Source organism: Anomaloglossus baeobatrachus, chromosome 4 (genome assembly GCF_048569485.1).
Source record: "Anomaloglossus baeobatrachus isolate aAnoBae1 chromosome 4, aAnoBae1.hap1, whole genome shotgun sequence".
NCBI classification, from domain to species: domain Eukaryota; kingdom Metazoa; phylum Chordata; class Amphibia; order Anura; family Aromobatidae; genus Anomaloglossus; species Anomaloglossus baeobatrachus.
This window is the reverse complement of record NC_134356.1, coordinates 639546046-639611505: the sequence shown is the minus strand read 5'-3', so window position 1 is coordinate 639611505 and position 65460 is coordinate 639546046. Positions and strand designations below refer to the sequence as shown.

General features: G+C 49.6%; 1 protein-coding gene across 3 annotated transcripts; it reads right to left on the bottom strand.

Annotated features, from left to right (window-relative positions):
* Positions 1-5403: 5403 nt before the first annotated feature.
* On the bottom strand, positions 5404-42479 carry LOC142301988 (leucine zipper putative tumor suppressor 1-like). Of its 3 annotated transcripts, none has more exons than XM_075343057.1 (4): positions 42395-42479; positions 8969-9444; positions 8163-8786; positions 5404-6998 (listed from the first exon to the last, which is right to left on the bottom strand). In XM_075343057.1, the coding sequence occupies exons 2-4, from the start codon at positions 9332-9334 to the stop codon at positions 6492-6494; spliced, it is 1497 nt and encodes a 498-aa protein (XP_075199172.1). In that variant the 5' UTR covers positions 9335-9444; positions 42395-42479; the 3' UTR covers positions 5404-6491. The 3 variants fall into 3 exon arrangements, with proteins under 3 accessions (XP_075199172.1, XP_075199174.1, XP_075199173.1); XM_075343059.1 differs by lacking the exon at positions 42395-42479 and adding an exon at positions 41718-41754; XM_075343058.1 differs by lacking the exon at positions 42395-42479 and adding an exon at positions 19957-20056.
* Between the last annotated feature and the right edge of the window lie 22981 nt (positions 42480-65460).

The window sequence follows — 65460 nt, the reverse complement described above, 5'->3', positions numbered from 1 at the left end:
AGCACTTCGGGATTCGTTACGAATAATCCGAACTCGAATAGTTACTATTCACCCATCACTAGTCATGAGGCCTAATGTAGATCCCTGCTGTTGCCATTTTGATACTCCTAATCGACATCAATGATGGGATAATACAATGCAATACAGAAGCATTGTAGAATATTGCATTGTATGGTTACCAGATATCTATGATCAGTGGAACTAAAAAAACTGAAAAAAAATATTCAAAAATTTTCAAAAAAATAATGTAGATTTAATTGTTGGAACGGTGTTGGTGCAGGAAGTGTATGTACAGTAGAGACCAAATGTTTGGACACACCTGCTCATCTCTAGAATAACTGTTAAGAGGAGACTTTGTGCAGCAGGCCTTCATGGTAAAATAGCTGCTAGGAAACCACTGCTAAGGACAGGCAACAAGCAGAAGAGACTTTTTTGGGCTAAAGAACACAAGGAATGGACATTAGACCAGTGGAAATCTGTGCTTTGGTCTGATGAGTCCAAATTTGAGATATTTGGATCTACAAAGACACACCGTGTCTTTGTAGAAAAGGTGAACGGATCTACTCTACATGGCTGGGTCCCACCGTGAAGCATGGAGGAGGAGGTGTGATGGTGTGGAGGTGCTTTGCTGTTGACACTGTTGGGGATTTATTCAAAATTGAAGGCATACAGAACCAACATGGCTACCACAGCATCTTGCAGCGGCGTGCTATTCCATCCGGTTTGCGTTTAGTTGGACCATCATTTATTTTTCAACAGGACAATGACCCCAAACACACCTCCAGGCTGTGTAAGGGCTATTTGACTAAGAAGGAAAGTGATGGGGTGCTACGCCAGATGACCTGACCTCCACAGTCACCAGACCTGAACCCAATCGATATAGTTTGGGGTGAGCTGGACCGCAGAGTGAAGGCAAAAGGGCCAACAAGTGCTAAGCATCTCTGGGAACTTCTTCAGGACTGTTGGAAGACCATTTCCGGTGACTACCTCTTGAAGCTCATCAAGAGAATGCCAAGAGTGTGCAAAGCAGTAATCAAAGCAAAAGGTGGCTACTTTGAAGAACCTAGAATATAAGACATATTTTCAGTTGTTTCACACTTTTTTATGTATTTCATTCCACATGTGTTAATTCATAGTTTTGATTGCCTTCAATGTGAATCTACAATTTTTAGAGTCATGAAAATTAAGAAAACTCTTTGAATTAGAAGGTGTGTCCAAACTTATGGTCTGTACTGTATATGTTATCTTTATTTCACAAGAGGGAGTACTTATTTTAAAAATACCTTGACAATCCCCTTAATTGTAATTACATTTCAAAGTGGCCCCAATGATGGTGGTTCCTCTTCACTTTTAGCACTCTATGGATGCGTGTCCATTAATATCTGGAGCCTGTTTAATGTCATCCATTAAGATATATTAATAATTAATGTAAATCCCTCTACCTACACAGACATTGTTATGCTACTTACATTTCTGTTGATCCCGATGCCCAGCATGGCAGCTCATAATTAGGTACGGCTTTGATAAGTCTTGTCTGACCTTCAAACTTCCTGACTCTAGTCTTGTGTTATTGGCCCAGACACCTATTCCTCTTCAGATTGAGTTCTCGAAAGCTATGTTCTTGATTAGTTCTGACTTATTCTTCTAGTATCTTTTTGGTTTAATCCAGGCACCTTGATTTCTTCTGCCATCTTGATTTCTTCTGGCACCTTGGTTTCTTCTGGCACCTTGGTTTCTTCTGGTACCTTGGTTTCTTCTGGCATCTTGGTTTCTTCTGGCACTTTGGTTTCTTCTGGCACCTTGGTTTCTTCTGGCACCTTGTTTTCTTCTGGTACCTTGGTTTCTTCTGGCACTTTGGTTTCTTCTGGCACCTTGATTTCTTCTGGCATCTTGATTTCTTCTGGCACCTTGGTTTCTTCTGGCACCTTGTTTTCTTCTGGTACCTTGGTTTCTTCTGGCACTTTGGTTTCTTCTGGCACCTTGATTTCTTCTGGCATCTTGATTTCTTCTGGCACCTTGGTTTCTTCTGGCACCTTGTTTTCTTCTGGTACCTTGGTTTCTTCTGGCACTTTGGTTTCTTCTGGCACCTTGATTTCTTCTGGCATCTTGATTTCTTCTGGCACCTTGGTTTCTTCTGGGACCTTGGTTTCTTCTGGCATCTTGGTTTCTTCTGGCACCTTGGTTACTTCTGGTACCTTGGTTACTTCTGGTACCTTGTTTTCTTCTGGTACCTTGGTTTCTTCTGGCACTTTGGTTTCTTCTGGCACCTTGATTTCTTCTGGCATCTTGATTTCTTCTGGCACCTTGGTTTCTTCTGGGACCTTGGTTTCTTCTGGCACCTTGGTTACTTCTGGCACCTTGGTTACTTCTGGCACCTTGGTTACTTCTGGTACCTTGGTTACTTCTGGTACCTTGGTTTCTTCTGGCATCTTGGTTTCTTCTGGCACCTTGGTTTCTACTGGCACCTTGGTTTCTTCTGGCACCTTGGTTTAATTATTTCCATTTTTCCAACCAGTTGCGAACCAGTTGCCTTCTTCTGTCTGCTATCTCACTTCCATCTTTTGTCCATACTAGTCTTGATATAGCATTTCAGTGTCCACTACTTCGAGATTACTTTGGAAACCACAATTTCAGGTCAACCTTAAGCAGTCTCATTCTCCTGACAAGGCCTAATGTAGAAATCTCAACAAGAATACCTGTTTTAAAGTTTTGACAGAAGACATGGTCTAATCCCTGACGATTAGTTGTTATCACTTTCTGCCTATATATTTCTACCACTAAAGGGTGAATATAGCAATTTGTGCCAAATTTTCAAATAAAGACCAACCATACAATGTACACTGATGAGCAAAAGGGTAACAATGGTTTGTACTTTTGACTTTCAGGCTCCATATCTCACCATCCACTACAGCTTTGAGCCTGAGATGACCATCATTTTATATACAAGAGACCTAGGTTCCCAGACAGGTGACTTTGGGCTTAGTTCCTACACAGGGGACTTTGGGCTGGCTAGGTTCACAGACAATGGACTTTGGGCTAGGTTCCCAAACAAGGGATTTTGTACTAGGTTTCCAGGCAGGGGACTTTGGGCTAGGTTCCCAGACAAGGGACTTTGAGCTAGGCTTCCAGACAAGATACTTTGGGATAGGTTCCCAGACAGGAGACTTTGGGCTTAGTTCCTAGACAGGGGACTTTAGGCTAGGTAACCAGACAAGGGACTTTGGGCTAGGTTCCCAGACAGGGGACTTTGGGCTAGGTTTCCAGTCAGGGGACATTGGACTACGTTTCCAGATAGGGGACTTTGGGATAACTTCCCAGACAGGAGATTTTGGGTTAGTTTCCCAGATAGGTGACTTTGGGCTTAGTTCCTACACAGGGGAATTTAGGCTAGGTTCCCATACAGGTTACTTTGGGCTACGTTTCCAGACAGGGAACTTTGGGCTAGGTTCCCAGACAGGAGACTTTGGGCTGGTTTCCCAGACAGTTGACTTTGGGCTTAGTTCCTAGACAGGGGACTTTGGACTAGGTTCCCAGACAAGGGACTTTGGGCTATGTTTCCAGTCAGGGGACTTTGGTCTACGTTTCCCAGACAGGTGACTTTGGGCTTAGTTCTTAGAAAGGTTACTTTGGACTAGGTTTACAGACAGGGGACTTTTGGCTAGGTTTCCAGAGAGGGGACTTTGGGCTAGGTTTCCAGAGAGGGGACTTTGGGCTAGGTTGCCAGACAAGATACTTTGGGGCTAGGTTCCCAGACAGGAGACTTTGGGTTAGTTTCCCAGACAGGTGACTTTAGGCTTAGTTCCTAGACAGGGGACTTTGGGCTAGGTTCCCAGACAAGGGACTTTGGGCTAGGTTTCCAGACAGGGAACTTTGGGCTAACTTCCCAGACAGGAGACTTTGGGCTAGTTTCCCAGACAGGTGACTTTGGGCTTAGTTCCTACACAGGGGACTTTAGGCTAGGTTCCCATACAGGTTACTTTGGACTAGGTTTCCAGACAGGGGACTTTGGGCTAGGTTTCCAGACAGGGAACTTTGGGCTAGGTTTCCAAACAGGGGACTTTGGACTAGGTTTCCAGACAGGGGACTTTGGGCTAGGTTCCCAGACAGGTGACTTTGGGCTTAGTTCCTACACAGGGGACTTTAGGCTAGGTTCCCATACAGGTTACTTTGGGCTAGGTTTCCAGACAGGGGACTTTAGACTAGGTTTCCAGACAGGGAACTTTGGGCTAGGTTCCCAGACAGGAGACTTTGGGCTTAGTTCCGAGACAGGGGACTTTGGGCTAGGTTCCAAGACAAGGGATTTTGGGCTATGTTTCCAGTCAGGGGACTTTGGGCTAGTTTCCCAGACAGGTGACTTTGGGCTTAGTTCTTAGACAGGTTACTTTGGACTAGGATTACAGACAGGGGACTGTGGGCTAGCTTTCCAGAGAGGAGACTTTGGGCTAGGTTTCCATACAGGGGACTTTTGGCTAGGTTGCCAGACAAGATACTTTGGGCTAGGTTACCAGACAGGAGACTTTGGGCTTAGTTCCTAGACAGGGGACATTAGGCTAGGTTCACAGACAGGTTACTCTGGACTAGGTTTCCAGACAGGGAACCTTGGGCTAGGTTCCCAGACAGGTAATTTTGGGCTTAGTTCATAGACAGGGGACTTTAGGCTAGGTTCCCAGACAGGTTACTTTGGACTAGTTTTATAGACAGGGGACTTTGGGCAAGGTTTCCAGACAGGGGTCTTTGGGCTAGGTTTCCGAGCAGGGGACTTTGGGCTAGGAATCCAGACAAGATACTTTGGGCTAGGTTCCCAGACAGGAGACTTTGGGCTAGTTTCCCAGAAAGGTGACTTTGGGCTAGTTTCCCAGACAGGTGACTTTGGACTTAGTTCCTAGACAGGGGACTTTGGGCTAGGTTCCCAGACAGGTTACTTTGGGCTAGGTTCCCAGACAGGAGACTTTGGGCTAGGTTCCCAGACAGGAGACTTTGGGCTAGTTTCCCAGACAGGTGACTTTGGACTTAGTTCCTAGACAGGGGACTTTAGGCTAGGTTCCCAGACAGGTTACTTTGGGCTAGGTTCCCAGAAAGGGGACTTAGGGCTAGGTTCCCAGCAATCACCTATCCTGTGAAACCTGCATCATCAGAACCTAGAAATTTGGGCTTCCTTTCATGGAATGCAAACTCAGGCAGAAAGTAACTACAAAATATGATAGGACATGCGATTTGTAAATAAAAAATAGAATATTTTAATAGTCACCCTGAGGCCCATCTCTACAAGAAATTGTGAAGGAATCGCTGGCAATACAATACTTAACAGAGAGAAAGAAACAAAAAAACCAAAAACAACCATCAATGGTGACCAATGAAAGGAGATACATAACACGTAGGTCGTCATAATACAGCAGCACATCATCTCGTAGAGTTCTTTATTTAAATCATGTAAACATCAAATGTGAGATTTTGTCACCAGTTAGCAGCTTCCAGGCTGCACTAGACACAAAGAAATATGGCTTCCCCAACCCACGTTTCCTGACCCCAATTATTAGCAAAAGGGGGTTGGTGTAAATCCCCACCACCCATACATTCACAAAGGCTTAGCATCACAATGGTCATTTAATTCCCTCAAAGTGCATTTCTCTATGGCATGTAGAAGTCAACTGATTGTCTGACTTGCGATTGACCAGCAGTGCATTGTTCGGCTTGACTGGCCCATGAAAGTTTTATATATTAATTCTATTTTTTGTGTCTTATGTTGGAGCAGCAATGTTCCACTAGTCCTGCCTTTAGTTCTGCATTTCTTAGTGCCAACCTATACCATAGGTTTCTTTAACCTTCTTCCAGAAAGTTGTTCGGAACGTCAACCATCCGGCACAGTGTTTTTCCATTAGCACCACTTTCCGTCAGAGGTCAATGGTCAATAACGTGTTCTTCTTCAAGCAGAGGACTAGTCTAGTGGTTGTCCCATTGCTGGTGGCCTCTTTAGGTTTATGGCGTTTCAACACCTTCTTCAGTTCTCATAGTGTCTGTTCAGTTTTTATATCACCAGTGCACAGAACACAAATAGATTTGCGTGCGGCACAAATTCCACAACACATGGACCATCTGTGTTATTCTGGTTATTTGCACAAAATGATCAAGGTACAGAGAGAACCAGTAGGGTGTTTAGAAGAAGGGCTCTTTATACACATAAAATATACTGTGCGAGCGCACACTGCAACATACAACCACTTTATGCACAATGCATTCATCCTCTTATATTCATGTCCTTCATGGCTTCCCCCCCTCTTAGGCAAAAGCTCCTATCCTTGTATACCCAGGCCCATGGAGTGGCAATCATTTACAACACATGCTATGCCAGTCCTCCTGTAGCTGCGCCCCAGCGTACTCTACAGTATGTGTTTTGACATAAGCTTCTCTATAACCCCAATTTCATTCAGCTAGACATAAAGCATTCAACCATTCTCTCAATGACTCACATCTGATCTCTCACACTACTCCAATCATATCTCTGTGGCTAATATGTCCTGGAAGGAGAGCTCCATATCGGGAAGGGTCATGATGGGCCCATCATCCAGGTCCTCTCCACTTAGAGCCCGCAGCCTCTGCTCTAGGGCTTGACATCGTTGGCACATATGAAGGTAGTTTTGCTGCAGCTGGCGCTGATAACGGATGACCTTCTCCTTCTCATCTCGCCATGTCTTCCTCTCCCTCTGGAAAACATCCGTCATCTGCTCATTGTTCTGTCGTTCTGCCTCGAGCTCCGTGCGAAGTGTCTCCATCTCGGCCTCTGATAATACCGTATCTTCTCTATCTTCTCTTTCTACTTCTGTGACACGTAGTCTTTCCTCAGCTTCCCTTGCCCGCTGCTCCTGAGCCTCTGCTCGGCCTTTAGTCTCCCGCAGTTGGGCTTTCAAACTAAGAATTTCACTGGCTCGAAGGGAAGACTCGTCTTGAGTTTCCCGTAGCTGTTGACGGAGAGATGCAATTTCTGATGATTTCTGGCATACCTGCAGGAAATAGTAGAATTTTAGATAAAAGAAACACTTTCCTCTACTCTTCATTCCCATGTTTATAGGGCAATTTTTTAGGCATCTGTGGTGCTTATTTTCAGCTCTAGAGATCGTAGGGATGTATATAGTGAGTTTATGCCAATGTGACCATTGACTCAACTGAAAACTGCTTCCTCTGGAAAACAGCAGAATATAGAAAACATTACATAAATTCACTTTATTTTATATATTTTCTATGCTTCTACTACTCATGGCTCGTCTTTAGGGTGAGCAAAAATAGCAGTAGCACAAGGTGCATCATCTGTCCCTATTGAAGAAGTACCAATGGCCGCAGTGGCCTCCGATCCCATACTTGGTGCCTAACCTTATGGAAAGCATACAGCTATATGTAACGCTGCGTTCCTGCCTCTCCCCTCCTGCAGGGACGTGCTCTAACTCACCGATGTGGCTGGCTCCCTCGCTGCCCGGCGTCCCTGTTCACTCCTCCACGTGGGTTCCTCCTCCACCCACCTCCCGTAATCTATGCGTGCGTTACAGGACCTCCTGGCTACCAGCCCGCCCGTCCTGCTTGTTGACACCTGGGTCCAGCCTGTCCTCCCTGTTGGTACTAGAGACTCTGCCTGCCTGTCCTGCCTGGGCAGTACCATCTGCCTTGCTGGTAACTTCGCTTGTCCGGCATGCTCTGTTGGTGCTAGAGACTCTGCCTGTCCATCCTGTTTGGGTTAGCTGCCCTGAGCCACCCTCGTGGTCCCTGTCTGCACTTGAACCTCAGTCCTGTCTGCTCCTGTATCCATCTCTGTCCTCAGGGTCAGCTGCCACAGTCCCGGTCCTCTACCCCACATTAGGGTAGACCCAGGGTCTCCCTGTGGTCCAGTGGGTCCACTACAGCTTGCCACAGTACCATCACCCGGCGGCGAGTGTTATTTCCTAACTTATTATTTAGGTAGTGTATTTGGGCACTATATGGTACATCATAATGCCTAAGGCACCACCCAACATAAATCTGGACATACTTATAGGTTTGCTTTTAAATGCTTAGCAACCGTTGGATATTTCTACAGTTTAGATGTGCATCATGAGAAAAATAATCCACACTCTTAATTTTTTCTTTCCAAACATTTTTTGTTTTCCGCATCATACATTTTTTTTTTATATTCTCACCTCCCACTGTGTTTCATCCATTGATGGACTAATGGACATCTTCCTTTCTTTTTCATATGCTCGGACCTTGCTTTCCTTAGACTCTCGCTCTTGCGCCAATTGAATCTGTAACATGTGTTGGCCTCTCTGGCCCCGTTGTGAACTTTGCCTGGACCTGGTAGGACCTCTGTGACCTTCATCTGATTTGTCACCAGGTTCTGATCTTATCAAGTCATCACAAGATGGTGGAGACCTTAAACCTGACTTGGGTGGTACGCTGAGAATTTTATTAGCGTTCCCACCATCTGACAAAGACATTGCTCTAAGGCTCAACATGTTGCTTCTGGAACTCTGGGTGATATTGTGGGCACTGCCTCCAAAACGACCTGTTGGCATTAGTAATGCATCCAGTTGGCATGCTGTTCCAAGCTTGCTGGGATGTGTTGGAAGGCTAGACATGGAGTTTCTACCGGATTCTGACATGCCACGTATGCAGTGCCCTGCCTGGCTTTCTGCTTCCCGCAGACGATCTGGTCGGTAGTACAGAGAGAGTTGAGGCCCACTCTCTGCAGCTGGGTAACATGTGACCGCTGAGTTTCTTCGCATTCCAGGCTTAAGAGGTGTTGGGCGCAGAGCATTCATTTCCTGGAAAAATTGGCAAGCATTAGTTGACTTTTACAGTCATATCCAAATGATTTACATTTATGATATTCCATGAATTTCATTTACAAACACTAACTTAGAAATGCATGCAAATCTCATAGCAAATGAGCGGAAATAAATTCTAAAAGCTATAAAATTATATTGGTCTATAAAGATCTTCTCACCAATTCTAGCCGATTAGGAAAGTGGATCAAGCTGGGCGGGTTACAGGGTTTGCTTGTTGGAACCGGATACTCCTGAACAGGTTGACTTTCTGGCTCAGTGTTGGTCACTCTTTCATGATAATCCTGCCTTGGACCCACATGGGATTTCTGGCTTACTTTAATATAGAAGAAATCTTCACTCCGACCCATCTTAGATCCTCCTCCCTTGGCATGTCCTGATTCCTGGGAAAAACCAAATCGTAGGATCCCATCTGAACAACGACTCAGTTTCTTGAGGTGGGGGGGTTTTCGCCCACGATGCTGAGAACCTCTTCCGTGCTTGCTGTTGAAGCCATGCCCAGAGAGGAGGCTACCCACACTGCCCATTGTGCCTCCAGTATGGACAGCTAAGGGGGCAAATTAGGCAAAGAGCTGAAAGGAAAATTGAGGAGCCAAAGGTCATATCCCAGGGTCACCCATCTTTTGATTTAAAGAACCTACAAAACAAAAAGAAAAGTGGTTAAATATAGCATTATACAGTGACTGAGTTTTACGTGCGATGTCTTCCATTACTTGTTTGTCTACAGCAGTGTTTCTCAACTCCAGTCCTCAAGACCCACCAACATCATGTTTCAGGATTTTCACAGTATTGCACAGGTGATGGGTTTTCAGGATTTTCTCTATCTTGCACAGGGAATAAGTCCATCATCTGTGCAATACTAAGGAAAGCTAGGAAACCTGATCTGGTGGTGGGTCCTTAGGACTGGAGTTGAGAAACACTAGTCTACAGGCAGGTTCAAAATGATCCAACAGAGAATTAGAAGACCAGCCGGTGGGCCCAAGATCCTACATAATGGATCCCAGAATATAACACCATTTGGCGACAACTAAAGCTGTTGACTTGCAACTATGAGGGTCACACATGAGTTTTATGCATTAGTGGAAGTGTGCATGGAGAGTGAAGGTCAGAATAATATCCTCTAATGGGCACAGGCAAGTACAGGCCAAAGCTTTTCAAATATATCTTTCTTTTGGCTTCAAACAGTCTTTTTGATATTACCCTAATCGGGTAAGTAGCTTTACAGGATGCAAAAATTGCAGTTGGACCCGGGGCCAGATGTTAGGCCCTCTGCCACATCAGTATTATAAATGACAAATAGGTGGGCAGGTCCGTTAACAAATTTTGCATTGGGACCTAAAAGTTTCAAGTTATACCTGCATTTTCTACTATAAATTGGATAACCCGTAAACAATTAGAATAATATACATACAGCTAATCTTCTAAATAAGAGCAATAGTATACTTTTTCTTTTAACTACTTGTTGAGGATCTAACCTTGTTTTGGAGGGGAAAATAGAGATACAAATTTTCTTCCTGCTAATAATGTAGGCAGCCCATAATTTAATCTTGCATGGTTGAAATGAGCGTTGAGAAATGAAGGAGGGGGTGGTTTCCTCTATTTCTCCTTAAAGAGAATCTGTCACTCTTTTGAGTTTTTTTTAGTTATTAATATAAAGGTGGCATAGAGGTGAAATTAGCCATACATGGGTCGATTTGCAAAAAATATTTTTTCTATCTTCCAGGCTATGGGGTGTGCGCTGTCGAGAAGATAAGCCTGCCTCGCTTCTTCATTTTATCTGATTCTTCCTCTCCTTCTCTTTAGAGTCCTTGTGAAGTCAGGTGCGTGGCTGTAAATCTTGTGCCTGCGCATATGTTGCGGGCGGAGGAGGGGACGCCGCGCTCTCCCACTGCTGCTCGGGTCCGGCTGCCGCGGCTGCTGCGGCCTGCTGCTGCTCGGTGGCTCGAGCGGTGGGCCGGATCCCGGGGACTCTAGCGGCGCTCCTCGCCCGTGAGTGAAAGGGGGTTGTTGGGTGTGGGGATGGTTTATTGTCCGTGACGCCACCCACGGTTGTGGTGATTTGTAGCACCACCGCTGCTCAATATGGGGATCCCGGGAGTGGTGATGCGGAGCAGCCCGGTGTTGTGTTGCCCCTCCGTGGGTAGGGGTTGGTGATCCCGGGGCCCAGTGATGGAGTGGAAGGCGCAGGGCCTGGTGGGCGCAGGGACGCGGGGGCAGCGCTGTGCCTTGTGGCACTGTGGTACTCACTCAGCCTGAGACGTTGACACAGTTTTACGGTAAACCACACGGCTGGAAAGACGGTTCCCACGGACGGCTGCACTTGCTCTCCCAGTAGGTAAAGGTGATGTCCCTTTGACCTGCACCTAGTGTTTCTGTGTTGGTAGCGATGGGTTCCCACCGGTAACCCGCTCCCCGGCTTGGATATGGGCCGGAGGAGCCCTACTTTGCCCGCAGACGCTGGCCCTGAGGAACTGGTGCCCTGGCGGTGGCGGTGTTCCTCCTTAATGGTTGGACTTTTGCCTTCAGTCGGGACTTGGTTGTTGGGGGATCGACGTCCCCTTCACTGACGGATTCGGCAAATTATGGCGACTCCTAGCCTTGCCGGGGTCCGAGAGGCCCCTGCCCTGGTGCTGACTGTCCTTCGTATACTGCTCCAGACCGCCGGGCCACTACCCGTCCGCGGTCCTTCCAGCAACCTCCGAGCAGTCCCCCTCCAGACTATCACCGCTGTTGCTGACCTTGCTGACACTGTCCTGTACTTAGCTGGACTAACTTCAGGTCTTTCTACGCTCACTTTTGCTCCTTTTCTTCTTTGCTCCACTACCACTTCACTTTCACTTAGCTGTTTACTCAAGCTCTTCCCTGAGCTGACTCTCACTCTGTTCACTGAGCTCCTCACTCAAGCTCCCCCTGAGCTAGTCTGCCTGGTTCTTCCTGCCTCCAGGGCTGTGTACTCCTCGGTGGGCGGAGCCAACCGCCTGGCCCACCCCCTGGTGTGAAAATCAGCCCCTGGAGGAAGGCAACAAGGATTTTGGTAGCCTTGGTGTTCCTAACTGGGATGTAGGGTGTGGTGGTGTGATGACTTGTGACCCCTGGCTTGCCTGGGGCGTCACACATACTGCCTGCCATCTCTACTCTGCACTGTGAAGCAACAGTGACTCCCCGCGTCTGCACACCCCAAAATTAAAGCCTGTGCCCACTGAAGGGTGAAACACTGCAGCTAGGGTCGGTAGGCATAATGTGCAGGAGCAAGAAATCCAGCTGCGCAGCAAACATCACAGGGATACCAGGGAAGAAAAGAAGAGGAGGAATCCTGTATAATGAAGACAGGAGGCAGGCTTATCTTGTGGGCAGCACACACCCCATAGTCTGGAAGACAGACAATATAAAAAATGATTTTTGCTAATGACCCTTCATCCAGGAGGTATACAGGTATAGCTAATTTCACCTCTATGCTACCTGTATGCCCATAATAATAATAATAATAAGATAATGTGGCGCCCCTGAGGCTTCCGTCGCCACAGAGGTACTGCACCTCAGCCAGAGGTGTGGTATCCCATCCCGGGTAAGAATGGGGTCATCTACCGGTTCACAGACAAAACCTGCATACACTCATTGGTAGGTCACACACCGGGTCAGGGTTTAATGCATGCACTCCATTAATACTGAGAGTAGCGACCAGTATGCCTAGTTATGGGTCCTTAAGACGCATTCACTGGCCATGAGAGGGTGGAGTCTACCAGGGGAGGGTGTGGGAGGAGTTAGGGAGTAGAAAGGGGAACCAGTAAGTTCAAGTACAGGCAGTCAGAGAGAAGGAGTAGAGGAGTGAGGAGGTGGGCTGTCAGGAGAGGGACAGCGGAAAGGAAGGACCGAGACAGAAGGAGGTTCCTGGTAGAGATCCTGGGGTCTTGCTAGGCCCAGCTGACACCGATAGAGGAGATTCCAGGGTGCCACGGAAGTACGAACGTCCCGTGGTCCTGTTCCACTAGAATACCGGGTGGAGGGATGCGGCTGCAATACAGGGATGGTCCCTAGACTGAAAGAAGAAAGACATTACTTGTAGTGAAACCGAGGGCCTGGGAGATCGTTGCAGGCGCCCAAGGCCACAACCTGCCACAGATCACCGGCAAAGGGGAGCAAGATACAACTTAGGTCAGCCACCTTCGGACAGATCCTGTGGTAGAGGCGCCAGACAGCCTAGTACAGTTTGGCGCTAAAGAGTCAGCCAGCAAGGACACAGAGGGGTGCACTGGTACTGACCCTTGAACTATCCGGGATCGGCGGATGTCGCTGACAGCGGATCCTGGCATTCCATGGGTAACCGGTCAGCTGCAGCACTGAAACTGAACAGTGAGTAAACATCTTGACTGCAAGCCCTGTGTCGTCTGCTTTATCCTGCACCACATCATCAAAAACCATAGACTTTACCAAGCACCAAAGGTTGCCCCAGGGTACCTGCTCCACCTGTGGGGAGCAAGAAACACCTCAGCTGCCATAACATCAGCCCCGCAGGTCCCTTCCAGCAGCTGCGGCTCCATACTGCAAATTACCACAGGTGGCGTGACGAATCTTAAGATTATAATCTTATATATACTTTAGTACCATCTCCCCCATACCGCCATTTTAATTGACTCCGCCAGGGTCACGGAGTCGGGCCCCGCCACCGCTTACTACCCCGGACTAGTGCGGCCCGACACCGAGTCACCTAAGACCCTGGGGCGGGCGAGTCAATAAAAACTGAAAAGGGTAACAGATTCCCTTTAAGAAAAAAGTAAAAATATACCTAGATATAGATAATACAGTTTACCAAAGCTATTGCAAAATGTGGGATTGATAAAGAATGTGTACACAGAGATAATTGAAGCAGAATTAGAGTGGAATCGCTCCAGATCCTCTCCAAAAATCCTCAAAAACTTGGGGTTTTTGCTCTGCTTCAGCTCCAAAAACTGAGCAATAAAGACTCTATGCGAGCACACCATTCGGGTACATGAACACACATCTTTTTCAGGCAGATTTGGCCTGGAACCTGCTTGAAAAAAAGAGCCAAAAAAAACCTTTAAAAATAAACATATGCACTTGATATCGGGCTTTGAAAGCCATGTTTGGGAGGTGCTAAAAGAAGTGACCTGACGATCCTTCATGAGGCTTGTGCTTTGAAGCTGCCACTATTTTATATATAGAATTTAACAAAAGAAAAACCTACTACAGAACAACAAAAAAACAACAAAAACGCTTCAAGGTAAACTCTGCCAACTTTTTCATGAAGTACCTTCTGATTCAAAAACTAAGCAGATACACCGGCTCCTATCAGATGCCAAGTGCACATACAGTACCTTTAGGTTACGTGGACATGGAGGGCTTTTCAGGAGGCCTTTGAAGTAGATCCTGATGAAATCTGCTCCAATCTGGGCATTATTCTATCAAAGTCTTTAAGGAACACTTCAGGAAAAAATACTCTTCGGCCTCTTTCATACATCAGTATTTCCGGTACATATGTCGCCTGTTTTATATGTACCGGAATAACAGACATATGTAGATGACTCACCCACCCCAGGGCTATGGGACACCCGGTGCCGGGCCGGACTAGTCCGGTGGTAGTCAGTGGTGGCTGGGCCCGGCTCCGTGGCCCTGGTGGGTGTCAGTATAATATGTGGCTTGCTTGTTAATGGTTGTGTTCGTGACGCCACCTGTGGTATGCGGCTAATAAGCCGCCGCTGCTGTGTGAGGCCTCCGGGATGATGTTACTGCAGCAATGGTGGTACTGCTCCCCACAGGTGGAGCAATGCCCGGGGCACAGTTGGTGCTTGTGAATGTCTATGCAGCTGAAATAACAGAGACCACTTCAAGGGTGCAGTTCAAGTTCTTTACTCACACTTCTTGTCACAGCTGTAGGGGCCCTTGGACTGCTGGGACCACTGTTAGGGACCTCCGCCGGTTCTGGGTGATTCTGAGAGTGAAAGCCGGTGCCCTTCTCTTAGTGTCTCTTTCTTCCGCTGTCTTCCTTAGCCTTGCCTTTGTTAGGATGGACCTGGCTTGGCCTCCACTACAGCCTCCAGGCTGGGTGGTCACCTGTCGGCTGATTACCCCTTTTCTGGAAGTCTGCTATGGGCTCTGGCCCTGGGAGCTTACAACGTCCCTGGGCCTCGGTTTTTACTGTTTGGAGATGATCTTTGCACTCCTCCAGTCTCTAGGGACCGTCCCCTGTCGCAGCTTAGTCCCTTCACCGATGTTACCGTGGAACAGGCCACCGCAGCCTACAACTACCCGTGGCACTTCTAGGGCCCTCTCTCCTTGGTACCTCTAGGCCTGCTCGTGATACTTCCAGGACTACCCGCGGCCCTGCGACTCCTTCTGTCTCCTACGTGGTGTCACCTGGACCTCTGGGTCCCAGGATCTTCACCAGGAAGCGTCTCCTTCAGCTTCTCTGCTCCTGTCTGACTTGGAGCTTTCTTTCCTTCTTTCTTTCTTTCTTTCTTTCTTTCTTTCTTTTCTTTCTCCTCCTTGCCTGCCTCCAGCAGGCCTCCTCCTCCTTCCTTTCTCTCGTTCTTGTTCTCCAACTACATGCTGGCTCTATACCCTTGCTCTCCCTGAGGTAGACTGACTTCACTAGACCTTCCTATCTGTATCTGCACTCTTGTGGCTCCTCCCACCCCCCAGTTGCTAAGCTGTAACCTATAGGAGCAGGGATGGGTCTTACGGCCCCTCCCAGCATGCAGCATGGAAGGGTTGCCTGCCACTTTCCCTGGTCCTAGTATGTACCTAACAATGGGTATAGTGTGGATTTACCAGGGGACCGGAGTTCACTCTCTTCCTCTCCCAGAATGGGGCATCACACCGCTGATGGGGTGCAATGACCTGTGGCGACGGAAGCCTCAGGGGCGCCACACTCCTCCACAGCAAATCCCAGCACGTCCTCGGGCTGAAAAACAACAAAAACATGTGGAGAAACTGCAAAACATTTTTGTATGCAAAGTAATAAAACAATAAAACATTTCTTCCCTTTATGGGAGGCACATATCAGTAAACGTTGCGAACTTCTTATAAAGAAACTATGTGTGCACTTTCAGTTCATTGCACAGTTTGGGCACTTCCCCCATAATTCTGGTAGGGGGCACAACGGGTGCAACTAATTACATTTTTGGCTACAACAAGCCAAGTAGCCCGACAGTTCGTTTCTTTCAATCGACAAAACGACACAATCAACCAGCCATTAAGTCCAATGGCCTGTTTACATAGGACACATAAACAACATACCAGCCACTAAGTCCAGTAGCCTGGTATGACATGACACATACACTTCCACCGGGGCCCACATTCCAGTTCAGTGGCCCGGGAACACATACACATGGGGGGTGACGTCTTCAAAAAGCATTAGGGGCAGTACAACAGGAAGGGTGTCATCTTCGAAAAGAATAAGGGGCAAAACACAAGGGACTTCTTCAAAAAGAATGAGGGGCTATGTACAGTTCAGCATCTCTTCATCTTCTTTACTCTCGAGGGTAGATATCAGGGTCCCACTCCGGCATGGCTCCTGGCAGCAGGTATGCCGACAATATCATCGTCTGGGTCCCCTGGGCGCTGGTCCCTGACCTTCTGCGCTGTGCTGCAGCCTGGATTGGAGTGGGGCTACTTGCGGGTGTCGCACGGCGCTGCTGCAGAGGGCTGCTTGTCTGCAGGGGGCTGTTGCTGTGGTCTCTGGGGCCCTGCTTTGGCCGGGCTCCCTGCATCACACACGCCATGGAGATCCTGGTCTGCGTCTCCTGAGTGACTGTCGCAGGATCTCTGCTCAGTTCGGTGGCCCGGGTCGGCCTCAAGGTGGTGCTGCTGCTAGGGGAGATGCTGCGCTCTTGCACTGTGCGGCGCCACTCTGGCTCTTCTGGGGCCGCTTCTCCCTGCAGGATATGTACATGCAGCGCGTACCATCCGCGGTCCCCCATCAGCCGGGTATACTCCACCACATCACCCGGCTTGGCATCGCGCCCTGGGTGGCCTCTGGGCAGGTGCTCCTCGATGTCCCTCCGGGCCACAAACACGTCCTTGCCCAGACCGGGCTCCCGGATGAAGCCCCAGCCGCCTTTCTGCCGGAAATCAACCACGGTGCCCCGTCTTACTGGGCACTCGGTTCCCTTCAGGGCCTTCCTGACCTCTTCTTTGGAGGCCAGATTGGCGACTTCTCGGGCCCTCCGTTTCTCCTCCCGGAGTTCCGGCTCCCTCTGGTACTCGACCACCAGCCTCCGGCACGTCATCTCGTTGGCCAGGGGAGTTTCCTTGGGGAGCAGCGGCCGCTGCAGTCCCCTGGTTTCTATGGGCGCTGCGTCCCAATTCACTCCCGGGGATGCCATTCCCAGGAGGCTCACAAGGGGGCTCGGCAGGGGGCCCACTAGTTGTTCCGGGTCCACCCCTCCCCAGGCTCCGTCTGCGGGGGTCTCAGGCAGGCCTCCGGTGCCCCACCGGGCGTCAGCGGGGCTGGCGGGGAAGGCCAGGGGGTCGGTGAAGAGGCTGGTCGGGGGCGCGTGGCGGGGCTATGGGTCCGGACGGATCGGGGGTTCATTTAGCTCACCCGGTTGCTGCTCCGCGGCATCCATCCACTGGCCCAGGCCTTCCGGTATCCGCGGTGTTTCTCTCTGCCGGTCCGCTTCCACCTCCACGCTGCTCAGCCTCCGGGCCAGGACTCGCATTTCCTCTCTCAGCAGGTCCAGCTCGGGATCCACTCTTCCGGTCCCTGGTGCACCTTGCTGCAGCTCCTCCGCCATGCTTCCGACCTGGGGAATGCTGCCTGGAACACTGCTCGAGTGCTCGACCACGCCACTCGGCTGCTCCCTTTTCCTTCTCGGAGGCGGGGCCGGAGGCTGCACTAGCAACTGGCGCCAGGCTGGCGCCCAGCCCATCACGGCCGGCACCGCTCCGCTTAGTATCAGGTACATTTTCTTTATCTGCTGGTCGGGCGTTTAGGGTCTCTCTGCCAGCCAGCTTATCTAGTCGCCACTTCTTCTTCTTTCGTTTTCTATGGCGGGCACCGCTTCGCGCGCTTTTCTTGTACAAGGGGGCGGGGCTTCTCTTCGCGCCCTTTCTTCTTACACGCCCCCCTTCTTCCCGCTCTCAGCAGCGCTAATGGCGGCGGTTTCTCAGTAAAGTACACAGTCTGTCACACGGTTCTTCAGGCGCACAGTACCCGGTTAGACCGGGCACGAAATCCTGTTCGTGACGCCAAAAGTTGACTCGCCCACCCCAGGGCTATGGGACACCCGGTGCCGGGCCGGACTAGTCCGGTGGTAGTCAGTGGTGGCTGGGCCCGGCTCCGTGGCCCTGGTGGGTGTCAGTAGACTATGTGGCTTGCTTGTTAATGGTTGTGTTCGTGACGCCACCTGTGGTATGCGGCTAATAAGCCGCCGCTGCTGTGTGAGGCCTCCGGGATGATGTTACTGCAGCAATGGTGGTACTGCTCCCCACTGGTGGAGCAATGCCCGGGGCACAGTTGGTGCTTGTGAATGTCTATGCAGCTGAAATAACAGAGACCACTTCAAGGGTGCAGTTCAAGTTCTTTACTCACACTTCTTGTCACAGCTGTAGGGGCCCTTGGACTGCTGGGACCACTGTTAGGGACCTCCGCCGGTTCTGGGTGATTCTGAGAGTGAAAGCCGGTGCCCTTCTCTTAGTGTCTCTTTCTTCCGCTGTCTTCCTTAGCCTTGCCTTTGTTAGGATGGACCTGGCTTGGCCTCCACTACAGCCTCCAGGCTGGGTGGTCACCTGTCGGCTGATTACCCCTTTTCTGGAAGTCTGCTATGGGCTCTGGCCCTGGGAGCTTACAACGTCCCTGGGCCTCGGTTTTTACTGTTTGGAGATGATCTTTGCACTCCTCCAGTCTCTAGGGACCGTCCCCTGTCGCAGCTTAGTCCCTCCACCGATGTTACCGTGGAACAGACCACCGCAGCCTACAACTACCCGTGGCACTTCTAGGGCCCTCTCTCCTTGGTACCTCTAGGCCTGCTCGTGATACTTCCAGGACTACCCGCGGCCCTGCGACTCCTTCTGTCTCCTACGTGGTGTCACCTAGACCTCTGGGTCCCAGGATCTTCACCAGGAAGCGTCTCCTTCAGCTTCTCTGCTCCTGTCTGACTTGGAGCTTTCTTTCCTTCTTTCTTTCTTTTCTTTCTCCTCCTTGCCTGCCTCCAGCAGGCCTCCTCCTCCCTCCTTTCTCTCGTTCTTGTTCTCCAACTACATGCTGGCTCTTTACCCTTGCTCTCCCTGAGGTAGACTGACTTCACTAGACCTTCCTATCTGTGTCTGCACTCTTGTGGCTCCTCCCACCCCCCAGTTGCTAAGCTGTAACCTATAGGAGCAGGGATGGGTCTTACGGCCCCTCCCAGCATGCAGCATGGAAGGGTTGCCTGCCACTTTCCCTGGTCCTAGTATGTACCTAACAATGGGTGTAGTGTGGATTTACCAGGGGACCGGAGTTCACTCTCTTCCTCTCCCAGAATGGGGCATCACACCGCTGATGGGGTGCAATGACCTGTGGCGACGGAAGCCTCAGGGGCGCCACATAGACCCATTGAAACCAATCGGTCTGCGCATATATCAGTGTTTTCCCAAGGACTGTGTGCCCGTGCTGCACACATGCGTGTCCATGTATTCCGCGCGGAGACAAGTCCGCTTTTGTCCACCACCACTGATGTCACACAGACCACACAGTGGTGTGATCCGTGTGACACCTACTGGAGAAAACATGTGACTGTGAAATAAAATGATCTTTTATACTCACCTGTCTCCGGCGCTGCTGTCTCCTGCTTCCAGGCCGGCTAATTATGCTCATGAATATTCACTGCACCATGACCCGGAAGTAAAAGCCGCGGGGAGACAGCAGCACCAGATATATCACGGACTGCAGCGCCGGGGACAGGTGAATATAAAGTTCCTAATCTCCGTGTGCTATCTTGGATAGCACACGGTGAACACACGTGTGCCAAAATCACGGCACATGGAGGGACATACACACCTTTAACATGTCAGTAAAAAATGTGTGCATTTTTCACTGACGTGTGAAAGAGGCTTTCCAAAAACATTTCAAGAAACAAAAACTGTTCCAAAACTCTTCAAAGAAGCTGCATTTGACGCGTTTTGAACTAAAAAACGTTTAATTTTTGACTACCTCAAAAATATTCCGTGTGCCCATAATCTTAGCCCTTAGGGCCAGATTCTTATGATCTTATGGTCCATCCTATGATCTTGGCCCAATCAGGGGTCTCCTGACCTGAAATGACAGACATACAGTATATGATGTTATTAGTTAAGGAGTCAGGAGAGAATTGTGTCAGTAACACAAGCTGTAAAATATGGCCGCTATATGGTCTTATGATTCTAGCCTAAGACTCCTCTCACACTTGAGGCGGTGCCATATACCAATGTGGTGTAGAAACGTCAAAAGTCATCATTTTTTTGCGCAACTTTGTCTTGTGCTCAAATTTGCGACATTTCATGGCATTTGGCACCAGAATTTAGCATAAACACTTAACTGAACGGGGGTTTATGTTTTAATTTTATTTTGTACATTATTATGTTTTATTCCATTCTCAGCCATGTCAGCACGTTATGATGTCCAAGCGCAGCTCTATCACACACTTTAGACCATTACTGGCAGACACACACTATATTGGGGGCATCAGTGACTGATATCAGGGCCTCAATAGCAGACACATAATGGGAAAGATTAATGAAAACAGAAAAGCAGCCTTTGTTGCCCATGACGACCAATCACAGCACAGCTTTCATTTCTATCTATGCTCTTGAAAGATGACAGCTGCTCTGTGATTGGCTGCTATGGGCAACACAGACCGTTTCATGTACTCGCTCCTGTGATATAGTAGACTGATATAGTCTACTACGTCTGGGTGTCTGGGCCTCTGTGACGCCCTGGACTAGTCAGGTCGTCCCAGGTAGTCCCATGCACACACACCCCCCCTCCCTAAAAAGGTGACAGCAGCCAAACTTAAACAACCTTGTCACCACCCTCCAGGTTTGATGTCCACACCAGGGGGGTGGAGCCAGGCAGTTGGCTCTGCCCACCGAGGAATTCACAGGCCTGGAGGCGGGAAAAAGACATAAGTTCAGAGTGTAGTAGTCTAGTCTTGACAGTGAAGGAGAGAGGTCGAGTTCAAGGGCGGACTGTTGACCAGGCCTGCCAATAGTCTACTTAGGTGGCTGGGTTTGAGCCCAGTCACCTCTGGCAAGGAGGCAGACGGTGATGGACGCCTGCAGGAGCTGGGATTACAGCCGGTGGAACCGTAGGGACTGGGGTCGGGCGGTGGCCCGCCAATACCAAACCGGGGAACTGATTGGAAACCGGAGCACCAGGAGGGGTACTCAGACCCAGTACGAAGCCCCGAACTGACAGGGCAGAGTCAAATCAACTGATTGACAACTGGACTTAAGGACCTTTCCCACACAAGACCCGTTAGAAGACAACTGTGACGCCCTGGGCAAGCCAGGGGTCACAGGTCACAACACCACACGCACCCCACATTCCCTGCAGGAACACCCAAGCTAACCCGAAATCCTTGTTGCCTTCCTACAGGGGCTGATGTCCACACCAGGGGGTGGGCCAGGCGGTTGGCTCCGCCCACCGAGGAGTTCACAGCACTGGAGGCGGGAAGAACAAGGCAGTTGAGTTGAGTGAGGGAAGTGAAAGTAGAAAGAAGTGAAGTAGTAGTGGAGCTAAAGAGAAAAGCTGAAGTGACAGAAAAGAGAGTAGTAAAGCCTGAAGTTGGTCCGGGTGTGTGCCCCGGACTGTGACAGCAAAGTCAGCAGACGGCGGTGATAGTCTGCAGTGGGACTGTCTGGAGGTTGCTGGAAGGACCGCGGACGGTTGGTGACCCGGCGGTACTGGAGCAGTATACGAAGGACAGTCAGCACCAGGGCAGGGGCCTTTCAGATCCCGGCAAGGCTAGGAGTCGCCATAATTTGCCAAATCCGTCAGTGAAGGGGACGTCTGTCTCCTAACAACCAAGTCCCGATTGAAGGCAACAGCCCGACCGTGAAGGGGAGACACCGCCACCGCCAGGGCACCAGTTTCCCAGGGCCAGCGCCTGCGGGCAAGAGTAGAGCTCCTTCGGCCCAGCTTGAAGCCGAGGAGTGGGTAACCGGTGGGGATCCATCGCTACCAAAGAGACTTTCATAGGTGCAGGGAAGAGACCATCACCGCTAACTGCAGGGAACCGCAGCACCGTGAACCGTCCTAGGGACCCGTCCAACCAGCCGTTTGTTTACCGAGAACTGTGTCGTGGTTACTGGCTGAGTGAGTACCTCCGTGCCGTGCGGCACAGCGCTGCCCCTGCGCCCCTGCACCTACACAGGCCCCATACCCGCCTGTCCACCATTCCAACCCCATCACTGGGCCCCGGGAGCACCAACCCCTACCCACGGAGGGGCACATCAACAACTAGCTGCTCCGTACCATCACTCCCGGGCTCCCCATAAAGAGCAGCGGTGGTGTTAACAAATCACCACAACCGTGGGTGGCGTCACGGACAATAAACTATCCCAAAACACCAATCCCCTTTTCACTCACGGGCGAGGAGCGCCGCTCGAGTCCCCGGGATCCGGCCCGTCGCTCGAGCCACCGAGCAGCGGCAGCAGGCCACAGTGCCAGCCGGACCCGAGCAGTAGGGAGAGCGCGGCGTCCCCTCCTCCGCCCGCGACAACTTGGCGTCACGAACAGGATCTTACCGCTCTGCCGTTGGGTAGAGGTGCGCCTTGTGACCGCCGGAGGTATCCGGCTGAAAAATTTCAGAAGTCGCCATCTTTGGCGCGAAAAGTTCCCGCTCGAGCGTCTTCTCGAGTAGCAGAGCCGCGAAGGCCAAAACCCCGCCCCGATAGAGGAGGGGCCGGAAAGAAGCTAAAAGGGGACACGATGGCGGCTGGACGCATGTAGCCGCGGCTATAAAAGCAGGGACGCCAGGACCCTGTGGCCATCTTGTTGCCAGTTCCTGGAAAGCCCGACCACTGAGATGTCCGCTCCAGCCAACAACAGCGAGACCCCCGCGCCCGGCACAGCGGCGTGGATAGAGAACCGGACTACCCCGCTGAGTCATCGTCTGCAGGCCTGGATGCAGCTCCTCCTGGAGGAGTGGGAGGCCAACATGGCGGACGTGGTGGCTGCTATGCGGAGATGCGAGGTGGAGGAAGATTTGGAGGAGCGGGTAAGAGACCCACGTCCCTGTATTCCGGAGGGATCGGCCATCGTGGCTGAGGGGCCCGGCCTACACCCGCTCACCCTGCTGCCTCCCCCGCTACCCGCGTTAGTTGCTGCCGCCCCGCCACTAGGCCCACTACCTGCCCAACCGGTAGCGGTACCCTGCCCGTCCGCCCAAGCGGACCGACCGGCTGCAGACGTCTGGGGCAGCCCTGCACTGCTTCCCCAGAAGCCCCCGGAGCCGAGCCCCCCTGATGAAGATGTGTTGGAGGCTCCGGCGGTGATTGTGCCAGACCCCGAGCCCGGGGCCGTGGCCTGGATGAAAGCCTGGGTGATTCGATTCTACCAACGTCAGCAGGATCAAATCTTCAGGATGATGGAGCAGTGGACCACCGAGGTGGAGATGCTGATTGCAACTGCCCCGGTGTACGGAGGAGGAACAGATGTAGCAGAACCGACTGGTGACCCACGTCCCTATGTCCTACCAGGACCGGCCGCTGTGGCTGAGGGGCCCGGCCTAGTCTCGACCTTTGCATCACCCTTGCCGTTACTCCTGGGGCGCCTCAGTGTAAACTCGCCTGACCTGCTGCCCCGTGCTGCTACAGAGGGATCTGATGTGCTGAATGCTGGAGGCCAGGAGGCTGCGGCATCTGGCGGCAACCCGCCTGACGCAGGAACAAGAGGCGATGGCCCTGGCCCCAGCCCCGGGTCCGCTGCTGAGCTTGAAGAGGCAAGTGAGCATTCCCGCTATGTGGGAGACCCCGTGGTTTTCCATACCCCGCGTACCGGTGGAAATGGGTACCAGGTGCCCCTGTCACAGCAAGCATGTCAGTGCATGTTTGATATGCTGGTGGCAGAGGATGGGTCCGCCTCAGCAGAAGAGTATGAATAAGGGCAGCGGAGCCCCGTTGCACCGTCCCCGTTGGGACCACCAGTGTTTGAAAGTTCTGCTGATGATGAAAAATTGATAACCGAAGCTTCACCTGATTGACAACCGTGATTGGAAACCGGCCGTTGCCAGCACCGTTGTCCCCGTGGGGACCGCTTGAAAAGTGTTTGCATGAGGAACTGCTCATGGACAAGCCCGTGAACTTGCAGGGCAACCACAAACGTTAAGTGGCTTGTAAATAAGTTGTGTCACCGTTACCGTTTCCGCAATTACCGTCTCCGGAGAGGCAGGTTGGAGGGAGGGCCCCCAGCAGAGCAGACTGGGGCCCAGCCACCATAGGAACCGGTGGCTACCCTCTGGAGGGGAAGGACAGATCCCGCTCGGGTAACTTGTGCTGGACTGGGGTCAAGGGGTGCTGCCTGGGCTTTAGGGGCAGCATCAGGGCCAGGTTGCTTGGGTGGGAGAGAGCGGATACCGTAACCGTACACCGTTTGCAACGTTTAAGAAATTAACCTCCCGCTGTGGGATGATGCCATAAATTGTAAATATGTTACCGTTTTTTATCTTTTGCAGAAAAACAAAAGGAAAATAAAACCGGTGTTGGACGGGCAGCCCGAGGACGGTCTGCGTTTTGCTAAGGGGGAATGTGACGCCCTGGGCAAGCCAGGGGTCACAGGTCACAACACCACACGCACCCCACATTCCCTGCAGGAACACCCAAGCTAACCCGAAATCCTTGTTGCCTTCCTCCAGGGGCTGATGTCCACACCAGGGGGTGGGCCAGGCGGTTGGCTCCGCCCACCGAGGAGTTCACAGCCCTGGAGGTGGGAAGAACTAGGCAGTTGAGTTGAGTGAGGGAAGTGAAAGTAGAAAGAAGTGAAGTAGTAGTGGAGCTAAAGAGAAAAGCTGAAGTGACAGAAAAGAGAGTAGTAAAGCCTGAAGTTGGTCCGGGTGTGTTCCCCGGACTGTGACAGCAAGGTCAGCAGACGGCGGTGATAGTCTGCAGTGGGACTGTCTGGAGGTTGCTGGAAGGACCGCGGACGGGTGGTGACCCGGCGGTACTGGAGCAGTATACGAAGGACAGTCAGCACCGGGACAGGGGCCTTTCGGATCCCGGCAAGGCTAGGAGTAGCCATAATTTGCCAAATCCGTCAGTGAAGGGGACATCTGTCTCCTAACAACCAAGTCCCGATTGAAGGCAACAGCCTGACCGTGAAGGGGAGACACCGCCACCGCCAGGGCACCAGTTTCCCAGGGCCAGCGCCTGCGGGCAAGAGTAGAGCTCCTTCGGCCCAGCTTGAAGCCGAGGAGTGGATAACCGGTGGGGAGCCATCGCTACCAAAGAGACTTTCATAGGTGCAGGGAAGAGACCGTCACCGCTAACTGCAGGGAACCGCAGCACCGTGAACCGTCCGAGGGACCCGTCCAACCAGCCGTTTGTTTACCGAGAACTGTGTCGTGGTTACTGGCTGAGTGAGTACCTCCGTGCCGTGCGGCACAGCGCTGCCCATGCGCCCCTGCACCTGCACAGGCCCCATACCCACCTGTCCACCATTCCAACCCCATCACTGGGCCCCGGGAGCACCAACCCCTACCCACGGAGGGGCACATCAACAACTGGCTGCTCCGTACCATCACTCCCGGGCTCCCCATACAGAGCAGCGGTGGTGTTAACAAATCACCACAACCGTGGGTGGCGTCACAGACAATAAACTATCCCAAAACACCAATCCCCTTTTCACTCACGGGCGAGGAGCGCCGCTCGAGTCCCCGGGATCCGGCCCGTCGCTCGAGCCACCGAGCAGCGGCAGCAGGCCGCAGTGCCAGCCGGACCCGAGCAATAGGGAGAGCGCGGCGTCCCCTCCTCCGCCCGCGACACAACAGCCCAACCATACCGGGTAAAGCCACCGCCAAGGCATAGAGACCCAAGGGGCCAGCGTCTGCGGGCAAACAGGGCTCTTCCGACACCCAGCAAGCCGGGGAGCGGACTACTGTTGCTTAGGCATAGGAGTCAAACATTCATACAAAGAGGTGCAGGAGATAGGCGGAAACCACCAACCTGATAAGGGAGAAGCTGCAGCCGGCTGCGGGCCCCGTTCATCATCCCGTTTGGTTTACCAGAGACTCCAGTGTATTGTGTCATAGTGAGTACACCAGTGCCTTCAGGCCGCGCACCGCACCAGCATCCAGCACGCGCCTGTCCCCATGCCTCGGCACCTCCCTCGGGCCCCCGGGACCATCACTCCCCTACCCATGGAGGTGTCAACACGAAACTGCGCAACACCGTCCCCGGGAGGCCTAGTTAACGGCAGTGGTGGTGTCCATCCATTCACCACAACCCGTGGGTAGCCTCACGAACTTACATCCCTTCCAAACCACCGCGGCCCTGGCCGTGGAACTCGCCACCGAAGTCCCTGCATGTAGCGCCAACCCCCTTCCAGAGCGACATGACCCCCGGGTCCGTGAGGAGCTCGAGCCACCCACCGTACGAGCACGGATCCGAGCGGCTCGGCGGTCGCAGCCGAGCCTGCGGGGCGGTACACCTCCAGTAAGCGTATACTACACGGTGACCCCCATCTGCACCATTATACTCAGTGGCTCAGTCAGCGCATATGTCCAAAACCCGTTTTGCGGGGGGTTTGGACGGAAGCCCCAACAGGACCACTGAACGGAGATTAGAACGCAATGTGGAAGGGACCTTAGGCCATGTGCTCACATTTAGGATTCTGTCACGCTTTAGATGCACCTGCCATGTCACCATACGGCAACAACCTCTTTGTCCTCAAATATCTCCATACCTGCTTAAACTTCACAATAATTAGCATTTTCTGACTTTGTGCTGTCCCATAATATGTCTCCAAGGTTGGATGTAATGGTGAACGTAGACAGTGGGCTCTAGAGGGTCCTGCAAACACCTATCTCCCATACCTGGGTAATCAGGGTACTTCTATTTTGAACTATAAGTCTATGTTCACACAGAGTTTTTGGGGCGAATATAGAAAACCTATGTAGGGTACTCTATTAAGAAGGAATTATGCTTGGAACACTATAATGGTGACATCGGTGGATACCACACTGTTATCGAGCATCTATGTCTGGCACACACAGTTATGGGGCACCACTGGTTAGCATACTATTACAAGGCATCTATGTTTGTCATATCGGTGGATGACACACTATTATGGGGCACCTATGTCTGGCACACAGTTATCGGGCATCTATTTCTTGCACACCTTATGTGGCATCTATGATTGACAAACTGTCATAGGACATTTGCAGCTACAATACTATTATAAAGCATCTATACTATATCACAAAAGTGAGTACACCCCTCACATTTTTATAAATATTTTATCTCTTTTCATGGGACAACACTGCAGATTTGACACTGTGATTCAATGTGCAGTAGTCAGTGTACATGTTGTATAACAGTGTAAATTTGGTGTTCTCTAAATAAATCAACACACAGCCCTAAGTGAAAATAGCCAAATTGTGCCCAATTAGCCATTTTCCTTCGACAGTGTCATGTGACTTATTAGTGTTACAAGGTCTCAGGTGTGAATGGGAAGCAGGGGTGTTACATTTGGTTTTATCTCTCACACACTCTCACATACTGGTCACTAGAAGTTCAGCATGGCTCCTCATGGCAAATAATTCTCTGAGGTTTTTTTTGACTAAGAGAATTCTTGCTCTACATAAAGATAGCCGATGCTATAAAAAGATTGCCAACACCCTGAGCCTGAGCTGCAGCACGGTGGCCAAGACCATATAGCGGTTTAACAAGAAAGGTACTGCTCAAAACAGGCCTCGCCATGGCCGACCAAAGAAGCTGAGTGCACGTGCTCAGCGTCATATACACAGGTCGTCTTTTCAAAATAGACGAATGAGTGTTGTCAGTATTGCTGAAGAGGTTACAGGAGTGAGGCGTCCGCCTGTCAGTGCTTAGACGATATGCCGCACACAGCATCAAATTGGTCTGCATGACTGTCATCCTAGAAGGTAGCCTCTTCTAAAGATGATGCACATGAAAGCCTGCAAACCGTTTACTGAAGACAAACAGACTAAGGACAATGATTACTGGAACGATGTCCTGGGGTCTGATGAGAGCAAGATAAACTTATTTGGTTTAGACAATCAGGTGAAGAGTACAAAGACAAGCGTTTCCTGCCTACAGTCAGGCATGGTGGTGGGAATGTCATGGTTTGGGGTTGCATGAGTGCTGTCGGCTGTGAAGAGCTTTGGTTCATTGAGGAGCCATGAATGCCAAAATGTACTGTGACATACTGAAGCAGAGCTTGATCCCCTCCCTTCAGAAACTATATTCCGACTCCAAACACACCTCCAAGATGACCATTGCGTTGGTAAAGAAACTGAGGGTAAAGTTGCTGGTCTGGCCAAACGTCTCCAAACCTAAACCCAATAAAGCATCTGTGGATCCTCCTCAAACAAAAGGTGGAGTGCAAGCTCTCTAACATCCACCACCTCCAGGATGTTGTCATGGAGGACGGGAGAGGATCCAGAGTCTCCTGTGAAGCTCTAGTGATCTCCATGCCCAAGAGAGTTAAGGCATATTGATACTTTGGGCACAATTTGGCCATTTTCAGTTAGGGGTTATGCAATCTGGACACTGACCATTGCCTCAAAGTGTCAGATCTTTGGTGTTGTCCCATGAAAAGATATAATAAAATATTTACAAAAATGTGAGGGATGTACTCAGTTTTGTGATATACTGTATGTCTGGCTTGCTGTTTTGAGGCAGTTACTTACTATTATGGGGCATTTAAATTAGTCATACTGTTGTCAGACATTATGTTTGGCGCACTGTTATGGGGCTTCTGCTGTTAGCGCACTGTTATGGGGCTTCTGCTGTTAGCGCACTGTTATGGGGCTTCTGCTGTTAGTGCACTGTTATGGGGCTTCTGCTGTTAGTGCACTATTATGGGGCTTCTGCTGTTAGCGCACCATTATGTGACTAAATTAAGCTGGATTCACACTGGCCAGTTATCATAAATGGTTATCTATAGGAACGCTCATATGTCGCCCCTGCAGCTTCAGTCACCACAGGGTACTGCACCTCACTTAAGGTGCAGTATTCATCTCGGGTAGGGAGGTGGTTAATCACCGGTGCTCCACATTCCACATTACATACAGTTAGATGCCTTCTCACTGGGGACTGGACTAGGGTAGATAGGGGGGTGGCCATCACGAAGCATGGGACTTTCCCGGTCACTAGGACAACCACCTGGGGGGCGGGCACCACTTGGGGTAGAAGAGGAGCAACCTTTACACAATCTTCAGTCAAGTCGGGACTACAGTTCTGGCAACACGACACCACTTTCTTCTCTCTTTTCTTCATGGGGCCCGAGGCTTGGAGCGAAAAGCTCAGCCCGGGTTCCTCACTTCTGACGGGGCATCACTTAGGAAAGGACACTTTCAAGCACCGGTGGCTACCTCTAACTTACCCGGGATTGACTGGAGCCCAACACGGCAAAGGCCGGCACCTCCCGGACAACCCACGGACAGTGGGTGAAGACCTGGAACCGCAACTACTGTGTCTGTCGCCTTCATTGCCGGCGCCGACACCCCGCACTTCGGTGCTAATGGCCACTACTACCTCCATAATCCTCCCTGGGGCCTAGCTTCACCTGTGGGATGCTGAACTATCCTAGCTGCGACATCACCCAATCCAGAGGACACCAACCGCAGCGGCGGCTAATCCCTGGCCGCATACTGCAGGTGGCGTCGCGAGACAACTCCCAATATCCTCCCCCACCCATCCTCATCCTTCCCTTTTATTGTACATCTCGGGGCCACGAAGCCAGGCAGGGCCACCCGTGACATCCCGGACCCGACATCACCGGCCCAGCAATTAGTACCATTTAACCCCTGCCCCGCGGGTGCTACACTCGCATCACAATAATTGGGCAATGTAAACAGGCTACCAATTCCCGGAATGGCAGCAAATTCTAGTTTTTCGGATGTAATCATCCTTCTCGGTAGCACGTTGGCCTGTGTAATCAGGACATATGCTCCCGAAAGCAATGTCAGCCTATTTTCACAGAACAATCTATTACTGGTTGCTCTGTTCGCAGAGAGAACAGACTAATAAACAATTACTGATTGGCAAACAACTAGGCGATCAGCTCTCATTAACGTCACCCATCGGCTGCTGCAAACCTGCCTCTTATTGAAGGAGCCTAGCGCTAGTGTCTTATCTATAGGGTCCAAGGAGACAACAACAATGCATTGATTCCTATACCATAAATTTAATGGCACACTCGGATATAATGCTAGGGAATAACTGGTATATTTACATGCGATCGTCACACGAATTGCCGTAGATCCTGATTTGGTAATGTGCGGCTCACATCGTGAATAGGCCGTCATTTGTGTCACATAATAATAATATCCTGCGATCGAGCACAATGCAATAGTTTTGTCAATCATAAAAGGAACAGTAAAAATACACACGACTGTACGCCGCGTTCCAAGCTGCGCACTCTGTTTCCGTGGCAACAGGAAGTCTGACGCCTCCTGAAAAAAGGAGGACAAAAGCTTCTGCTGGCAGGGATGGGAAGGGTTAAAGCGCAGGAGTTTGTGAGAGTTATCGGCACTTGTGTGGGAACATGAAGGAATTCACAGGAGAACATTAGAGTCTGAAAGATGGCCATCTTCAACATGTGGATCACCAGCGTTTCCAAAAATGCAAAGCTCATCATCCCCCTGACAGCCAAGTGTCCAAATACCAAGACGGCATGAAAAAACATGGCTGCCTTCTTCCAAGAACAGTGTTACTCCGTCTACGGGTTTTGAGTAGTATTGCAGCTCACTTCAGTAGGAGACTAAAGGCTACTTTACACACTGCGATATCGGTCCCGATATCGCTAGTGTGGGTACCCGCCCCCATCTGTTGCGCAACACGGGCATATCGCTGCCCGTGCCGCACAACATCGCCCACAGCCGTCACACATACTTACCTGTCCGGCGACGTCGCTGTGACCGGCGAACCGCCTCCTTTCTAAGGGGGCGGTCCGTGCGGCGTCACAGCGACGTCACTGAAACGTCACTGAACCGCCGCCCAATAGCAGCGGAGGGGCGGAGATGAGCGGGACGTAACATCCCGCCCACCTCCTTCCTTCCGCATAGCGGCCGGGAGGCAGGTAAGGGGAGCCTCCTCGTTCCTGCGGCGTCACACGCAGCGATGTGTGCTGCCGCAGGAACTAGGAACAACCTCGTTACTGCTGCAGTAACGAGATTTGAGAATGGACCCCCGTGTCGCCGATTAGCGATTTTGCACGTTTTTGCAACGATGCAAAATCGCTTAACGGTGTCACACGCAACGGCATCGCTAATGCGGCCGGATGTGCGTCACGAATTCCGTGACCCCAACGACTCCGCATTAGCGATGTCGTAGCGTGTAAAGCCCGCTTAAGGCGGGCTTTGCACACTACGACATCGCAGGTGCGATGTCGGTGGGGTCAAATTAAAAATTATGTACTTCCGGCATCGCACGCGACATCGTAGTGTGTAAAGGTTCGATGATACGATTAACGAGCGCAAAAGCGTCGTAATCGTATTATCGGTGCAGCGTCGGCGTAATCCATGATTACGCTGACGCGACGGCCCGATGTTGTTCCTCGTTCCTGCGGCAGCACACATCGCTGTGTGTGAAGCCGCAGGAGCTAGGAACATCTCCTACCGGCGTCACTGCGGCTTCCGTAGGATATGCGGAAGGAAGGAGGTGGGCGGGATGTTTACATCCCGCTCATCTCCGCCCCTCCGCTCCTATTGGCCGCCTGCCGTGTGACGTCGCAGTGACGCCATACGACCCGCCCCCTTAATAAGGAGGCGGGTCACCAGCCAGAGCGACGGTCGCAGGACAGGTGAGTCCATGTGAAGCTGCCGTAGCGATAATGTTCGCTACGGCAGTTATCACAAGGATATCGCAGCTGCGACGGGGGCGGGGACTATCGCGCTCGGCATCGCAGCATCGGCCTGCGATGTCGCAGCGTGCAAAGTGCCCCTAAGGTTGGCGCTCTATTTGGAAGAAGGAATCCATGTTTTTTAACCCTTGGAAACCTCTTTAAACAAGTGCCAATACCAATAAAGCAATGGTAATGGCTTCCAAAACTCAACATAACTTGTTGATAAATGGTGCCCCTTCAGGACCCGGCCAGTGTTCTTTTTCTAATGGTCCATGATGGCATGATTGTCAAAAGAGTAGACCACCACATTCCTCAGGTGTAGAGAACACACTAGTATTATTACATGCAAGCTCAACTTTCTTTTTCCTATTCTGACTGTAGATATGTGTATCAGTGCAAAACTTGAAAAATAGATGTGCCCTCGAAGACTAAAGCCGGCGTTACACGCTACGATTTATCTGACGATATGTCGGCGGGGTCACGGTTTCCGTGACGCACATCCGGCATCGTTAGCGATGTCGTTGCGTGTGACACCTACATGCGACTCCGAACGATCGCAAATATGCTAAAAAAAAAATCATTGATCGTTGACACGTCGTTCAGTTTCAAAATATTGTTCGTCGTTTGGAACGCAGCAGACATATTGCTACATTTGACACCCTGCCAGCGACGAACAACATACACACGACCGCCTTGGTCAAACAATACATCGCTGAACGATTTTGCGTCGCTTGTGCAATTGTTACGTGTGACCGCTAATAAATGACCTATGTGCGATCTCAGCAAATCGTAACTATGATCTGGGTGGGTCACGTCGCTCATGAGATCGTCAGATAAATCGTAGCGTGTAAAGCGGCTTTTAGAGTGGAGAGAAGAGCTGGAGAAACCATGGAGCACCATGTGGCTGGCACTGTTATGGAGAACACTTTGTGACTGGGATACTTATGGAAGATGTTTTATGGGTGTCCATGTTATGGATGACATTGTGACTGGGATTTCTTTGGGGAGACTGTGTGGCTAAAGCTTTATGTGTTGACACTTCGTGGCTGGCACTTCTATGGAGAACACAGTGGGTGGCACTGTAATGGAGGACACTTTGTTACTGGGATTTCTATGGGGAGACTGGCTAAGGCTTTATAGAGGACCCTTCGTGGCTGACACTGCTATGGAGGACACTTTATTGTTGGCACTTTTATGGACAGCACTTTGTGGTTACAATTGTAATGGGAAGACTGTTTGACCAGCACTTCTATAGAGGAAACTTTGTGGCTAGTGCTGACGTAAAGGATGCTTTGTTAGTGGCAATGTTATGGTGGATACTTTGTGGCTGGAAATGTTATGGTAGACATATTGTGGCTGGCACTGTTATCAAAGACTATAGGGAAGACTGTATGTTTGGTGCTTTTTTGCGTCAATTGTTATGGGGACACTGTGATCGTCACTTTCATGGAAGACACTTTGTGGCTGGTGCTGTTATGGAGGACATTGTGTCGGGCACTTTTTTGGAGGACACTTTGAGGCTGGCACTTCTATGGAGGTCAATCAATGACTGGGACTGTTATGGAAGACTATAGGGAAGACTGTGTGTTTGGCACTTTTTGGCTTCAAATGTTATAGAGACACTGTATGATCTGCACTTTCATGCAGGACACTCTGGCTGGCACTGTTATGGAGAACACTGTGGCTCACCTTTTTTTGGAAGACACTTTTTGGGTGGCATTGTTATGGAGGACACGTTGTTGCACACACTGTTATGAAGGACACTTTATGGGTGGCACTGTTATGGAGTACACTTTATGGGTGGTACTGTTATGAAGGACACTTTATGGCTGGCACTGTTATGGAGGACACTTTATGGCTGGCACTGTTATGGAGGACACTTTGTGGCTGCAATTGCTATATGTAGACTGTGGCCGTCACTTTGATGGAGAACACTTCATGGATGATACTGGTATAGAGGACACTTTGTCACTAGGACTATTATGGAGAACACTTTGTGGCTAGTGCTATTATGGAGGATACTTTATGGATGGCACTGTTATGGAGGACACTTTATGGCTGCAATTGATATATGTAGACTGTTTGGCTGTCACTCTCATGGAGGACACTTTGTGGATGGTGCTATTATGTTATAGAGGACACTTTTTGGGTGACATTAATTGAAGATATTTGATATTTTGTGATTGTGATGGTTATGGAGGACACTTTGTGGATGGTGCTGGTATAGAGGACACTTTGTGGATGGTGCTAGTATAGAGGACACTTTGTGGATGGTGCCGGTATAGAGGACACTTTGTGGATGGTGCCGGTATAGGGGACACTTTGTGGATGGTGCCGATATAGAGGACACTTTGTGGATGGTGCCGGTATAGAGGACACTTTATGGATGGTGCCGGTATAGGGGACACTTTGTGGATGGTGCCGATATAGAGGACACTTTGTGGATGGTGCCGGTATAGGGGATACTTTGTGGATGGTGCTGGTATAGAGGACACTTTGTGGATGGTGCCGGTATAGGGGACACTTTGTGGATAGTGCTGGTATAGAGGACACTTTATGGATGGTGCCGGTATAGGGGACACTTTGTGGATGGTGCCAGTATAGGGGACACTTTGTGGATGGTGCTGGTATAGAGGACACTTTATGGATGGTACCGGTATAGGGGACACTTTGTGGATGGTGCCGGTATAGGGGACACTTTGTGGATGGTGCCGGTATAGAGGATACTTTGTGGATGGTGCCGGTATAGGGGACACTTTGTGGATGGTGTTGGTATAGAGGACACTTTATGGATGGTGCCGGTATAGGGGACACTTTGTGGATAGTGCCAGTATAGGGGACACTTTGTGGATGGTGCCAGAATAGAAGACACTTTGTGGATGGTGCCGGTATAGAGGACACTTTGTGCATGGTGCCGGTATAGAGGACACTTTGTGGATGGTGCCGGTATAGAGGACACTTTGTGGATGGTGCTGGTATAGAGGACACTTTGTGGATGGTGCCGGTATAGAGGACACTTTGTGGATGGTGCCGGTATAGAGGACACTTTGTGGATGGTGCCGGTATAGAGGACACTTTGTGGATGGTGCTGGTATAGAGGACACTTTGTGGATGGTGCTGGTATAGAGGACACTTTATGGATGGTGCCGGTATAGGGGACACTTTGTGGATGGTGCTGGTATGGAGGACACTTTGTGGATGGTGCCGCTATAGGGGACACTTTGTGGATGGTGCTGTATAGAGGACACTTTGTGGATGGTGCTGGTATAGAGGACACTTTGTGGATGGTGCCGGTATAGAGGACACTTTGTGGATGGTGCCGGTATAGGGGACACTTTGTGGATGGTGCCGGTATAGGGGACACTTTGTGGATGGTGCCGGTATAGAGGACACTTTATGGATGGTGCTGGTATAGAGGACACTTTATGGATGGTGCCGGTATAGGGGACACTTTGTGGATGGTGCCGGTATAGAGGATACTTTGTGGATGGTGCCAGTATAGGGGACACTTTGTGGATGGTGCTGGTATAGAGGACACTTTGTGGATGGTGCCGGTATAGGGGACACTTTGTGGATGGTGCTGGTATAGAGGACACTTTATGGATGGTGCCGGTATAGGGGACACTTTGTGGATGGTGCCAGTATAGGGGACACTTTGTGGATGGTGCCGGTATAGAAGACACTTTGTGGATGGTGCCGTATAGGGGACACTTTGTGGATGGTGCCGGTATAGGGGACACTTTGTGGATGGTGCCGGTATAGGGGACACTTTGTGGATGGTGCCGGTATAGGGGACACTTTGTGGATGGTGCCGGTATAGGGGACACTTTGTGGATGGTGCCGGTATAGAGGATACTTTGTGGATGGTGCCGGTATAGGGGACACTTTGTGGATGGTGCTGGTATAGGGGACACTTTGTGGATGGTGCCGGTATAGAGGACACTTTATGGATGGTGCCGGTATAGGGGACACTTTGTGGATGGTGCTGGTATGGGGGACACTTTGTGGATGGTGCTGGTATAGAGGACACTTTGTGGATGGTGCTGGTATAGAGGACACTTTATGGATGGTGCCGGTATAGGGGACACTTTGTGGATGGTGCTGGTATAGAGGACACTTTGTGGATGGTGCTGGTATAGAGGACACTTTATGGATGGTGCCGGTATAGGGGACACTTTGTGGATGGTGCCAGTATAGGGGACACTTTGTGGATGGTGCCGGTATAGAAGACACTTTGTGGATGGTGCTGGTATAGAGGACACTTTGTGGATGGTGCCGGTATAGAGGACACTTTGTGGATGGTGCCAGTGTAGAGGACACTTTGTGGATGGTGCCGGTATAGAGGACACTTTGTGGATCGTGCCGGTATAGAGGACACTTTGTGGATGGTGCCGGTATAGGGGACACTTTGTGGATGGTGCCGGTATAGGGGACACTTTGTGGATGGTGTCGGTATAGAGGACACTTTATGGATGGTGCTGGTATAGGGGACACTTTGTGGATGGTGCTGGTATAGGGGACACTTTGTGGATGGTGCTGGTATAGAGGACACTTTGTGGATGGTGCTGGTATAGAGGACACTTTATGGATGGTGCTGGTATAGGGGACACTTTGTGGATGGTGCTGATATAGAGGACACTTTGTGGATGGTGCTGGTATAGAGGACACTTTGTGGATGGTGCCGGTATAGAGGACACTTTGTGGATGGTGCTGGTATAGAGGACACTTTGTGGATGGTGCTGGTATAGAGGACACTTTATGGATGGTGCTGGTATAGAGGACACTTTGTGGATGGTGCCGCTATAGGGGACACTTTGTGGATGGTGCTGTATAGAGGACACTTTGTGGATGGTGCTGGTATAGAGGACACTTTGTGGATGGTGCCGGTATAGAGGACACTTTGTGGATGGTGCCCGGTATAGGGGACACTTTGTGGATGGTGCCGGTATAGCGGACACTTTGTGGATGGTGCTGGTATAGAGGACATTTTATGGATGGTGCCAGTATAGAGGACACTTTGTGGATGGTGCTGGTATAGAGGACACTTTGTGCTGTTATGAAGGAGCTTGTTTGGCTCGTGCTGTTATGGTGAAGTGTGGAGCTATATCATTTCTAGCAAATCATATACTATAAAGTGTCTGTACTGAAATAATTTCCGAGGCATGAAATGCAAGCAAACCTATCAGCACATTTTCACATATGGAAATAAAGGTATGACTTTTCAATAAAAATAATTTCTGTGGAGGTCGGATGTGCCAGTTATCTAGAAACCATATGCAAATCAGGCTTACAGTGCACTGGGGGCGTGTCAATGAGGTGCACTGGGGGCATGTCAATGCGGTGCACTGGGGGCGTGACAATGCGGTACACTGGGGGCGTGTCAATGCGGTGCACTGGGGGCGTGTCAATGCGGTGCACTGGGGGCGTGTCAATGCGGTGCACTGGGGGCGTGTCAATGCACTTGGACTGCTTCTTCAAAAATAGAAAAAGTGAAGAGTTTTTGGTAAATGTTTGTACGCTCTATACACTAGGGGTAACATGAGAAATTGAGTTATATGATTAGGGTAAATCAACTAAATTGTTCCTTATTGCTGTCACCACCTGGGGGAGCACATTATGGATACATGATAGAGTTCAATGGGAGCTATATAAGTCTCTATGCAATGAGCTCCACCTGGTGGTCAGCCGGAGACTTAGACAAATCCATTTATGTGTGGGAAGAAAGTTATTATCACATTTGGAGACCGATCACTGGGACACCCATTGGACATGAGAAAGGGGGTCCAAACATCCCTTATATGAATGGAGTGGTGGTTCTCATGCTTGAACACCGCTCTGTTCACTTCTATGGGAGCAGCGGTGCCTATGCTCGACCATCACTCCATTCTAACAGGATAAAAAGGGACCCTCGTTCTCCTAATGGAAGAGTTTCCATTGGTGTGACCTCCCCCCAGAAACCCCGGGGACAAATGATACACGATCTTTGAAAACCCCTATACTATGTGTGCCCAGAGATGCATCCATACGCCAAAGTTTCTGACTAAAAAGATAAACTGTTGCCCATGACAACCATTCAAAACGCAGCTTAAATTCTGAATTCCATTCTGGAACAATGAAAGCTGTACTGTGATTGGTTGCTATGGGCAACTAATACAGTTTTGATAAATCTTCCACTATGTTCTCACAGTGCCCTCTTTATATAAAGAGGTTTTTGGCTTACAGGAATGATATTTTACCCCTTACACACAGTATTATGGGGTATTGAAAGCAATAAGTTGTTACTTATTTACACCCTTTAGAGGAGCTGTCACCAGGTAAAAATCAGCCAGATTTTGCTCTTATTTTATTGTCACTGAGCGTTGCACTTTTTGTTTTTTGGAAATCCATCATCCGGTTCTAGAGATATGGGCCTTTTTATTTAGTACTATTTTTTTTATTTCCTAAAGGAGTGTGGCTAAGAGAGTAATAATACAGAGGAGATGAAAGACATGCCCCTGAGGATCCTGTGAGCCACACCCTCTTGGTAAATGCCCATAAAAAATACTGTGAAGGTCCAGGCTATGAATCAATTGTCCATACAATAAGATCATCTGTGTTTGTATGATTATTGCTATGTTCATACCAGGATGCGCCTTTGGAATGTGAAACAAATTATGCTAGGCTGAACAATGCAAGTATTCATAACATACTGATGGTATTCATAATATGTTGGTTCTCACCAGCTGGGATGTGAAGTGGGGTCTTTATCTCTTACTAACCAAGATGGATAAGCCAAAATGTACAATGAACAAAAAAGTATTCAAACTGGTATTAGAAAGCCAGTAGCAGCCTGATGACGTACTATATAGACTTTTGCTGTTTATCTCTGACCAATCAGGGACAATGTTGAACTGAATAACTGTGATTGTTTTGCAATATACAGATTAGAGGAGCATTGAGCCTCTCCCGGATACAGACACGTCTCTGTGGGGTCATTTTTCCCTCATACATACATCTGCGCAGATTTAATTTGGAATCCATCTCTGTGACCCTGAAGACCCCTTAGCGGTCTCCCCCAACAGTAGCACTAAATGAAAAAAGGCCCATATCTATGGAACTGTATGGCCGATTTAAAAAAGACAAAAAGAGGAACACTCAGGAGAGCGGCGAGAATAAAAGAAGAGCAAAAACGGACCACTTTTACCTCTGTGACAGGTTCTCTTTAAAATGTTCTTGAGATTAAAGGATAGGTTTATGTATTAATTTCCTACACATCTCAATGCCCACATACACATTAGATAAAATTCGGCCAGTGGGTCACCATCTGATGTATATGGGGCCTCTAGAGTCTCCGCAGACAGATGTTAAGGGGGGAAGGGGTTTAAGGATCACTCATATTGGAATGTCAAACTCTGAGCCTTTTGTTTTCAAGGAAGATGAGCTACTGCCAGAGGAGTCCATTTTTTCTCCTCTCTCCCCATTGAAAATCATGTGTATGGGGGGGGTAAGAGAACTCTTTTCCGAACGACAGCTATCTCATGTGTATGACCAGCTTTAGATTAGTGGTCTCCAACCTGTCCCCCTTCCTTCGTCAAGGCATGCTGGGAGTTGTAGTTCTACAAAGTCACCAGTTGTAGGGAGATTTATGAAAAATGATAACCATGTGGGAAGAAAAGAAAACCCGGTGACTCTAATAATTCTGGAGGAGGTTCTCCACCGGTCTCCCGCAGACTTCTCAAATTCAGCCTCTTAAGAAAGTCTCCCAGTCCCTGATTTTTGCCTGTAGAGTCTTGGAGTTAACAGCGCCTCCCACGCACACTCTGTGCTGCATGAGTCAGGAGCAACCGTCAGGGACAACAGCCTCTTTACCAGATCATGTCAAATCCTGACAGCATCCTATGGCAACAGACCCACACATAAATCCCAACATTTACAAGAGCCCCCTCCACCGCTCGCTGTGCGAACCCGAGAAATAAACCACAGAGACGTGAATAAGCAACCGACGTTTGGATCGGAACCAACCATGGGGGGAAAGCCACAGCTCAAGAATCAGAAATCCTAATGTATAATGTATAAGTAGCAGACTTGAAGCTGTCCGTTTAATTTTACATGGGACTGCAAGTTAACCTATTGGATATTTCTTCTGTATATCAGATCCACACTACTCAATGACAAATTAGTCCATCATATGAACATTATTGATATTAGTTTGATTTTTACATGGGACTGCAGGTTAACCTATAGGATATTTCTTCTGTAAAACAGATCCATAGTGCTCAATGACAAATTAGCCGCTCATCTGGGCATTATTGATATTAGTTTTATTTTTACATGGGACTGCAAGTTAACCTATTGGATACTTCTGCAAAGCAGATCCACAGTGCTCAATGACAAATTAGTCTTTCATTTGAGCATTATTGATAGCTGATTGATTTTTACATGGGACTGCAAGTTAGATTTTTCAGTAAAGCAGATACACAGTACTCAAGGACAAATTAGTCTCTTATCTGGGTATTATTTAAATTAGTTTGATTTTTACATGGGACTGCAAGTTAACCTATTGGATATTTCTTCTGTAAAGCAGATCCACAGTGCTCAATGACAAATTAGTCCGTCATCTGAGCATTATTGATATTAGTTTGAGTTTTACATGGGGCTGCAACTTAACCTATAGGATATTTCTTCTGTAAAACAGATCCATAATGCTCAATGACAAATTAGTCTGTCATCTGAGCATTGTTGATATTAGTTTGATTTTTACATGGGACTGCAAGTTAACCTATTGGATACTTCTGCAAAGCAGATCCACAGTGCTCAATGACAAATTAGTCTTTCATTTGAGCATTATTGATAGCTGATTGATTTTTACATGGGACTGCAAGTTAGATTTTTCAGTAAAGCAGATACACAGTACTCAAGGACAAATTAGTCTCTTATCTGGGTATTATTTAAATTAGTTTGATTTTTACATGGGACTGCAAGTTAACCTATTGGATAGCTCTTCTGTAAAGCAGATCCACAGTGCTCAATGACAAATTAGTCTCTCATCTGAGCAATATTGATATATTTTTTTATTTTACATGGGACTGCAAGTTAACCCATTGGCTATTTATTCTGTAAAGCAGATGGACAGTGCACAATGACAAATTAGCCTCTTATCTCAGCATTATTGATAGCAGTTTGATTTTACATGGGACTGCAAGTTATGCATTAGGATATTTCTTCTTTAAAGCAGATCCACAGTGCTCAATGACAAATTAGCTTCTCATCTGAGCATTATTGATATTAGTTTCATTTTTACATGGGTCTGCAAGTTAACCCTTAGGATATTTCTTCTGTAAAAGAGATGTTCAATGCTCAATGACAAATTAGTCTCTTATCTGAGCATTATTGATATCAGTTTGATATTTACATGGGACTGCAAGTTAACCCTTCGGATATTTCTTAGGTAAAGCAGATCCACAGTGCTCAATGACAAATTAGCCTCTCATCTGAGCATTATTGATATTAGTTTCATATTTACATGGGACTGCAAGTTAACCTATTTGATCGTATTTATTCCACGGTGCTTAATAACAAATCCATCTCTGCCCATTTCTATTGAGAAGCAGAAATGATAGCTGCCTGAGGAGTAGATTTATCTCTCGTAGCCACGAATGCATTTTTAGACAATTTTTCTTTATTTTTTTTGCAAAAAATTAAACTAATTTTTCCCCAATTTTCTACATTTTATTCTAATTTGGCCATTGCAATAATCACTACCATTAACTAGGCGACGCACAATGAACCCCGAGAGCCCAGGACATCACTCCCCCAAGTGCTAAAGATGCTAAAATCAATCAATCTTAAAGGGCCAGTAGGGATTTGGCGTGATTAACCCTTCTCATGCCACAGACACCACACCATAGACACAGAGGACAACATCTCACCTCTACATCCACACACGGATTCCTGGATCTTCCGCTCCGAGCCTCAATAATACATCCCAGCAATAATCCCTCCCCACCTGTAACCTACGGACCACCCTCCTATTAACCCTTCTATCCACACATCTATCCAGAGCGCACTTGATAACGCAAATGTAGCAGAGCTGAAGGTGTCATTTAACTTTTGGGACCTGATCTCTAAATTTTATTAGCAGTCCTATGTAAAACCATCGATAAGAAAAGGATTACCAACTCGACTCTGCTACATCAGTGAACATCCTCATCCCATTTATACCTTCTATAATAGAGCCTCGAATCCTTACCCCTCCTATCTGCAGAGCATCGCTCATCTGTGCTCCTCACAGAGATGTCAAGGGCACAATTGTATAGAGCAGAACATTTCTATTACGTCAATCGCAGAGCATCGCTCTTCTAGGGTGAAAGAACATGACTGCAGAGCATCGCTCCATGAGCGATAACCTGGAAGACGTCTTACAGCGTCAATATGAGGTTTCGGACCAAGGTCTATATGTTATGAGCAGAAGTTGGCAAAGTCTAGTATACCTGTACCTGCTCCACTCCTCTGTCGTCTGCAGACTATCGCTCCTTTTCATTAATATCATTGATCCCATCCATTAGGACAACCCAGGACTAATGTCCCCTCTGCCCTCTGCACTCACCTGCTCCCATTTATAGTGCACCAGTCACAGGCCGGACCTGTAGCTCACAGCGCTCGATAATCCACTGACAGCAGAGACTAGTAGCCAAATTGGCAAGCGATGAGGGGCTGGGATAAGATCCACTCAATCCTCTGATTGGCTCCGGAAAAAAAAGGCAGAATTTACATAAAACTCCATCTGACTCCCACACACTTTGATTTTCCTATCCTCCCTCACACACTCGCTGCAAGATCCTTATATCCCCCCCTTGTTATGTACGTAGCTTTTCAAGCATCAGAAAATCTTCGTCCATATTATTTAATAAAGCGACAGACACACACACACACACGCAAACACATACATACATTCACAAACATACATAAACGCAAACACATATATACATACACATACATACATACACACATACACGAACGCAAACACATATATACATACATACACACACATACAGACACACATAAATGAACGCAAACACATATACACATACAGACACACATAAATGATCGCAAACACATATACACATGCACACACATACACGAACGCAAACAAACATACACACATACACGCACACAAACACATATATACATACATACACACACATACAGACACACATAAATGAACACAAACACATATACACATACACACACATACACGAACGCAAACAAACATACACACATACACGCACACATACACAAACATACATACATACACATACATGAATGAAAACACACATACACACACAGAAACACAAGCACGCGCACACATACAGAAGCCAACACATACACACGGGTACATACATGCACACAAACAGACACACATGTATGCAAACACATACACACACATGCAAACATACACATCTACATGTGTACCGCCCCCGTGTCAGCAGCCGGGCTACTCGGATCCGCAGTGGCTCAAGGGGCGTCCGGGCCCGGGGGTCTCGCGGCCACTCGAATAGAAAAAGGGGGTATTTACAGGGGGTATTGTATGGAATAGTTCGTGACGCCACCCGTAGTGTGTGGTAAGGTGGAGTACCACCGCTGCGGCTGGGAGTACCTGGGGGCGATGGAGTAGGCAGCAAGGTGTTTAACCCCTCCACAGGTAGGGGGGAATGCCCTGGGACTCAGTGATGGTGACAGGGAGATGCCGTTGGGGAACTATGGGTCACTTGCATTCTCACTCAGTCCAATAACGCTGACAATGACAACTGTAGTAAACCAAAGTTCTGGACACCGCTGCCGCTGAGGGGGAGCACGCCTGGGTCCCGTTTCTGTTGGTGTTGCCTGTTGATCTGTGACCTTTCCCTTGGCACCTTTTTTCTCTCTGGTTGGTCCCTGTAGCCTGAAACTAGTCGGGTCCCGCTCCCCAGTATGAATAACTGGGGAAGCTTGCTCTCAGGGTTCACGCTTGGGATTTCTTGGACCGTATTGTGGAAAGTCCTATCCCTCTCGTTGCGCTAGTACCTCGATTTTGGAGCGGGTGGAGAGCGGATCTTGAAGGCTCCGTTCTCGTCTGGTAAATTGTCAGGTTGCCTGAAGCTACTTCCTGACCTAGGGTCCACGTACCCTGTCATGGCCTGGTCCCAGCCCGGTGATGGTACAAGGCCGCCGGCTGTCCTTCACGATAATGCCGTGCCTCTTGCCACGATCCCCTGTGACCGGGGATCCAGCTCCTACCAGGCCCAGACTAACGTCTGCTACCTAGTACGTCAAGGAGCCCAGCTCCTGACCTCCTCTCACTTTCACCTCCAACTTCAACTGAACTACTCCTGACCTCCCCTTAACCAACCCCCCAAGTGGGCGACCCTATTCCACTCAGGCCATCCACTGGTGTGTCTGGTGGTTGTGGTACAGAGTGTTCCTAGGAGTTCGATTAGCTGGTCTTTGGCAACACCATTTGGTTAGGGACCCGTAACCAAGGAGGAGGTGGATATTGCACAGAAGGGCAGATTGCACAATACCCTGTGACGACCTGATAGGCCAGGGCGTCACACATGCGCACACAGGCACACACATACACGTATGCAAAAACACACATACACTCACGCAAACATACAAGTGTGCACACGCGCACACATGTATGCAAACACATCCAAACACACAAACAAGCAAACACCCACATACACAAACACACAAGCACACTCACATACATACATACACACAAGCAAATACACACGTACATGTACGCAAACACACAAGCACATACATGCCAACACACACACATACACACGCACATACATGCACGCAAATGGCACGCCCACCAGGGCTGTGGGGCACTCGGAACCGGGCCAGTTCTGTTTGGGAGGTGGTTACGGTGGCAGGGCCCAACTCGGTGACCCTGGCAGTGTCGTTTAAATATAACAAGTTGGGGGAATGATGAATCGTGACGCCACCTGTGGTCTTCCGCCAGGCATGGCCGACGCTGCTTTAGATGGGACCGCTTGGGCAGATGGTGACGCAGCTTAGATGGTACATCCCCCCACAGGTGGTTGTAGGACTCCTTCTCTCTTTCTTTCCTCCTCCTGGTCCTAGGACAAGCTCCTCCAGCTCCAGTCCCCAGGACCTCTCTCCTCCGTGTCCTCTTCCTTCTCCACTCCGTTCTGAGTGTCTGTTCCACCCACCAACTAACCCCACCTCTAAACTGGCTCCGGGACTGTGCTCTCCCTAAAGAGCAATCTGCCCTAACCATGGCCTGAAGTGGTGTAGCTATACTAAGAGTGTGTGTGCATACTATTGTCTGTGTGCTCCTTCTTGCCAGGGATGGGTTGCCACACCTCTGGCTGAGGTGCAGTACCTCTGTGGAGACTGGACTCTCAGGGGCGCAACACAAACATACCCACATGTATGCAGGCATGCAAACATACATACCTACATACACACACACATACACTCATGCAACCATACAAGTGCGCACATGCACATGTGTCACCCACAGAATGGGGTAGTCGGTCCCAGGCAGTGTACAACTGGGGAATGTCATTTTGTTGGCCATTGCCCGGTCCCGTGCCCTGGGTGCTTTTTTAATGGGAAGTATTTACAGGGGAGATTCAAGTCATTTGATGCTAGTAGCAGCTGTTTTGGTAGGCCTTCCGCAGGTAATGCTGAGCCTGGGAGATGTATGATAGGGTAATAAGGGAGGCCACACCATGGGTTGTAGTTAACATTCTCTACTCACTCTGAACCCTTGGACGGCTGGTTCAGGTCCCTGTACTTCCAATGCAAGTTGATGACTCGGTTGCTCTGTCCCCGACACTCTCAGTGTGGTTGGGTCCCCGTAGCGTGGAGCGTTTGGGGCCCGACTGTCCCTTTGCAGTGGCTGTCTCCTTCTCCGTATGGCGGGCAATGTGGACCCTGTAGGACTGGTCTGTATCCCGAACCCTGATCCTTGCTTTACTGCTGATGTGGTGCCCCTGCAGCAGATCAAACTGCTCGGGTCCGGGGGTAGTGATCGTTCGTGGCTCGAGGGTCTCCGGACCCAGGGGCTTAGGGGCCACACTCAAATGGAAAAGAGAGTATGTACAGGGGACTTGGTATAGTTCGTGACGCCACCCGTGGTGTACGGTAATTGGGAGTACCGCCGCTGCCGTTGAGAGTACCCCGGGAGATGGAGTGGGGCAGCTAGGTGAAGTTGCCCTCCACGGGTAGGGGTAGGCCCCGGAACTCTGGTGGATGACATGCGAGGACGCAGTGCAGGGGTCAGTCGGGTACTCACTCAGCAATGAAGCAGACGCTGACAACAGGGTAAACCAAGTCTCTGAACGCCGTTGCCTCTCGAGGGGAGCTCATCTGGGTCCCGTCCCCTACAGTGCTGCCGGTGGTCCGTAACCTGCCTCCTGGCACTAAGCTTTAGATTGTCCATTGCGGCCCGGTAGCTTGGAGCTTTCCAGGCCCTGCTCCCCACTGTGGCTAAGTGAAGGAGACTGCTCTCAGGAGCTCACGCTTGGGATTTGAGTGGGCTGCTTGCTAGGAAAGCCCTATCCCCCTCGTTGCGCCAGTGCCCCCATCTCTGAGCTGGTGGGAACAGTCCATAAAGGCCCTGTTCTCCGCAGGTTAATTGCCGGGTTGCCTGAAGCTTCTCCCGGACCTAGGGTCCGGTTACCCCGTCGTACCTTTGGTCCTGGACCGGTGATAGAACCAGGCTGCTGGCCGTCCTCCTTGACGGGTTTCAAGCACCTAGCCTCAATCCCCTACGACCGGGGGCCGACTCCTCTAGGTCCAGACCACCGTCTGCAACCTAGTTTACTTCACCCCTGGGAGCTCCAATTCCCAGCTTCCTCATAGCTCCACACAGCTCGAGGGCTACCACAGAACTAACTTGACACCTCCCACCTCCCTGTCTGACCCCTAGGTGGGCAGCCCTATTCCTGCTTAAGCACCCCACTGGTGTGCCTGACAGGTGTGGTACAAGGTGTATCTAGAATTTGTGAATGCTGGTGGAGGCAGTACTGTAGGATAGGGACCCAGAACCATGGAGGGTTGAATACTGCACGGGGAGGGTAGTTTGTGCAGTACCCTGTGATGACCTGAATAGTCCAGGGGCGTCACACTGATGCCCCCGGATTTGTGGATCAGTGAGGTCGGTGAAGGTCCCCTCACTGTGCAGGTATTTGCCAGGCCTTCTAAAACTGTCGCCTGACCTAGGGCCCTGTGCCCTGTGCGTGCTCTGGTCCCAGCGGTACTCGGTTGTACCTGCCCGGGCGACCACTCTCCTGTGCCACCGTTACACGACCCAGCTCTAAGCACGTCTTTCCCCTTTCACTACTACTGACTTTCTGACTGCTGTACCCTCCCACCAAGTTGTCTAGTCCCTCTGGTCTGGCTCTGTCCTCTAGGTGGCCCTCCCCTTTTTGCCCGACTAGCCAATTACCCCTGGTGTGGAGTGGTAACTAGGATTTTGGTGTGTCTAGGTGTTCCAGGTCCCTGGGGGTAGGCCCTGCATCCCCGAGAGGATGCAGTTCCCTGTAGTGCCCTGAGTGTCTCAGGGGTGCTACACTGTTGTGTCTAGTATTTGGAAAGTATATTGAGATATTGTGCATAGTTGACATTAATGTACAAGACCAAGAATTTTTATACCCACTTCTGGGTGTTACCATAGTCAGAGTTCAAAGGAATGACTTTGATTAGAAATAGTGTGTGCCGCCGCTGAGTGATGGCAGGGATGGAAGTTTAGCCTGACACTGATCTAGTCAAGAAGTTGGCCATCTTGGAGTAGGACCTACGAAGGAATGCCCACTAGGCAGACTCCCCACTGTAGGGGAATGAGCAGGAAGAGTGGAAGATTAGATTCCTACTCACTGCACACAATGAGGATTTACATATCTGGAGCATTGAGGTTCATTGGGGAGGAGGAGACAGGTGAAGCATGTAGGTCTGAAACCCAAAGAGATTGCTACAGAGCCAAAAGGCCTTGTCACACACACAGATTAATCTTTGGCAGAGCTGTGGTTGCAGTGAAATCATGGATATATTGTTCCATTTGTACACAGCCAGAAACCTGGCACTGATTGTCCACAATTTCACTGCTACCACAGATCTACCACAGATCTACCACAGATCTACCACAGATCTACCACAGATCTACCACAGATCTACCACAGATCTACCACAGATCTACCACAGATCTACCACAGATCTACCACAGATCTACCACAGATCTATCTGTGCGTGACAGGGCCTTAAGGACTGACCTTGAAGGAACATTGCACTATAAACCTACCGTGGAAAGCTTCAAGAGGAACCTCAAGACCCACCTCTTCCAACAAGCCTACAACCTACAATAGCCCTCAGTCCAGTAGACCACTGCGCAACCAGCTCTGTCCTCACCTATTGTACCATCACCCATTCCCTGTAGACTGTGAGCCCTCGCGGGCAGGGTCCTCTCTCCTCCTATACCAGTCTGTTTTGTACTGTTAATGATTGATTGTACGTATACCCTCTTTCACTTGTAAAGCGCCATGGAATAAATGGCGCTATAATAATAAATAATAATAATAATAATAATAACAAACCATAACCCTGGTATACAGCATATGCTGCTGTTGTCTTAAGCCCGCATTACACGCTACCATATATCTTACGATGTGTCGGCGGGTTCACGTCGTAAGTGACGCACATCCGGCATCGTAAGTTACATTGTAGCGTGTGATACCTCCGTGCGATTGCGATTGAACGTTAAAACGTTCATCGCACGCATGTCGTTCAATTCCTAAAAATTGAACGTGAGGTTGTTCAATGTTCCCGAGGCAGCACACATCGCAGTGTGTGACACCTCGGGAACGATGAACATATCTTACCTGCGTCTCGCGGCTCCCGTCGGCAATGCGGAAGGAAGGAGGTGAGCGGGATGTTTCCGCTTCTATTGGCTGGCTGCCACGTGACGTCGATGTGACGCCGAACGTCCCTCCCACTCCAGGAAGTGGACGTTCGCTGCCCACATCGAGGTCGTATGGACGGGTAAGTACGTGTGACGGGAAAAAATCGTTTGTGCGACACGTTCAACAAATTGAACGTGCCGCACATACCATGGGGGCGGGTGCGATCGCATACGATATCGTATGCTTAATCGTAACATGTAAAGCAGGCTTTACTTTTCAGCTGGGGCTGTAGATCTGGTTCAGCAACACAGACTGAAGGCAATAGCACAACATGGACCAGGACAGCAGTGTATACAGGATGAAAGGCAGACAAGCAGAAAAGGAAACACCACAAGACACAGAGCCAGGAGGCTGGATATACACAAGACCTGAAGAAGCATAGTCGGTCCAGGACTTGCAGCAAACAAATGGCCAATGTCAGAGTTGCATGCTGTCAGAAGACAACTGGTCAATGGCAATCAGCATACAACTGACTAAAAGCAGGCGTGATAAATAGGCAAACTGGGTACTTGCTTGAAAAAAAGTTTACTTGAAGTTTTGCTTAGGCCCGTTTCACACGTCAGTGAAAAACACAGACGTTTTTCACTGGCGTGTAAAACACGCACATGTCCCTGCGTGTGCCGAAAATCACGGCACACGTGGGTTGTCTAAGTGCAATCCGGGCTCCGTTCTCCGTGGCCCGTGATTGCACTTAGAGATTCACTCACCTGCGCCCGCTCCCGCTCTCCATGGTGCTGATCGCTCCCGCGACGCAGCATCCGGCCGGCGGTGACCCCTGCAGCAGCTGCTTCTGGGTCGGCTGTGTCGCGCATAATGAATATGCGCGACAGTAATCAGCCGGCTCAGAAGCAACAGGGAGAACGGGCTGCAGAGGACATCGCTGGACGCCGGGTGAGTTAAAATGTTTTTTATTTTAAAAGCACGTTTTTTTCTGGCACATGTTTCACGGACCACACCACTGCGTGGTCCGTGGAACATCAGTGATGCCAGAAAAAAATGGACATGTCTCCGTGCAGCAATCACGCACACGCGGGTACGCTGCACGGAGACACGTGCAGTGAAAAATCACTGACGTGTGAGCAGACCCATTCATTATAATGTGTCTGCGTATGTCAGTGATTCTGGTACGTTTAAAAAAAAGCACAAACGTACCAGAATCACTGACATGTGAAAGGGGCCTTAGAGAGATGATTACACACTGTTGCAGCAGTGCTGTAGTGTGAACAGCACCAGTGAATCAGAGAAGAGTTCATTGTGCTTACAGCAAACAAATGGTTATCTGCTAATATTGAGCGAGCATGCTCAGCACTGCTCGGTACTCGATCGAGCATCAGGGTGCTCAGGTACTTGCGGTGCTCAGCCGAATATTGTGGCTGCTCCGATGTGTCATCCATGAAATACTGACCATGAAGCACCAGCTTGCTTCACTGCATGATGGGTGCAGGCTCCCCAGTGAGAGCCAGTCGCAGTCTCTGTATGGCTCTAATAGGATTAAAACAATGTTTTCGGATGTAAAACAAAAACCCCCTCCCTCTCCCAGGAATGCTCTCTTTATGACTGGCTGTATGTGGACAGTGATCCGAACTGCCCAGTCATTGACTTCCATTATACTCGTTACTCGACTTGAGCACTTTCGGAGAGTGACCTGCTCGACTCGAGTATCGAGCACCCAAGCATTTTAGTGTTTGTGTGGCGCCCCTGAGGCTTCCGTCGCCACAGGTCATTGCACCCCATCAGCGGTGTGATGCCCCATTCTGGGAGAGGAAGAGAGTGAACTCCGGTCCCCTGGTAAATCCACACTACACCCATTGCTAGGGACACACAGGACCAGGGAAAGTGGCAGGCAACCCTCCCATGCTGCATGCTGAGAGGGGCTGTAAGACCCATCCCTGCTCCCATAGGGTGGTAGCTTAGCAACTGGGGAGGTGGGAGGAGCCACCAGAGAGCAGATAGAGAAAGGAAGGTCAAGTTAGTTTCAGTTTACCTCAGGGAGTGAAAGAGTGAGGAGCCAGCATGTAGTTGGAGAAGAAGAACGAGAGCAAGGAGGGAGGAGGAGGCCTGCTGGAGGCAGGCAAGGAGGAAAGAAAGAAAGAAGGAAAGAAAGGCTCCAAGTCAGTCAGGAGCAGAGGAACTGAAGGAGACGCTTTCTGGTGAAGAACCTGGGACCCAGAGGTCCAGGTGACACCACGCAGAGACAGAAGGGGTCGCAGGGCCGCGGGTAGTCCTGTAGGTACCACGAGCAGTCCTTGTTGGGTACCGAAGCCGAGGGCCCAGAGGCGCTACGAGTAGCTGCAGGCTGCGGTGGCCTGGTCCACAGTGACATCGGTGGAGTGATTAGCTGCGACAGGGGACGGTCCCTAGAGACTGGAGGAGTGCAAAGACAATCTCCAAACAGTAAAAACCGAGGCCCAGGGACGTTGTAAGCTCCCAGGGCCAGAACCCAGAGCAGATCTTCAGAAAAGGGGTAATCAGCCGACAGGTGACCCCCCAGCCTGGAGGCTGTAATGGAGGCCAAGCCAAGTCCATCTACCTAAGGCGAGGCTAGTGAAGACAGCAGAGAAAGAGACACTAAGAGAGGGTACCGGATTTCACGCTCTGAATCATCCAGAAACGGCGGAGGTCCCTGACAGTGGTCCCAGCAGTCTGAGGGTCCTGCTACCTGACAAGAACAGTGAGTAAAGAACTTGAACTGCACCTCTGAAGTTGCCTCAGTTATTTCATCTGCATAGACATTCACAAGCACCAACTGTGCCCCGGGCATTGCTCCACCTGTGGGGAGCAGTACCAACATTGCTGCCATAGCATCGTCCCGGTGGCCACACACAGCAGCGGCGGCTTAATAGCCGCATACCACAGGTGGCGTCACGAACCCAAACTTTAACTTAAGCCACATATTCAACTGACACCCACCAGGGCCACGGAGCCGGGCCCAGCCACCACTGACTACCACCGGACTAGTCCGGCCCGGCACCGGGTGTCCCATAGCCCTGGGGTGGGCGAGTCAACTTTGGCGTCACGAACAGGATTTCGTGCCCGGTCTAACCGGGTACTGTGCGCCTGAAGAACCGTGTGACAGACTGTGTATTTTATTGAGAAACCGCCGCCATTAGCGCTGCTGAGAGCGGGAAGAAGGGGGGCGCGTCAGAAGAAAGGGCGCGAAGAGAAGCCCCGCCCCCTTGTCCAAGAAAAGCGCGCGAAGCGGTGCCCGCCATAGAAGGCGGAGGAAGAAAAGATGGCGCGTGAAGAAGCTAAAAGGATGGACGCCGAGCAACGAGCGGCCAGAGGAGGAGTGGCCGAGCTGGGACACGCACCTCAGAACCGGGTTGTGTCCTGCGTCCTGGAGAGCGGAGAAGATACAGCAGCCGCTGCAGAGCCGGGTAAAGAGAGTGACACCCCCAGCCGGCGGAGCCCGGATTGCCAGGTGGGGTTCCTGCCCGGTCCTCCTGCAGGCGCGCGTGCCACGACCGCAGCTCCGATACCAGCACCCTGCAGCAGGACAGCGACCACCAGAACGCCGGAGATGCTACTGAGGGGTGAGTCATTTAATGCCCCTGCCGGCGCGAGAGCCCCAACCCCCGCTGCCATGCCCGCGGTCCCTGGAGGGACGCCCGGCACGGCGACGCCGATCCGGGCCGCAGCTACGCCAGGTGCGGCCCGACAAGATTTCGCCGCCGGAGCGGCGCCCATCCACACCGCAGCAGCGACGCCAAGCCCAGGCCGCAGCCACGCCAGGTGCGGCCCGTCAAGAATCGGTCACAGCAGTGACTCCAATACAGGCCGCCGCCATGCCAGGCGCGGCCCGCCAAGACCAGCAGACGCAGACTGTGCTGACCGCTGTCTACCTGCTGCCAGGTGGGGAGCTGGAGAAGAATCCCTACATGTAAAGAAGTAAGAAGCAGCTGAACTGTACATAGCCCCTCATTCTTTTTGAAGAAGTCCCTCGTGTTTTGCCCCTTATTCTTTTCGAAGATGACACCCTTTCCTGCTGTACTGCCCCTGATGCTTTTTGAAGACGTCACCCCCCATTTTATGTGCTACCGGGCCACTGAACTGGAATGTGGGCCCCGGTGGAAGTGTATGTGTTATGTCCTACCAGGCCATTGGACTTAGTGGCTGGTATGTTGTTTATATGTCTTATGTAACCAGGCCATTGGACTTAATGGCTGGTCGAGTATGTCACTTTGTTTGATTGAAACGAACTGCCGGGCTACTGGACTTGTAGTAGCCAAAGATGTAATTAGTTGCACCCGTTGTGCCCCCTACCAGAATTATGGGGGATTTGCCTGAACCGTGCAATGGACTGGAAGTGCACACTTAGAGTTTTCTTTATAAGAAGTTCGCAACGTTCATGATATGTGCCTCCCATAAAGGGAAGAAATGTTTTACAGTTTATGTTATTGCATACCAAAAATGTTTTGCAGTTCTCCATATGTTTTTGTTGTTTTTCAGCCCGAGGACGTGCTGGGATTTGCTGTGGGGGAGTGTGGCGCCCCTGAGGCTTCCGTCGCCACAGGTCATTGCACCCCATCAGCGGTGTGATGCCCCATTCTGGGAGAGGAAGAGAGTGAACTCCGGTCCCCTGGTAAATCCACACTACACCCATTGCTAGGGACACACAGGACCAGGGAAAGTGGCAGGCAACCCTCCCATGCTGCATGCTGAGAGGGGCTGTAAGACCCATCCCTGCTCCCATAGGGTGGTAGCTTAGCAACTGGGGAGGTGGGAGGAGCCACCAGAGAGCAGATAGAGAAAGGAAGGTCAAGTTAGTTTCAGTTTACCTCAGGGAGTGAAAGAGTGAGGAGCCAGCATGTAGTTGGAGAAGAAGAACGAGAGCAAGGAGGGAGGAGGAGGCCTGCTGGAGGCAGGCAAGGAGGAAAGAAAGAAAGAAGGAAAGAAAGGCTCCAAGTCAGTCAGGAGCAGAGGAACTGAAGGAGACGCTTTCTGGTGAAGAACCTGGGACCCAGAGGTCCAGGTGACACCACGCAGAGACAGAAGGGGTCGCAGGGCCGCGGGTAGTCCTGTAGGTACCACGAGCAGTCCTTGTTGGGTACCGAAGCCGAGGGCCCAGAGGCGCTACGAGTAGCTGCAGGCTGCGGTGGCCTGGTCCACAGTGACATCGGTGGAGTGATTAGCTGCGACAGGGGACGGTCCCTAGAGACTGGAGGAGTGCAAAGACAATCTCCAAACAGTAAAAACCGAGGCCCAGGGACGTTGTAAGCTCCCAGGGCCAGAACCCAGAGCAGATCTTCAGAAAAGGGGTAATCAGCCGACAGGTGACCCCCCAGCCTGGAGGCTGTAATGGAGGCCAAGCCAAGTCCATCTACCTAAGGCGAGGCTAGTGAAGACAGCAGAGAAAGAGACACTAAGAGAGGGTACCGGATTTCACGCTCTGAATCATCCAGAAACGGCGGAGGTCCCTGACAGTGGTCCCAGCAGTCTGAGGGTCCTGCTACCTGACAAGAACAGTGAGTAAAGAACTTGAACTGCACCTCTGAAGTTGCCTCAGTTATTTCATCTGCATAGACATTCACAAGCACCAACTGTGCCCCGGGCATTGCTCCACCTGTGGGGAGCAGTACCAACATTGCTGCCATAGCATCGTCCCGGTGGCCACACACAGCAGCGGCGGCTTAATAGCCGCATACCACAGGTGGCGTCACGAACCCAAACTTTAACTTAAGCCACATATTCAACTGACACCCACCAGGGCCACGGAGCCGGGCCCAGCCACCACTGACTACCACCGGACTAGTCCGGCCCGGCACCGGGTGTCCCATAGCCCTGGGGTGGGCGAGTCATTTGCCCATCACAATTTTCTGCAGGTCTGAGTCAGCAAGTAAATACAGATAGATGTCAGCTGACAAAAATGTATGCTGAGGCAAACTCCAGAAATAAACAATATAACTGAATGCAAAGCTGTCTGAATACTCAGATAGCACATACAGTATTCACAAAAGTGAATATACCCCTCTTCCACTCCTCAATGACAACATCACAGAGCTGGTGGATGTTAGAGACCTTGTGCTCCTCCAACTCTCTTTTGAGGAGGCCCAACAGATGCTCAATAGGGTCCAGGTCTGGAAATGCTTGGCCGGTCCTGCACCTTTACCCTCAGTTTCTTTATGAAGTCAGTGGTCATCTTATAGGTGTTTTGGGGTCATTATTATATTAGAATATGAAGGGAGGGGATCATGCTCGGCTTCTGTATGTCACAGTACATGTTGGCATTCATGGTTCCCTCAAAGAACTGTAGCTCCTCACATCTGGCAGCACTCATGCAGCCCCAAACCATGACCCTTCACCACCATGCCTGACTGTAAGCAGAACACACTTGTCTTCTACTCCTCACCTGGTTGCTGCCACACACGCTTGACACCATCTGAACCAAGAAAGCTTATCTTTGTCTCATCAGACCACAGGACATGGTTCCAGTAATCCATGTTCTTAGGGTACCGTCACACTTTAGCGACGCTCCAGCGATCCCACCAGCGATATGACCTGGTCAGGATCGCTAGTGCATCGCTACATGGTTGCTGGTGAGCTGTCAAACAGGCAAATCTCACCAGCGACCAGTGACCAGCCCCCAGCGATGCGTGGAAGCGATGCTGCACTTGGTAACTAAGGTAAATATCGGGTAACCGCTCTTGGTTACCCAATATTTACCTTTGTTACCAGCGCACACCGCTTAGCGCTGGCTCCCTGCACTCTAGCCAGAGTACACATCGGGTTAATAAGCAAACGACTGTGCTTATTTACCCGATGTGTACTTCCGGCTACGTGTGCAGGGAGCAGGGAGCCGGCACTGGCAGCGGGAGAGTGGCTGACACTAGTAACCAAGGTAAATATCGGGTAACCAAGAAAGGGCTTCCCTTGGTTACCCGATGTTTACCATGGTTACAGCTTACTGCAGGCTGCCAGACGCCGGCTCCCTGCACATTCAGATCGTTGCTCTCTCGCTGTCACACACAGCGATGTGTGCTTCACAGCGGGAGAGCAACGTCAAAAAAATGAACCTGAGCTGTGTGTAACGAGCAGCGATCTCACAGCAGGGGCCAGATCGCTGCTCAGTGTCACACAGAGCGAGATCGCTAATGAGGTCACTGCTGCGTCACAAAAACCGTGACTCAGCAGCGATCTCACTAGCGATCTCGCTATGTGAGAAGTACCCCTTAGTCTGCTTATCTTCACTAAACTGTTTACGGCTTTCTTCTGCATCATCCTTAGAAGAGGCTTCCTTCTGGGACGACAGCTATGAAGAACAATGTAACGCAATGTGCGGTCTATGGTCTGAGCACTGACAGGTGCACCCCCCCCACCCTTGTAACCTCTATCAATGCTAGCAACTCTCATGTGTCTATTTTGTAAAGGTGACCTCTGGATATAATGCTGAGCAGGTGCACTGAATTCCTTTGATCAACCAAGGAACCTGTTTTGTTAAACCTCTGTATAGTCTTGGCCATCGTGCTGCAGCTCAGTTTCGGGTGTAGCCAATCTTCTTATAGCCGCGAACATCTTTATGTAGAGCAACAATTCTTTTTTTTAGATTCTAAGAGAATTCCTTACCACAAGGAGCCATGTTCAACTTCCAGTGACCAGTATGAGAGTGTGTGAGCGATAGCACCAAATGTACCACACCTGCTCCCTAGTGAATTTGCTGTTGTTATGAAACATTTCAAGCCTGTGCGCCTGTGCTCACGGGTGATGAAACCACTAAACGTTGTGCTCTACGACAAGTAAATCCACAGGATGTACTAATACAGGGCAGAATTTGTGAGCCACTGAGGATGGAGAAAAGTAGGGTAATATCAGCACATGTCACGGCATGGAGTAATGCATGGCAGAAGAGCAATAGTCTGTTAGTGGCCTATAATTAAATATGGTACAAACCATCAATTTGTGTAGCAGTAATTGAGAAAAATAGTAAAACACCACTCCAGCGGGGTTTTTTTCAGCACTAGAGTGTTGTTTTTAATCTAAAGTCCTTGCTCCCGGTCTTATACTCACTCCGGCGTTGATAAGTGGTGTAGACAGCGGAGGATGAGCTCCAGTGCCATGGCACCATCTTGTGACTGCAACTTCTGACTGGCATGACAAGCCCTCAGTACTAGTCTATGGGAGCCAGGACTAGGTTTCCATATGAAGAGTGACCTCAGGCGCGCTCGATGAAACACTGGAGCAATCCGGAAGGTCACAAACTGTCAGAAACCAACTGGAGCTTCGGTGATAGAGGGTGGAGATCCCGGAGGGTGATATAAGAATAGGGTCATGGGTCAGGGATCTTAGATTGAAAGCACCACTCCAGCAGTGAAAAAAAATAAAAAGCTGGAATGGTGCTTTAAGGTGATCGGATTAAACCTAAACCCTTTTGTCTAAGGGGTACTTTGCACGTTGCGACATCGCTACTGCGATATCGTCGGGGTCAAATCGAAAGTGACGCACATTCGGCGCCGGTAACGACGTCACAATGTGTAAAGCCTAGATGCACCGATAAATGATCGCAAAAGCGTAGAAAATCAGTGATCTGTGTAGTATCGGTCATTTCCATAATTTCGCTGCAGCGACGGTACGATCATGTTCCTCGTTCCTGCGGCAGCACACATTTCTGTGTATGAAGCCGCAGGAGCGAGGAACTTCTCCTTACCTGCGTCCCGCTTGCAATGAGGAAGGAAGGAGGTGGGCGGGATGTTTACGTCCCGCTCATCTCCGGCCCTCCGCTTCTATTGGCCGCCTGCCGTGTGACGTCGCTGTGATGCCGCACGACACGCCCCCTTAGGAAGGAGGCGGGTCGCCGGCCAGAGCGACGTCGCAGGGCAGGTAAGTGCGTGTGAAGCTGCCGTAGCGATAATGTTCGCTACGGCAGCTATCACAAGACATCGCATCTGCGACGGGGGGGGGGGACTATCGCGCTCGGCATCGCTATCATCGGCTAGCGATGTCGCAGTGTGCAAAGTACCCCTAAGAACTGGAGGAAGGTCCAAATCGGAGACCCAAACTGATGCGATAGTGGGTATTGAAAAGTGATATTCTCATAGATTTGCCTATGATCAGATTCATAATTGTTACTTATATAGTTGCATTATGGGATAATAAATAAAATGTTGAGGTAGGGCAGGCTGGGTGATGGGAGAAAAGGTCAGAAAAACAAAGACCACATTGGGATACAAAAAACTGTTATCACACTACAAAACAAAAACCAGGATTCTCCGACAGCTGTCAATGAAGACCTCACACATCCGAAGATGAAGTGTTTGTCACACGCAGAACACTGCTACATGTCACGCTGCTCCCACAGTGCATGCCGGCTTCATTTTCTGCACAATTAGATGTGACGATGATTCATTAGAAATAATAATTAGGCATAATTACTGTTATATAACCACCCCCTCCCCCTACACACATATATACATAAACAGCCACATCTACTATTCCTGTACACACACAAGTATTATGTTGTTGCTCTGTCCTTGATAATATGGGGCGCCATGACATATGCAAAGGGGATTCTGAGCACTGGCAGCCTTTTCCCCAAGGAGATAATGACGAGTATTAGTACAAGTCCAAATACAAAGTCCATGGGCTTTAATGGAGATGGATATGTTCATTGATCTACCACAGATAAGTCCATCCTTACCTTTCTGTAAATAATAAATTATCAGAAAATGACCTAGGTTTTTTTGTTACATGTACTTTTTATGCAACTAGTTTTTTCGGAAGAAAGAGGATTTGAGCTCTGGTGCCCACTATTGGATGTAGGAATCCTAAAAGTCAATAATGAACTTTTTTACAAGTCCTGCCAAATGACTTAGGGGCACTTTGCACACTGCGACATCGCAGGTGCGATGTCGGTGGGGTCAAATTGAAAATGACGCACTTCCGGCATCGCATGCGACATCGCAGTGTGTAAAGGCTGGATGATACGATTAACGAGCGCAAAAGCGTCGTAATCGTATCATCGGTGCAGCGTCGGCGTAATCCATGATTACGCTGACGCGACGGTCCGATGTTGTTCCTCGCTCCTGCGGCTGCACACATCGCTGTGTGTGAAGTCGCAGGAGCGAGGAACGTCTCCTACCGGCCTCACTGCGGCTTCCGTAGGATATGTGGAAGGAAGGAGGTGGGCAGGATGTTGACATCCTGCTCATCTCCGCCCCTCCGCTCTGATTGGCCGCCTGCCGTGTGACGTCGCAGTGACGCCGCACGACCCGCCCCCTTAACAAGGAGGCGGGTCGCCGGCCACAGGGACGTCGCACGGCAGGTGAGTGTGTGTGTGAAGCTGGCGTAGCGATAACTTTCGCTACGCCAGCTATCACCACATATCGCTGCTGCGACGGGGGCGGGCACTATCACACTCGGCATCGCAGCATCGGGCTGCGATGTCGCAGTGTGCAAAGTGCCCCTTAGAATAAGAAGCCAAACCAGAAACTCCGTTTGCAGACATATGTTTCAGGGTGTTACTCCTCCTCAGTGCAAAGCAGGAGATCTGATTTGGCTGCATGAGAGTCCTCTGACTGTAGGTCTAAGGGGGAACATTTCTCCTTGTGAAGAGTCACTTGCATGGCCTATAAGTCTCTTTACAACAGTATGTCACTCTCTACAAGGAGAAACGTTGTACCTTAGACCACCTGTTAGAGGCCTCTCATCTAGCCAAATCAGATCTCCTTCTTTGCATTGAGGAGGGGCAACACCATGAAACGTGTCTGCAAATGAAGGTTCTGGTTTGGCTTCTTATCCTAAGTCATGTGGCATGGCTCGGTAAAGGGTTGATACTGTCTTTTAGGATTGCAGCATCCATTAGATGGTACCATAGATCAAAGAGGCTATTTACATATTTAATTTCCCAAAGAAGCATTGCATGGCATATATGGCATATAAGTCTCCTATGTATGTATATATATACTGTATATATATCTATATATATATATATATATATATATATATATATATATTTACTTACATTTTTTTTTTTACTACAGATTATGGTATAAAAGATAATAAAATTTTGCATCTGCGATTTAAAGGGTTAACAGGTGTGAGTGGATCGCGGATCCACCCATGCCTGTGAGGCACACATGTGGTAAATGTTATGTATTAATAATTTTGTAGGGTGTGACTATCTGGTTTAAGGGCATAAAAGTTAATTAAAAGTTTAAAAAAAATGAGAATCTTTCTGATATTTTCATACATAAACACAAATCATATAAACCTAATTCTGCCACTAACATGAAGTGCGATATGCCATTGCTCCATTCAGGGGTTCCAACTGGTGATCTCTGGTTGCTGGTCGGTTTCCCTCTTGATTGGACCACAGCCTGTTTTGTGTTAGTCCAACTGCTGAAGGATCTCATCTTTCTTTCTTATTCTCTGCCTTCCTGTTTGACTTCTTTTCAGGTGTGTGCACTTTCTCGATTGGTTTACCAAAAAACATTTTGGGAGGGGATACTTATACTCAATACTCATATCCCTCAGTACTGGCTATATTTTTGGATGGATGGTTGTCTGGAGTCCCAGCAACTCGGTTAAGCTTTTCTTATTGAGACATTGCTATTCCCTGCAGTATATTTGTGTGAATCAATTCCCAATTATCTCCTATTTTGCTTCATTTTAGGTTTAGGATGCTTTCCAAGTCATGAGTTCCCCGCACGTCACAGCCGTCAGCTCTTGTACTACTTTGTGTTGGAACCACAGCAATGAACTGCGGAGAACTCATGACATCATCAACTGTCACTGCCCGTGGCCGTTCACATGATACTGTGTGACCCACATGATGTGACTGCTGTGCTCTCATGAGGTCATCGCAGTTCACTGCTGTGGTTCTTACACAGCACAGTATGAGAAAGAGCTGTGACTGCTGACCCAGCCCATAGGGGATGTTCTGTTCTTCATAGGCTGGGACGACATGGGACCTCCATATGGATTACGACCGAAGGAGTAGGCTTTTGATGGGTAAAAAATTGGTGAACGGGGGTGATTCTTGTCATTATTCTTTAACTTTCTCTTGTTATGTCTTTCAAGTTCACTTTGGAGGAACATCATGGGACCTCTTTATGGATTACAGTGGAACTTAAAGGATTTTTTTTTTTTAAAATGAATTTGGTGAATGAGGGCTGGTGTCGGGAGGTTTTAATATAGATAAAATATTTTTATTTTTTACTATTTGCAACTAATGTATTAGTAATGGTGGTGTCTGCTAGACTCCCACCCATTACTAATATAGGTGCTTGATACCAGCTGTTAATTCACAGATGGAATCAACCCCATATATTAGCCCATTTGCCACTGCACCAGGGCAATGGCATGAGCCAAGGCAAAGAGTCAGGATTGGCTCATCTAATGTATGAGCCACTTCTAGGGCAGCTGCAGGCTGCTATTTTAAGGCAAGAAAGGGCCCAATAACCATGTCCCTTCCCACCCTGAGAATACAATCCCCCAGCTGTCAGCTTCACCTTGGCTGATGATTCAATTTGGGGGGGACCCCATGTTTTTTTGTTAAAATTGTTTAATTTTAAATAAATAATTTTAAACAACAGCGAGAGGCAACCTTTGTTTTAGATTATCAGCCAAAGTAAAGCTGCCAGCTACGGACTGCAGGCTGCAGCTGTCTACCTTAGGCAGCTAACAAAAATACGGGGGACCCCATGTTGTTGTTTTGGTTTTTTTTTAATTAAGTTTTTTGGGGCTAAATACAAGGTTAAAACCCTTTAGTACCAAATGAAAGACTTTAAAGGGTGCAAGCTTAGAATATGTTGGGTGTGGGCCATTATATATGTGTTTGACCTCTATGTACCCAGCTTTTTTCTAGCTGTGCACATCTTTTACACATAAAAAGCCATTCATTTCAGTATCATGCATTTTTACTCCGGTACCGGTCACACGAATGTGTCACATGGATGACACACAGAAGACACACGGACAGCCATGTGGATTTCCAAAATGGACTGCGCAACACGTGCTTAAGGCTATGGTTCCAGATATAGGGTCAAAGCTGATGTCACTGTAAATAAATTCTATTGAATTTCCTTATCAGGGTTTTGTTACTGGAGATCAATCTGCATTAACCACATCTCAATTGTTCCATGATGAATGGCTTTTGGGGACTTTATAAAGCCAATGGATATTTTTGAGTCATTTAAGAAGTGGGATGCTAGCACAGTAAAGGGGGCTTTACACGCAACGACATCGCTAACGGAATTCGTGATGCACATCCGGCCTCGTTAGCGACGTCGTAGCGTGTGAAACGCACAAACGACCGCTAACGATCAAAATTACTCACCATATCGTTAATCGTTGACACGTCGTTCTAATCTCAAATATCATTGCTGTTGCAGGACGCAGGTTGTTCGTCGTTCCTGCGGCAGCACACATCGCTATGTGTGACATCGCAGGAACGAGGAACAACATCGTACCTGCGGCCGCCGGCAATAAGGAAGGAAACAGGTGGGCGGGATGTTCGGCCCACTCCTCTCCGCCCCTCCGCTTCTATTGGGTGGCCGCTAAGTGATGCCGCTGTGATGCTGAACGAACCTCCCCCTTAGAAAGGAGGCGGTTCGCTGGCCACAGCAACGTCGCTAGGCAGGTAAGTATGTGTGATGGGGACTAACGATGTTGTGCGCCACGGGCAGCGATTTGCCCATGACACACAACCGACGGGGGCGGGTGCTTTCACCAGCAACATCGCTAGTGATGTCGCTGTGTGTAAAGTGGCCTTAATTGTCAGGGTACAAGTGATTTTCTTGATCTAGTATGGGATTCAAGAGGCCTCACACTATTCAGTCAATTGATCCCTCAGAGGAACAGAGTCCCGAGGATTATTGTTGGAGTCCTATCGTATAGTATTTTTAACTATTTCTGGTTCACACTCCAGTGCCTTAGCCTTAAGGCTGCTTTACACGCAGTGACATCGCTAGCGATGTCGCTGGTGAAAGCTCCCGCCCCCGTTGGTTGTGCGTCACGGGCAAATTGTAACAGCGTGTCCCTCCCCCGCTTGTGCTCATGGTGTAATAGTCTGTCCCTCCTTTGTACTGCTTCTGCTGGGAGATTGTTTGTTCTTCTCAGCATGGGACTCCTCCTATCCACAACTTGGTAGACAGAACAGAGCCAGGATGTCTAAAGTCCATTCATGTATCAAATGTCCAGGGGGAGGTGTGCCCACCTTAGGGGCTGATCCTAGGAGAGAAGAACAATGAGACCCATGTTAGTTCAGTTAGTTGGATCTCGGCTGGAGGACTAGGATTTATAGCTGAGGCTGGATCCTAGAGCCTGTGTATGAACTGTCACAGATTGGAGATCAGTGGCCATGTGGGATTGTGTTTTGTTGTTTAGCCTGTTGGACTCAAGGAACTCATATAAGGACCAATGCCATATTTTCCCTGGCGCTGAAATACCAGGAGGCGCCCCTGGATCTTTTGTTTTGTTGTGGACTCCTTGCAGACTTTAAGGATTTATATTTATGTTTGGTGCTTTATCTTTGTGGTTCCAATAAAGCCCTTTGGATTGTTCCTTGGCCTGGCGTCCCTTACTGCTTTGTCGCATACCCCGTCACAAACTGGTGGCAGCAGTGGGATCAGAGCAGAAAGAATAGAGGACAACGGCCCATTAACATCTGGAATCAGAACCTCAGGATACAGGAACTGGACTGTGGTGAGGGTACAAACAAAGGCCCGTGAATTAGGAGTTGGCTGCAAAGGACTCTCTAAGGAGCAACTAATTGAGGTGTTGGAAAACGCTTGCCTGTAAGATGGCACCGAGGAACAATTTCCACAGCAAGGGGAGCGAAGACGGGAGCTTGAGTTAATTACCCAAAAAAGTCAATGGGTTGTATGGTATGAGGAGGAGATGGCACTGCTTGGAAATGAGGTCACCATTGAATATATGATGGATGCCATTCGCAGAGCTTAAGAGAGGGCATTGCTGGAGAGGAGGTTTGCTGTGGAAGCAGCTAGAGGCGCCAGACAAACTGTAACCACAGCACCCACTATGAGGGAATTCTCCAGAGTGTCCCGCAAGGACCTTAAGCCATTTAATGAAGCTGCAGGCGACATTGAGGGCTTCTTCCAGGACTTTGAGCATCAGTGCTGATTAATGGAAGTCCCAGAAAGAGAGCAAGTCAGACATCTTGTGGGCCTCTTGGAGGGTGGAGCTGCCGACGCCTATAGAGCTATAGACCCTCAGTGGAATTGTGAGTATGGGGAGATAAAACAGACCATGCTAGAACATTATGCCGTGACCCCAGATACTTATAGGACTCAGTTTCATACGTTAGCCTGTGATGGGGAAGTGTCTTTCAAGATGTATGCCCACAGACTGAAACAAGTATGCCATCGCTGGCTGGAGGGAGAGGGGGCCTTAACCCCTTCAGCCCCCGGGCACTTTCCGTTTTTGCGTTTTTGTTTTTTGCTCCCCTTCTTCCGAGAGCCGTAACTTTTTTATTTTTCCATCAATCTTGCCATATGAGGGCTTGTTTTTTGCGGGACAAGTTGTACTTTTAAAATGAAACCATACGTTTTACCATACTGGAAAACAGCAAAAAAAATCCAAGTATGGAAAAACTGCAAAAAAAGTGTGATGGCACAATAGTTTTTGGGATGTTTTATTCACGGTGTTCACTATATGGTAACACTGATGTGTGGGTATGATGCCTGAGGTCGGTGCGAGTTTGTAGACACCAAACATGTATAGGTTTACTTGTATCTAAGGGGTTAAAAAAAATTCACAAGCTTGTCCAATAAAAGTGGCATACGTTTTGCGCCATTTTCCGAAACCCGTAGTGTTCTCATTTTTTTGGGATCTATGGCTCACTGATCACTTATTTTTTGCGTCTCGAGGTGGCGTTTCAAATGGTACTATTTTTGCGCAGATGCTACGTTTTGATCGTCTGTTATTGCATTTTGCGTAAAACTTGCGCCGACCAAAAAACATAAATTTGGCGTTCGGAATTTTTTTGCCACTACGCTGTTTACCAATCAGATTAATTGATTTTATATTTTGATAGATCGGGCATTTCTGAACGCGGTGATACCAAGGATGTGTATATATTTTTTTTTTAACCCTTTAATTTTCAATGGGGTGAAAGGGGGGTGATTTGAACTTTTAGGTTTTTGGGTTTTTTTTATTTTTTAAAACTTTTTTTTTTTTTTTTATTTTACTAGTCCCCCTAGGGGGCTATAGCGATCAGCAATCCGATTGCTCTTCCCTGTCTGCTGATCACAGCTATACAGCTGTAAACAGCAGATACGGTCACTTCCTGCTTCACTGACCTCCGGGCCGAGTGAAAACGAAAGTGACTCGGCTTTTGGTCCCGGACTGGTTATTAGACTCGAGTTGCAGACCGTCCTTCAAGACCAGGTCTAGGCACCCAGCCTCAATATCCTGCGACCGGGTCTCCGACTTTTCCGGGCCCAGACCACCGTCTGCAACCCAACTTATAACCCCCTGGAGGGGCACACACTCCCAGCTCCTCATTTCTCAAAGGCTAACACTGTTCTCTAGGGAGCTGCAACTCCCAGTTCCTCACTCTCTGGGAGCTCCTTCTGTTCTCCTTCCCTCCCACCAGTCTGCCTGAACCCTAGGTGGGTGGCCCTATTCCACCTCAACAACCCACTGGTGTGTCTGACAGGGTGTGGTATGAGGTGTGGTTGGGATTTGGATGCGGATGGAGGCAGTACCATAGGTTGGGAACCCAGAACCATGGGGGGGTTGAGCC

Excerpts from the sequence above, each read along its gene's own strand:
- LOC142301988 (XM_075343057.1), bottom strand. The coding sequence starts at position 9,334 with ATGGGCAGTGTGGGTAGCCTCCTCTCTGGGCATGGCTTCAACAGCAAG. Across the intron at positions 8,787-8,968 it reads TTCCTAATCGGCTAGAATTG|GAAATGAATGCTCTGCGCCC; the intron begins GTGAGAAGATCT and ends CAATTTTTCCAG. Across the intron at positions 6,999-8,162 it reads TGGATGAAACACAGTGGGAG|GTATGCCAGAAATCATCAGA; the intron begins GTGAGAATATAA and ends TATTTCCTGCAG.